Here is a 72,089-nt window from a genome sequence, read left to right on the forward strand (position 1 = left end):
CACTTGACCAAACCATCTCAAAACACCGATCCATTCTTTTATTTTAATTTTACAACTTCTCCATTCTTCTTATATATTGTATGCTACGCAAGGAGCTCACATTTGCACTCAGTTTCCACTCACCACTTCCCTAAAAGAGATCGGCTCAACAATCCCTCTATACGTTGCAGTCATTATTTGTGGAAAGCTTGTTACCTCTCTTACTTCACCTATCTGCTACTTTTACCACCAAGCACCGTTCTGATTCGACCATTTCTATTCTTCCACACCATCCATGTTAGCATTCTTATGGCATCTTGTTTTTAATTACTCAAAAGCTTTCTTTTCCTCAGTTTTACTTTCAAGGATCTCCATTTTCCTACAGTTTTAAACTCTTCCATTTCTTCTTGCTGTTTCTTTTCCCTCTCTGAAATTAGTACCATATCATCCTTAAGCGTCAACCAATCCACACTCCGTTCACGGCTCCCTTTCTTATCGCTCAGTTAGGCTCTTACATCAGTAATAATATATATACACATGTACGGATATGTATATATATATATGTATAATTATACATATATATGTATATATATATATATATTTGGTGGTTTGTGACCACCTGGTGATGGATCGCTTATCACCTATAAATTTCCCTTTGGATTTTATTCCGAGATAGAAGAAATTTGATTTTAAACGACACTTGTAGCTTAATGTTTGAGTGAGTACACACACATACACACACACACACACACACACATATATATATATATATATATATATATATATATATATATATATATATATATATATATAGATATATAAACAAATAATAAGTTACAAATGTCGTTTGATATCCAATTTACTCTACCTCGAGAATGAGACTGAAATGGAATTTTAAGTAATAAGTTAATTGTCACCGGGTATATTTGAACTCCTGACTGTTTGGGATCAAAGACTTTCAGGGACAATTTTTTACCACTAATAACTCAGTGGTAAAAATCGTCACTGTAAGTTGTCGGTTCCCAACCAGTCAGGAGTTCGAATCTCCCCGGTGACGATTCGCCTGTCACTTATAATTCCATTTCGGTCTCATTCTCGAGGTAGAGTGAATTGGATATTAAACGACAAACCTAACTTAATTTTTGTGAATATCAAGAACGCCATAGGGTATGTGACAAAAATTCATATATGCATATAAATTTACACATAAATATGTATAGATTCTTATGTATATATGTATCTACACACGTATATATATATATATAATACAAACACACACACACATACACACACACACACACACACACACACACACACACACATATATATATATATATATATATATATATATATATATATATATATATATATATATATAACTTCCTCTTAGTTTCCTTCTAGTTCTGTTCCGATGTCGTGCCAGACAAGACAAAAATCGTTAATATTTCCGACATAGTGTAGACTATGAATAAAAGTAAACGAGAGCAATCAGTAGAAAGTTCAACCTCTGTTAAACGGAACCAAAAACTCTCCTCAGATCTTGTATAAAACACACAATGCATATACCAATATGATATGGATAGATGACACTTCCCATCGAAATATTGCTACAAATATGAATCTTAAGGTAAAGAAATGAAAGTCTATCCATTCCCACAGGTCACTGACTTCCAATTATTTTTTCTGAAAGTATTCCGGCCACAACTGGACTTGGCGTTGACACAGAGCTTGAGTCTACATTTGGCGCAACAATAGGTAAAATTTGCTTAAGAATATTAGTTGTTGTTGATTCAGGTTGTGAAGGACTTTCTACATTAGTCTGATGTTACAGAAGTGATCTGATCGGCGGTTCTAACTGATCGACATGCTGTCCGGTCTCGTTTACATTTACAAGAACTTTTATGGTACTACAGATCACCAATTTCTCGGTGTATTATATATTCATAACAATACCTCAATGGAATGAGCAAAAGATTTCAAATTCCTTTATCCCTCAAGTGGATCCCAACTTTATTCTTTGGTAGGCTATTAAACTTCAATATAAAAAGGTGTGATTCATACCCATAGGACGCTGTCTGCTTACTCTGTACTCACAAATAATTATCTTAGGAAACTCTCTTTTTTTTCTGTGCACTTTCTTCTTCCTAGTTACATTTATTGGTATATCTTTTAGAATCTTGTATTTCTAATAATATCCACAAGACTCCTTCATTCTTATTTATTCCAGAAACTCTACCCATTCCATTCCAGGAAATCCCATCTGCTCAGCTAATTCCTTTACATTGATGTCGTTACAAAATCTCTCTCTCATATATATATATATATATATAATATATATAGATATTATATATATATATAATATTATATATATATATATAATTTATATGTGTGTGTGTGCGTGTGTGTGTTTTATATATATAATGTATGGATATTTAAGTTTATATATTGGTTCCCTCACATCTGTAAATTCATTATATGTGAATTTAATTATTCACAAATGGAAAAGTACTAAATATTATTTAATAAGCAAAATACAATGGTTCTCACCATTTGAGTTTAAATTCTGTTCAGCCACCTGCTATATGTTTGGTGACTCATGCTCCTTACATGTGGCCCTCTCCCCTACATGACTGCCCAATTTTCGAAAGAAAAATCCACTAGGTTCAGTCTCAGCCATCCCCGTTAATTGTATATTCTTGATTAGCTCATCTAACAGTCCCAAAGTTACATGCACAAGTAATTCTGTTAGAATGTACAAAAAGAACAAACCATTTATTAGACTGATAACTCGGAGAGAGAGAGAGAGAGAGAGAGAGAGAGAGAGAAATGTGTGCTTTCTTTACTTGTGACACTGCAGTATAAACAACCACTTAGACAACGGGTTCTTAACATGGGGTATCATGCCCTTTGGGGGTATGAGAACCACATGTTACGGGTTTGGGATTTGATCTCTGGGTATTTCTATATATTTGATTTTAAGGTGTCAATGTTTACATTTTGTAAATAAATAACTATATAAAACTATAAATGCTTTTGATTTTCTTGTATGCTCTATTCCTAGCTATCTATACCTAAAATGCGCATTACACTAAGTACATTAAGTTATATTGTCAACAAATAGGACTTAATTGGACTTAGGCAAAGGGGGTGTGGAACCATATTGGGCCATTCATTAGGGGTCTGAAGTCATCAAAAGGTTAAGAATCCCTGGCTTAGTCTGTACGATGACACATCACTCACAGCAAGTAAAGCACAACTGCAGAAATCCAGAATTCATTTAGGGCTGAAAAATACAAAAACAACAAGAGTCTGTGTCTGCCAGTCACGAAGCCACCGTCAGAATCCAATTGGAGATGAAGTAGGGCTGCCCCTGAAAATGCTAAGTTGGACTTACATTTACACAAAAGCAAGGAAGCTAAAGGTTTCAAAGCATTTATAGATAGACTAATGCAGGTAGGCTACTATGTAGCTACCAACGTCCTCCATCTATTGACAAAGCCAGGCTTCATGTACAACACAAACAACGCATTATGATTTCAGTAAAAAGATCTTCCCATCGCATAACAGGAAGGCAGTAGTTATAACTAGTTTCCCGTTTGACGAGTGGACTTCGCACTCGGCTACCAATCTGGCGGTCCGAGTTCGATTCTTGGCTCGACCAACGCGAAATCAGAGGAATTTATTTCTGGTGATAGAAATTCATTTCTCGATGTAATGTGGTTCGGATCCCACGATAAGCTGTAGGTCCCGTTGCTAGGTAACCAATTGGTTCCTAGCCACATAAAAAATATCTAATCCTTCGGGCCAGCCCTAGGAGAGCTGTTAATCAGCTCAGTGGTCTGGTAAAACTAAGATATACTTAATTTAATGGTTACTACTTTTTGCAGTCTTTGTTCCCTATTTGTACAGTTAACAAGTACGACGGTATATCTGTTTGTTGCTATGGGGATCATATTTGAGAGCATATAATTGGAAGGATAACATGACACAAACAGATTTCATCATAAGTTCATAATGAATAGATTAAGCAATGTCTGATAATGGCATTATTATGTAAATAATGCGCTCTTATTCCACTTCACGGCTTACTATGAAAATACAAGACATGATGGAGCGTTACCTATCGTAAAGAAACCTTAATTATTGTTTTAGTTTTACATATAGATAATTACTTTTTTTACCATTCATAAAACTTTGTCTATTTTGTACGTTGCTTAGAGATACAGAAGAAAATTAACGTTAAAAAAAACTACTATACGTGGTCTGAGAAACTTTATACATGTAACTACCTGGCATTGCAATATTCTGATAAAAGTGATTAAAGTACGCTCCCTCTCTCAGAAGTAAGATGACTAAAACTTTCTCTAAAAAGTCGGTTTTTTTCCCTTTTACTGGGTTGGCTCTCTCAGAAGTTGTTTATTCTCATCTTGGTCTTATCTGTCATTACTGATAACATTGTTGACATATTCGAGTTGCCTCTGGCCCGAATCTCATTTTACGACAAAAGAATTAGTAAAATTCAGGAAGTAAAGTACTGAATATGACACTATAACAGGCACAGTGCATATCGTTGTTGGAGGTCGCAGAAACATGCAACAAAATCAATGTAATACGTATTTGAGTTGCGAGTTATCAAGCACAACGTTGGGAGGACCCCACCTAACCCTCGTCACCGCTCAGCCACAAAGTTGCAGGCAAAGTAGTTACAGTGCCAGACGAAAGAAGTTTCAGTTTGCTAAGTCACATCAAATATAAATTAAGTTGAATTTCTCTCATTACATGTCTCTATATTGTTTTATCCAAGCGGAATTAATATTGAAAAGTTATTTGTGTGAACTGTGGAATGTTACACATACAACGAACGAACAAAGTCGCGAAGAACGAGCTCCCAGCAACAGTAAAGGGACTAGTTGACCCGTACTGTTGTGTACGTATGGTCTAAAGAAATACGTGGCACAAATTTCCGTTACACGCACCTGTATTAAACGTGTAGAACACATTCAGAGATGACTCATGTCATTGTATCTCACAAGTTATATAAAGGCACTGGGAGAAGACACTACTTTCATCGTAAGGAACCTAAGGAACGTGTCGTGATCATACTTTGAAGAGAGCTCGAAATGAACAACTCTGGATAGCCTCGACAGCGGATGGACGTGATGAAGTAGTTATTCCGATAGACGTAAGCTTACTCTTGTTATGCTTCTTTACTTAACAATTGTCTTGCAAGAATGCATTGAAATGCCAATATTACTATTTAGTTAGAAACGTGCCATTCAGAAATTGCTCCTGGTTGAAATAGTAACCATCCCAGTACGGGAAAGAGAAATTTTAGAACGGAATGTCATGAAACATCCCCCCCTTGGCCGCCACCGAATGTTTAATGGCATATACAAAGACGTAAATCCTGCTTAGAAATGCATATTAATCTTTATCTCATGTACTGTAGATCGGCTGCCTATATATGAATGTTCATTGTAGCCTATATGACAGTTTGATGCATGAAGGAAGCACGACGTAATATTATATTCATAATATCAGAGTTAAATGTTGAAGCGTGTTACACTAAAACATAATATAGTAAGTGGTACCTTTCTGTATTCTGGTAAGTGTATTATAGGTAATTATACTTACGGGTAAATGTTACTACGGGACTGATACAAGATTTGGCTGCTTGTGCGCAAACATTCAGAACCTTTCGAGGCTAATTGGTGTTCTTGTTCAAGGAAAATGGGCATGTACGTGAAGGTGCCAGACCTTTATATTGGTCTTGAGTGTTAGATTTAAAACTGTTGGCGTTTTATGTAGAAAAAGAATTGTGTACTATAGTGTCAGTTTTAAACCTGCAACATTTAATAAAGTTCAGAATATTGTTTTGTGGAAAATCTATTAAGAATTGTGCAATGAACACTATTTTAATGGGCATCGATTCCAGTAAATGTTATTTTATAAGGTTATTTCGAGTGTTTTACCAATTCAAGTGATATAATTTTAAGGGATGTCATTTTCTCTTTACCAGACTTTACAGTCAGGTTAATTTTTATCTTGCAAGTTTCCCGTTAAAAGAATATTCTGGACAAGGTGGGCCCCGCCCCGCTATGTAGGGGCATCAGAGGTGGGGTTTGTGTGTGTCATCCCACAGGAAGACAAATTGGCAAATTTGTAGATGATTCAGGATGAACAATCTATTCATGTCCATGGAAGTTTGTTAACGCTGGTGGTGATTACTTCATAGTTTACATCTGAGTATTGTTGGGTCTTTTAGTTGGCTGCCATTGTCATCGGGGAAAATTCCCCAGGAATGCAGATGTTGTGAAATACCAGATGTATGGGAGAATTGCTGGTTCCTTCATTGAGCTTCTAGTGAGGTCCTTCACAATTAAATAATCTTTGAGGGATTGTTGGGTCATTTCTCCCATGCCATTGGCTGCTAGGTTATAGCTGATGGTGTGCTCAGTTTTTGAACCCCATTAATTTGCCTTTGGAGGTCCATAGATCAAAGATGATTGCCTGTCCTCTAACAGATGTTATATTGTCAGGAATGCTGAAATGACTTAACACAACCATCGAGGAATGCCTTGGTGCAGGTGTACACTGTAGCTTCCAATAAAGGTATTGCTTGTGGCCATCTTGTAGATTGTTGAGTTGTTGTGAAGATTCTTGCATCTATTGGACATGGGTAAGGGTCTCACACCATTGACATATTGTCGTCTGTCTCAAGTTATTTTACTTTTTTGGCACTTAACCATTGTTTGGTCCATAATTGCATGTCTTTTTTGCTCTCTGTCAGAAGAATTTGTTTCACCAACTTGTCAGTGGTTCTTCTGGGGGGGTGGGAACACGGTGAATACATTACTCTGGAGGGCTTATCACACTAGATATTGCTTGAGGATGGCTGTTGAGGTTGATGTAGAGAAGGGTTTGTAGTATGCTAACAAATGGGAAGTTTCTCCTTAGTAGATTTGTGATGAACATGTGGTAGTAATTTGTTTCTGTGTATTTCAAGTAGTGCATCGGCGGCAATGTTGTGATTAATTCTTATTTTGGACTCCACTGATTTCATTGATGGATAGTGCATTTGCTGTTGGTGATTTCTTGCCTGGTATAGTGTATAGTACATGCAAATTTGGCAATTGCTGAAAGTCGGCTCTGACGATGTATCTAGACATGTGGTAATGTGTATGACTGGCTGATGACCTGTTTGGATGGTGAAAGGTGTACCTTTGTATAGGTGAAGTGTCTGGTATGCAGGTTCGAGAAGAGGTTCCTGCTGAAAGTGCATTTTTCTCTTTCCTTGGAGTTAGATTTTGCTGAGTTGTTTCATTGTTTGATTATTGAACTACAGCCCTTGTTGTTATGTTGACAGTGCCTGTTGTTAATGTAAGTCTGGCTTGGGATTTGGGGAGTGCCAGAGTAGTTGTGTTTGCCAAGTTGTCTTTGGTGGCTTTGAAGATGTTGAGTCCCCCATTGAGAGACTTGCTGTTCATGCTTAGAAGATATAAAGGGAGCTTGTTTCTGTCTGATTCCTGGGAGGAATTAGTGGTAATAGTTCTTTACCATTCCAATGAATCCCTTTGATGGTGGTTGGAGTTAGATACTTTCTATAATAATAATAATAATAATAATAATAATAATAATAATATGCTTTATTTCAGCTCGGGGCCATATACATTGAATATACAAGATACAGACTGTAACATACACAATCTAGATACATGAGGCATGATAAAATAGAAAAAGAAAATGAATAATCGGCACTTATCCACAAAATAGCTGAGGTAGCATAAGAGCTAGTAATCATCATACTGGTAATAACAGTAATAATATTGGTGAGAAAAAAAATATGCATTGAGAGTAATAACAGTTGGTGCACATATTATATAACTTAAATTTCAACTAGAGACCTTAGGTGGTTACAGTAGTCAGGTCCAGAGGGCTTAATACATAAATTAAATGTAAATAAAACTTTAACTTGATAGTAATCACAGTAATAATGAAAAATTCAAATATCAGCAATAAATGTAATAGTGACAAAAACTGCAGATGACATCTTGCCAATACAGAGATTAAGTCCTTTAGGGGACAAAGGCCTCCTTTACCCATCTTTCCCACAATTTAGATTTTCTTCTTGCTTCACTCCTTAGGATGCTTTGTATGAGCGAGTTGCTGCTGTTTCTCACTCGGGTTACCAGACTGGACATTGTCCGCCTAACAATGATTTTTAAATTGTCCAGGTGGTTTTTTCTCTATGACACATCTGCTGTGGCGGAGTTTGGTAGCGGGGAGTGTTTGGTGAGGCGTCTCAGAATGTCATTGTGGCACAAACAGTGATGCGTCTCATGTTCTCTCGGGTATAGTTCGTCCAGAGGGAACACTCATAGATACTGTAGCAGTACGAGCGGAATAGCAGCAGTTTCACGTCTCGGTAACAGAAGGCAAACCTCCTTGCAATCATGTTGCCAATTGCACATAGTTTACGACGCCTCTGTTCAATGTCTGCCGTATCTTTTGGGTTTTAGGGCGTCAGTGATAATTTGACACCAAATACGGAAATTCGTGCACCCAAATTCCAGCCGATGGTTTCCGAGGAAAATTTGAGGTTCTGCAATATGCTTAAACGATCTCGGGAGCAGCGACATGCACTGGGTCTTGGTTTCGTTGTAGATTATATCAAATTCCTCTGCATATTGGCCGGCAGGTGTCGACTGAGTCGTTGGAGACCTTGCACTGATGGGGAAATCAGAACCATATCGTCGGCGTAACAGAGGTTGTTTATAGTTGTTTCATTGACGGTGCATCCGATTGGGAGCGAGTTCAGTTTGACATTCAAGGCATCTGTGTACGTATTAAACAGGTATGGAGAGAGAATGCCCCCTTGCCGAAGCCCCATTTAGGGAGCCGAAGGTGTAAGATAATACGTTACCGCATTTGACACAGAATTGCTGTGTGGAGAACCAGCAGTGTAAAATGCCAATTAGGTACAGGTGTGTGCCCCTTATATGCAGCTTCAGGAAGAGCTTCAGGTAGTTTACTCTGTCAAATGCTTTTCTCACATCTACAAAACAAAGGAAAACAGGAGAGGCTGATGATAGGTAGTAGTTCAGCAATTCTTTCAGTATGTAGATGCAGGTGTCGGTTGAGTGGTTTGCTTTAAACCCGAACTGGTTGTCAGTGGTGTGTAGAAAGGGGAGAAGTCTCACTAGAAGAACAGACTCAAGTATCTTCGATGCGATCGTTGTGATTGCAATCGGCCGGTAGTTGCCAGGGTCAGCTACATCCTTTAGCTTGTTTTTGATTAATGGTATCAAGTGAACTAAGAGTAGGGAGTCTGGAAGAAACCGGTGAATTATGCACGCATTGAATAGGGCAGCTAGCAAAATGTAAATTATCGGATGGCAGAGTTTGAAGGCCTCTGCAGGAAGACCATCACAGCCGGGCGATTTATTATTAGGTAGGCTGTTTATGGCATTGCTGATGTTACCTGGCGTAATACGGTCTGCAAAATGAAATTGAATGTTGTCAGTAAGGAGGTTATCTACATCCCTCCAGGAATCTTGATCATTTATGCAATTCAGGATATTGTTGAAGTGATCGCCCCACATACTTGCAATAGCTTCGTCTCTGACTGCTTCCCCTACTCTCTGTGATAGCTTTTTAGTTTTGGGATTTAAAGACTGGATATCTTTCCAAAGACGAGGATAATCACCAGATTCTAAGTTTCTAGACATTGCATCGGCTCTTAGTTGTTTTTCATTTAACCTGCAGTGCTTAAGAGCAAGTTTGAACTGCGCTCTCGCCTGTCTCATTAGCAATGCAGTGTGCCCTTCCCTGTCTTACACTGTAGAATGTTGGAGCAGACTGCGTTTATTGATAATCCATGGATTTCATGGATGATTCCCCGGTGACACATTTGTTGGGCTGTACCACAAAGCCATTATTTTGGATTGGGGACAGTATTTTTCTGGTGTGGTTTTCCGAATTTTTGGAGATAAGGATGTCGTTCATAAAGAAGACTTAGGAGGGGTGAAATTTGAAGTTGAGGCAGTTGTTGATGGTAGCGCACAGGAAGGAAGGGTGAAATTTGAAGTTGAGGCAGTTGTTGATGTAGCGCATAGAAAGGTAGGTTACTGAGAATGTTGTTCATAAGTCATTGAGCATCACGCCAGAGTTTCAGTGGCCAAACATTGGGTTGTTGAATGTGTAGTGAACCATGTCTATGTGTGTTCTTGTGGTGTAAGTGAGACCAACAAGAAGCCCTTCGTGAAAGCAAACTTGGAGAAGATCCTTGTACTTTGTAGGTTGGTGATGCCAGCTGTGTTGGGAAGTGAGAAATTCACCTGACTCCATTTCTCGAATGAAGTGCTTCTACTATGTATTTCAGGAAGCTTAAGTCATTGTATTTTGCCAGTTTCTTTCAAACCAATCGATTGATTAGTGTGGTACAGAGTTTCTCATACCCTTCCCTACTAATTATTGATGAAGAATTTCATGTCCAACACAGATTTTAAAGGCACTTTACTCTTGAATTATAGGAAATAGCCAAACCTAGCCAGTCAAGATTTACGAATTCATTCTGATAAACACTCTTGGGGTACTTATCCTTCCTATCACCTACCCTTTTTCATTCTGTAAACCTCACTTCCCCATCTGTCGTTTCATTCATCCCCCCCCCCCCCCCACCCCCCCCCCCCCCCCCTCTCTCTCTCTCTCTCTCTCTCTCTCTCTCTCTCTCTCTCTCTCTCTCTCTCTCTCTCTCCGCAATATTTGTTATGTAATGGAATGTTTGCAGCCACATATTAGCAATGCAAGTTTTCAACTGAGCAATGTAGGATGAAATGAGCTAACGACCTACATGACTATTGTACAGAATGTAGGGGTTTCCGAGATCTTTGTAGTTAATGAATGAAATGTGAACTTTAACGACGAGGTTATCACTTACATATCCAGTAACTACAGAGAGGGTTTTCTGGTCACTGTTCAGAGTTATGGCTAACATTTTGAAATGTCCACGTGGATGCAGAAATGCATTTGCTATACGTCTTCTACAAAGATGGATATATATATATATATATATATATATATATATATATATATATATATATATATATATATATGTGTGTGTGTGTGTGTGTATATATATATATATATATATATATATATATATATATATATATATATATATATATATATATATAGAGCTTAGTGTAAGTAGTCAGGAGTCAATCTGTAGTAATAATCATCAATAAAAGGAAGAGGACACACACAGTTGCACAGGCTGTCTTTATTCCGACGTTTCGTAAGTATCCAATTAATTACATCATCAGGGCTGTTAAAATGAAAAATAAAATTCCTAGTAAAATTGTAAAAACAAAACTAAAAATTAAAAATTCAGAAATGTAAAAGCTAAAGATTATTCTTATAAAGTGTACGAAATATGCACATTAAAATGAAAGGAATTAAATTTTTAAAAGGACATACATTAAAATGAAAGATAAATGAACATATAGTAAAAAAAAATTTGAAAGCACCAGTGAACAGTTTCAGAACAAGAGGTTAAGGACCGACCTAGAGAAGTTAAACTAAACGTAAACATAAAATCATTTGTTTGTTTTGTTTGTATGGCGTTTTTACGTTGCATGGAACCAGTGGTTACTAAACAACGAGACCAACGGCTTTACGTGACTTCCGAACCACGTGGAGAGTGAACTTATATCACCAGAAATACACATCTCTAACACCTCAATGGAATGTCTAAGAATCGAACTCGCGGCCACCGGGGTGGCAGGTCAAGACCATACCGATCACGCCAATGAGGCAAACAAAAAGACAAACAAACAAAACATAAAATCATAAATAAACAACACAAGTCACGAGGGGAGGAGGACGTATGAGTGTTAACGATGGAATAGTTGTTTAATGAAAAGTGACTCCATAATAACAATTTCTTGAGGGTTGGTGGTATGGTCCAAATTGCAAAAGTCTTTATTATCGATATGTGTTTTACCGATTTTGTAGTGGTTTCTAATATTGGAGTCTTCTGGGTTTGCAATTCTGCTGTCAGTACGAAAGCTTACGCCACGATGAGAATCGATACGCACCTTGAGAAGTCTGCTGGTGGATCCCACGTAGGTCCCTGTTTGACATTCAGGGCAAGAATATTTATAAATAACACCAGAGGACATATAAGGCGATAATCGATCCTTTAAGGTAAAGAGGGAACCGATGGTGAAAGGGTTCTTAGGAATTAATTTAACGCCTATGGCATGAAGATGTTCCTGAATTATTTCTGTCAACTTTTTGTGAAATTTTAGGTCATGGGTAAATGGAAATCATACATAAAACTTCATTTTTGGGACAGTTTAAAACTTTTGGTTTAGCAATGAAATGTTTGTTTAGTAGTTGGTGTAATTTCCTACACATCAGCTTAGCAAGGAAACAGTTATTGTTAAAAAAGTAAAAAATGTTATTTCATTATGGAAAAGGACCCAGTTCGACCTATGGACAAGTGCTTGGTGGAAGAGGGTAGAAACGGAGTTGGGCTTAAAATTTATAAAACAGTTTTCTTCCTAAAAATCGTAGTATTTAAACATTCGTTTTGTCTGATAACTAAAACGTCCAGGAACATTTTCATGCCATAGACGTTAAATTAATTCCTAAGAACGCTTTCACCGTCGGTTCACTCTTTACCTCGAAGGAGCGATTATCGCCTTATATGTCCTCTGGTGTTATTTATAAATATTCTTGCCCTGAATGTCAAACAGGGACCTACGTGGGATCCACCAGCAGACTTCTTAAGGCGCCTATCGATCGTCATCGTGGCGTAAGCTTTCGTACTGACAACAGAATTGCAAACCCAGAACACTCCAATATTAGAAACCACTCCAAAATCGGTAAAACTGATATCGATAATAAAGACTTTTGCAATTTGGACCATACCACCAACCCTCAAGAAATTGTTATTATGGAGTCACTTTTCATTAAACAACTTGTTCCATCGTTAAAAACTCATACGTCCTCCCCCCTCTCTGTATTTGTCTTGACTTGTGTTGTTTATTTATGATTTCATTTTTACGTTTAGTTTAACGCTGTCTCTCCTCTAGGTCGGTCCTTATCCTGTTGTTCAGTAACTTTGTTCACTGCTGCTTTCAAATTTTTTTCTACTATATGTTCATTTCATTTTAATGGATGTCCTTTTTAAAAATTCAATTCCTATAATTTTAATGTGTATATTTCGTACACTTTGTAGGAATAATTTTAGCTTTTACGTTTCTGAATTTTTAATTTTTAGTTTTGTTTTTACAATTTTACTAGGAATTTTATTTTTCATTGTAACAGCCCTGATGATGTAATTAATTGGATAATTACGAAACGTCGGAATAAAGACAGCCTGTACATCTGTGTGTCTCCTCCTCCTTTTATTGATGATTATATATATATATAATAATATATATATATTATTATATTAATATATAATGTATGTATATATATATATATCTATATATATTATAATAATTTTATATATATATTTTTTTTTTATATATATAGTATATTTATGTAATTAATAATTAAATATAATAATTTTATTTTAGTATATATAATATATATAATTAATTATATTAAATATTATATATGAAAGAGAGAGAGAGAGAGAGAGAAATGTTGTGGCTGGGGGAATAAGGGAAAGCTAAAATTGATTTATTGACACATCTATGTTACCATGTACATTGTTTCAAATGGTTATAAACTGTTCTGTGATTTTAACCCATTATTTTTTATTATATGTATGGATCAGTGAATTTAGAATAAACATTAAATAACTATTCATCACAAAATTATGCAAACAAAATTAAAACATTCACATTCGTGAAGAAAGTAACATATACTACATGGTGTGATGACGTAATGGAAGAGTAGGAAGAAAACTGGTGGAGTTGAAGTGGAAAGTTGGGGATAGTGTGGAATTTACTGTAAGTAGCAAATACTCACGGCAAGTTCAGTAGTACCCAAGCTCGTATGACCGAGAGCGTTGATCAGTTAGCTGGTTACCCCATCAAATTCAAGAGTAAAGGTCTGAGAAAACTGAATTTGGAAATTGAATTTATTACCAAAATCATGGGAGGGTGGGAAACACACTGATGCATCAATTAATTTGAAAGATATTGGCAAAAAACCATGACTCAGACTTCCTGAAATACATTATATTCTCCACAGAAACACCAAGAGCCCTTGTTCCTCCCCCCCCCCCCCCCCTTTTTTTTTGCACCGTATAGATTGGGAAGGTTCATGGGCTGGAGCCCTTGTAGCAAAGGCTTATCTGATCCATTTCTCCGAAGACTGTTTATGAGGCAGACAGTTTACTTGGGGACAAGTGGCAAAGTTTAGGGTGAGCTGGGTGATCTTCCGCTTTGATGTAGTGTATGCTCTACCTTGTTGGTATCCCTGAAGTCTGTCTGAGCTTAGTTTTTAAGAAGTTGGGAAGTTCTTGTAGCTGAAAACATAGTTCTCAGGGTTTATCACACTGATGGTTGGCTGTTTGGGTCCAGTGGTGAGTGGTGCCAACTGGAAAGAGGCAAGGTTCAGAATTCACTAACAGGTGAAGTGTCTGAGAAAGGTGGCATTATGCATGCGCGTCAGGAACGATGCTGGCAAAGATGAACTCCCGCTGGTATCTTTTTCATATTTCGGTGGAGGGTGAGGGTGCTGTGGCTATGTGATGGGATAGGGCTGCCGTTGGTGACCACTAGTCATAAATTGTTGTTTGAAATCCCCTGTCAGTCTGCTGTTAATGCATGAAGAATGGATTTGAATGTGTCATGTCCAGAAAGATGTAGCGGGCATCTGTTGGAATAGTGATGGCCACCATTATTAATTGGGGTTGCTACTGATTATTTTTTTTCTCCAACTGCATCTGCCATACTTCATCAGTGCTTTATCAAACTTATGATGGTATATTCAGATAATAGATAAATGGGTGTTTTTGTTGCTGTTAAAAGGGCACTTCTGCATGTTGGTAACTTATGTCCATCTGCTGTTGTCCTGCTCCTGATCTTTTCTGACTTCACTGGTATTTTGGGGTGGCATATCATAAGACCTTAAAGACCTCTAGCAACTCTGCTGCTCTTTTCAGGAAGGCTACCATGAATGTTTCTTCAGCATTGGGAGGGCAGCCCAAATGTTGGTCAACAAATTTTGGTAGCGCCATATTTCCATTTTGGGTTTTCCATTAGCATAAAGGTCAGTCAGCATCACGAAGGACATGAGTTAATCCTAGAAATCTCTTGCTGTTGTGTCTTTCTAGGTAGACTGGAGTAATTGCAGGGCCGCTGCATTTTGTATATTAGTGACTTTTTATATCATTAGACATTGCCATAGTTAGTCCATGAATTGAGGGAAAGCAAAGCCAAAGCTGAGCCACCATATGTAGTCTGGTAGTGGCTTTTTGATTTGGTTGGCATGTCTGTGTTTAGTCTGTAAATTGCATGGTCCAACCTGAAAACATGTTATGTCCACTGATTTGGTGGAGAAAGTAATTGTGGTCTCTCTCTCTGGAGTGAAGCCAGAGCTGAAAAACTGTATTTAGTCCATTAGTGGCTTTTTTGTTGGTAGGGTTTTGCTGTGTTTAGTCTATTAGTTAACAGGGGTTAGGTGAGAGAACTGTGGTGGTTTGCCAGGTCATTCTAAGGTCATTAATATAATGGAAATTTACACAGGATGCTAAGAAACGACAACATTTAATAGGGGATTTGAGGGTTTGACCCATTTTAATATGACTTGCAGGTCACATAGTAATTACAGGTGGTTATTCCCCAGCACAAACATGACTGTGGTAGGTGACATAAGTAACATATGGGTGTGCGGTTTTGAGAGTGTGGTAGGTGACATAAGTGACATATAGGTGTGTGGCTTTGAGAGTGCTCTGTAAGAAGCTGCTGAAACTGGCAGCTAAACCTGTGTTACATACCAAACAGCTGAGTGAATAAAGATTGCAAAAGTTTAAGGGCCGTTACCATTCTTTCCTTGCTAACTAAGGTTATTAGAAGGTTGAGCATAGAACCATGTACTGTATAATATCTACCATAAACACCTGCCTCCTGACAGGATGCTCATAAGGACAGATAAGCAACTGGGATGCTTTATGAGATTTGGAATTTATTCAAAAGATGTCCTCGGCAGTGGTAGGGTAAGGTTTTCTTGAATGATTTTATAGCGGTCTATGATCTAGATAACTCCATTGCTTATACATATATAAACTTAGTAACTTTGAGCTGATTGGTTTGTATGCAAGTGGATATAGATCTATGACATCTTGTGAATCGTGAGAGACTTGGATCCATACACTGATAGTTATAGTTCGGTGGGCTTTCATTCTTTCGTTTTTTTTATTAGCCTCTTTTTCCTGTTGTAGTTCCCTGGTATGAACATTGTAATATTTTGAAATTATCAAAGCAGGTGGGGCTTGCTTCAAGACATGTTTACAATATAATAATAATAATAATAATAATAATAATAATAATAATAATAATAATAATAATAATAATAATAATAATAATAATAATAATAATAATAATAATAAATTTGGACATACACAAAACACATACATGTTTGACTCCTATCAACGCTTTGCATTCTGAGCATTCAGGAGGAGGGCCATCGCCATGTGCACTGTTCATTAAGTGTCCATGTGTCAAACTCCGTTTTCCAGCTCAGGATTTTGTTTCAATTTATTATTTATAATTTCTTTATATCATATATTTCGCCATTTATGTACAATGACGTTTTATATATCTTATATAGTCACTGATAGGACTGTTTACATTTTCTCTTGTCATGTGGTGTTCTTCTTTATCTGCTTTATCAGACTTCGTTTCCTTTAATCCCTACAGGGGCTGGGATTCAACATATTTCAATATTTCTTCCATTATTATACAACGTTATGTGTTATATGTTATACAATATTATTTTTTGGATTGTAACTTTGAATGGTTTCTAAAGCGCTTCTTGAGTCGCTATAAATCACAAAATTATTAAAGGAGGCATCTTCAGTTATCATCTGGCTCATTGTATTGCACAATAACTCAGCTGTAAATACAGAGCCATTATCAAGTAGAGAGAAATGATACGTGTTGCCTTGGAATACTACAGATTTAGATCCGTCTGTGTATGTTGCGTAATGTGGACCTTTTCGGTTTATATGCTCTATTGTATGTTGTCTATGGTGTTCTGGGGTATATGATGTACAAATCCTCATTCATTGTCAAAGGAGGGGGTAATTTAACTATTGAAGGTAACTGTATATATGTTTCAGCGACTCGAGCAATTTTCTAGCTCTAATTGAGAAAGGAGATGGATGATTGTTTATAAATACATCTCTTAATAAGTTTTTTCTTGGAGAATCACTTGTCTGAATTCTCAGAACTCTCTTCATTATTACTGACTCTCTATGGAGAGATAAAGGTAGTTCACTACATTCAACTGGTAAAGAGGACCTTGGTGATGATCTAAAGGTCCTCGTTATGACTGGGTCTAATGTTTTCAGCATTGTATTTAATCTTGAGCCATATATTTCGCATCCATAATCAATGATTGCTTTATACAGTACAGTAAGGGTATGTCTATTGGCTCCCCAAGTAGTGTTTAATAGTCTTTTAATTAGATTTAATTGTCTTTTACATTTTGATTTCATGTATGTTATGTGGGCATTCCAGTTCAGGTGAGTATCAAAAACTAATCCCAAAAATTTTGCAGTTTGACCAATTGGTATACTACAATTTCTGATTTGTAAATTTTTTCACATTTTTTCCACTTTATTTTCATGAAACGTTGATTGCTTGAGTTTTATCTATGGGAAATTTAAAGCCTAAGGATGAGGCCCGTTTATCTATTTTTGTTATGATTAGTTCTGTATGTCTTATTCGAGATGCTGCATAATATATGCCAAAATCATCCATATACAGGTTAGTATTAATTCCAATAGGCAGATTATTACTGATATAATTTATTGCTAAAGTAAACATTGTACCACTAGGATTCTTCCTTGTGGAACACCATTTTGATGGACAAAACATCATCAATTCTCACCTGAAAACTGTGGTCTATCAAAGTATTGTATAAACCTAGATAAATGTCCACGGATGCTGTTTTTATGTAATGTTTTTAATATTGCATATCTCTATGTAGTATCATAAGCCTTTTCAGTGTCAAAAAAGACTGCTATTGTAATTTGTTTTTGCTCAAATCCCCTACGTATGTGGTGTTCTAAGTTGGATAAGGAATCCAGTGTAGATCTGTTCCTTCCACTGTGACCCAAATTGAGTGGGTATCAGAATTTTCTCAAATGTGCCATGCTAGTCAAGCATTTACCATTTTCTCCAGTAATGTGCACAAGAAGCAACTTGTTGTAGAAATTGCTATGTAATTATTTACATTACTTGCTTCCTTTCCAGGTTTTGGGGGGTAAGAATAATTATGGCATTATGCCACCCATCAGGAAATAAATTCGAACCCATAAGTGATTATAAAACTATAAAGATATTACTTAAGTGGCAGATCATTTCAAAACAAATATTGTTATTAATTCTATATTCTTTTTCTTTGTCCGGAAGTGTTCATCTATGTTTTTGTTACTGCGTACATTTGCTAACTTTTCTTTTGGATCAAATATTTTTTGTCCATCTTTTAATATAGCATGTCTAGTAGGTGGTGTAATATGGGTACCATTTTCCCATATTTTTTTCTATGGGAGTATTATTAGAGAGATCTGATACATATTTCCTCCATGAAATGACTCTTCCTTGAATTACTTCTTCTTTGAAATTTGCAGATATTTTGTTGTACAGAGGTTTTAATGTATAAATTTCTAATAATGATATAGTCATTTTTTAAAATAAGTTCTTATAATATTGATAATGTTTTATTAATTTTGTTGAATTTTATATTTAAATTATTATTTAGTCACCTTCCTACCGGGAGTTTTATATTTATTAACTGTTGGCTTATCAGCCCAACATGGAGCTTTCTGTTTTGTTGTAAGGGGTTTTGGTTTTGATATTGGTTTATTAGCAGCAATTTTAATGAAATCAACAAGAGATTTATTAGTTTCATTATGGTCATTTAAATATTCAAATGTTGGGATATTCTTAGTGTGCATTTCATATCGCTCCCAATCTGTTTTATAAATGTTATAGGGAGGGATATGTTTTGCAGGATCATTTTGTAATAAGGAAATTAAAATTGGGAAATGATCACGGGTGTGCAAGGAATCGACTGTATTCCAATCTAATCTGTCTACTATACCTGAGGCACACAGAGTTCAGCACATGCCATTTGAATCCATAAATTCTTTTACTCTACTTCCTGCTCTATTTGAATTTGAACAATTGTAACCCCCATATTGGGTTGTGAGCATTAAAATCACCTACTATTAATGTAGGTTCTTTGGGATTGTTAAATAGTTCTTTAAATTTATCAGTGTCATAATTCTCCTAGGTGTAATCTGGTCTGTAGACCATTTACATTACATTGTATAATATAGCTATTGAATATGCTATATTTTAGTGGTTGAGTTTTGCTTTCTTTATTTTTATCAGTGGTTTTCTTTTTTCTATATTTCATAAGATTTCCTATAATTTTTGTTATGCCATCTTTTGTTATGTTTTTGTTATTGCACAGTTCAACGAAATAATAATTACATCCACATGTATTAGCATGCGTATTTCTTGTTTCATTTGTTCTTGTTGTATCAATTATTGGTGATGGAGCAATCTCTTCTCCCTTGACATAACCATTGTCATCTATTGTATGGTTCTCTTCCACTTCTTCGGTATTTTGGATATCTGCATCCATAGGTTTATTATTATTTTAGGAGATAAAGGTATATATTCTTAGCTTGTTTTTGGTCTTTCTTCATATCCTTTGTCTTTGGTTTAATAAAATTTCCCTAATAATAGTTAGTTTCTTCGTTTTGGGTGGTGTTCTTTGCATTAACCAAAATTTCCCTAGAAATAGTTAGTTTCTTCGTTTTGGGTGGTATTCTCTGCAAAGGTCTATTTTATCTTTAATTTCCAGTCCAACACGATTTTCTTCATTACTTCTGTAGTAGCATCTGTCTGTGCTACTATTTGCATTAATATTTCAAATGATTTTGATAAAATATTATCCATGTTATTAGTACCCTTTTCTTTATTCTGTACCATTGTATTTTTTTCCTAAAAGCATTAATTTCTTGAGATTTACTTTTCTGTGTTCCGTTACTTCTGTCTGTCTGCAATTTTTTTTTTGTGATTGGCTCTTATTACTGAAGAATATGTATGTTTCTTAAGGCAGATCCTGAATTCCTCTCACTTTCAATACTAATTTAGCTTCTTATATAGACCCCGATTCTTTCTTACAATATTTTAAACTGTGTATTGTATATATAGTACATACATTCTTTGGACCCTCATATGACGGTTTTGGCCACAGTTTATACATACACTTTGGTACACTCCGTGTTCATTGTGTGGCATGTTCTTCAGATCCACAATACGGTCGGACAGGATTATTTCGACAATATTTGCATGCCCATATGTACTACAATTTTGACATTGTAGTGGCTTTGGGACAAATGGTCTTATTTTTCTGGTTTGGCCTAATATTGTTATTTTTTTAGGTATATCTTGATCTTCAAATTTTATTTTTGCGATTTTTAACATTTGCTTATTTCTTTGTTAATTACTCGGTGTATTATATACTTCGCAATCTAGAACTCTGGGATATCTTTTTTTAAAGAGAGTGTTCGTTACTGTTCTCGGACAATAGCATCCTGGATGCTATTTATTATAGTGTCATGCTTTTTTAAATTTTTACGTTTACATTATCTGTTGTTATTATAGACATATAGTCCTCAGACTGACTCTTTGTTGTTGAATGTTTGATTAATAGGTAGTTTTCTAACTTCAGAGCTGAAATTTTATGTTCTTTTTCTAATGCTAAAATCTTTGACCAACTTTCACTTCCAAACAGGGAGTCGAAGTAAGTCAAGGTTGGGTCAACACGATATTTTTTGGGGGGTGGCTTATATGGTATTAAAATTTTAATACCACCTTGCTTTTGATTAACTGAGCTTTCTTTGGGATAGGCCATTTCCATGTGAGAGGTCGTAAGGAGGTTTGGTTGATTCACTATGTAAGAAAAAAAAATATATATATATAGAGGTCCAATGGGGGAGAAGCAACAATCGCCTGAATTGGTAATTGGCTTGGGATCCTCACCTGTATGTACACCATACCCACAGTGCCCTAAGGGTTGTCAGTCCGTCGAAATCGGACCCATCACTGAAGGCATGGCTTGACATTAAAATTTCCCCTCGCTTGACCACGTCGGATACTCTAGTTTTACAGGTGGAGTGGCATGCTGTCCAACTCCTCCCTCCATCAAGTTTAAAACAGCAGTGCATTTCGTAATCCGATACCATGCGAAGGTTGTCAACGAAAGAGGAATAGGGGAAGGGGAAAATTTATAGGAGGGGGAGGGGGAGAAGTGAAGGAGTTATAGATCCCAATGTTCAGTTGAATCTACAGCAAAGAAAGTAAGATAAAAAAGCGTACTCTCCTTGCAGTGGATCCCTAAGCCGCCACCCCTACCTTGTCAAGAGGTTGCGATCAAGGAGAATAATAGTTTAACTTTGGGCATGAACTCTTGTTTAGTCTTATCCAGACAGTATAAGCCATCCACCCTCTAACCCCATACAAGCATGCAGAATGAAGGTACTTTGGTCAAAGCTATCAATGTATTTAACATCCATAGCATGTGGACTTTTTGCCTTCATTATCTTGTAGTACGTATATTATCGTCCTTTTCAATAGAATAAGTTGAGATACTTAAGCATATTATTATCAAACGTAATCCTGGTGTTACCATTCATTATTACCCCCTGATTATACAAAACTAGATTTACAAGGACAGCCATGTTAAACACAGTTAATTTACAAAAACCCCAACAACCATCAATCAACAGTGACAGCAATGTAAAAAATGCAAACAATCGAAATCCATAAAAAAGGACTACTATTATCTGTGTTGAAAAACAAAAATCCATAAGAAACCCCCAAACAGACGAGGCAGCTATCTTAAAAATAATCCATGATAAAGCAGCTATGTTATAATCATAAATAATTCACAAGCAAACATTAGTAAAAGGCATGTTAAGAACACACAATCTTAAAGAAACCCATAAACAACACCAGTGTTTGAACTTTTAAACACACACAAGCTGTAAGAACCCACACTAACAATTAGTGTCCACCACATTGAAAACCCATTTAATCTATAAGAAACCCTAAAACAATTCTCCATTGACAAGTATATTAAAAACAAAAATAATTCACAAGGAACTCACAAACATAATACCAGTGGCAGCCTGGTTAAACACAGACAAACTACTGAAAACCCACAAAAACACAGTAAAAACACGAGACGTCCTGAAGAATCCCAGAAACAAACCACCAGTGACAGTGATGCTAAAAACAAAAAATCAGTTTCCTATAAACGCCCAGACATACCACTAGGGACAACCTTGTTAAAACACAGTTTGCAAAAATTCCACATGCAAACACATAGTTTGTTAAACACAACCACTCCAAAAGACTTCCACAAACAAAACCACCAACGAAAGTATCTTGAAATTTAAAAGTCACACCAGAAATACAAACAAATAACCAGTGACAACCATCTTAAAAACAATAATTCACAAAAAAAAAAAAAAAAAAAAAAGCAGGAGACAAGCATCAATTGTCAGCTATGCATAAAGCACCAACACTCCACATGAAACTTCCAGACCACCAGTGACAGGATGTTAAGAATATAAACATTCTGTAAGAAAACCTCTAAAACCAATCTCTGGCAGCCATTTCAAAAACAACCATTAAGTGCAAGTGACCCTTTATGGAGGCCTTGACATCGATCAGTAGCTAACCCTGAGGGGGTATGACAGCTCATTTATCCTCCAGAAACCAATCCCAAGGAGAAGCCATTAAAAGGTGGTTCATCTTCATTCGTTGTAGCAATACAAAGGGATAAAACTGCAAGTCAAAACACTATGAATGGATCCCTTATCTGATTCCAATGCAGAAGGGAAATTCTTAACTAGTTCAAAACAGGGAAATCGGTTACTCTACAACTCGCTTCCTTCTTGCATTTCGAATTTTACTTTACCGGTCCAAATCAATTCTATCAAAACTTACGTTTGGCTGAAGAAAAGAACAAAAGAAAGATCCAAAATGGATACTCATGAGCATGCCTTTGGCCAAAATATACCCCTCTCATACCTCATCGGTCTTGGAATGGATTATATTTAGCTCTGCTCGCCAGTCGCAGCCGCTCACCTGGCCCACATTCATATAACTGGTACTCCTGTCTTTATATATAGTAATTATTTCTTCAACATATTTCACAGTATTTGGAAGTGCTTCCAACACTTCTATAGGTAATCGTGAGAATATTACTATATGCCAGTCTTGACATCCTTGGCCAAATGGACCATCAAATGTCCATTTCCCAGTTCTATCCATATTTAGTTTCTACCAGACAAGTTCAAATGGAGGTCGTCTAGGCACTATCCTGGCTGGTTGGAGCACTTCAGTGACTTCACTGCTTCTGTTGTGCACCTGGCACAAGCAGAACTTGAATCTGTAGCAGCTTTTGGGTCTCAGTGAACATCTAACAGCTCCTAGCAGCGCACACAGTGCATATTAGCATGACTCAAGACTTGTTTTTGCTTTGATGCTTTATCTCTGTCCTGTCTTGCAGCTTACCTGTAATTAGTCACCGACTCACATTTTTACCTAACCATATTGTGACTGAGGTGCACATCTGCCCGGAAGCAGACTCGCAGCAACTCTGCAATTTAATAACCATGGTGTATGGCGTGTTTCTTGGACATTCCACTCCCACCTCACCTACTTTGAGCTGAAGTACATTCCACTCCTCTCTCTCCGCTCATTGGTGCTAGCATGTCATCTGGTTCTACATCCGTACAGCAGCTACTCGAATGTGCACTGACATTAGTTTCCATGGTACTAATGCTATTTGTGTCAAGAACATCTTGGGTGTGCATTGACACCTGTAATTCATTTGGAAAGGGACTTTTCTTCTTATGCCAGATATAGTGGCTTTTCAATTCCTACCCCTCTCATAACATCAATCTGCTGCAATGTTACTAGATAAACATCTTTAGTTAGCTGTGTTTCTCTAGCCATTCTTGAGTCTCAGTAAAGAGCTGGTCCTCTTCTTCAAAACATCCACAGTATTAGATAGTTTCTAGAAGAGGTCATTGCTTCTCATGATAGCCTATGGTACCATGATTTGAGCCTTGCCTCTAGGCGTTAGCCTCCCCTCAGCAATGCTGTACATGTCTCTGCCTGGTTTCATGGCTAACCTGTACTTAAGTAAAATAGCAGCTTTCCACCGTCACTCACCCTACCATGTCAATACCACATAACCAGAGATACTAAAATGCTTATAGATAATAACCATCACATGTAAAATTGAATACAGAAGGCAATTTAGTTAGCTTATTTTCCCACATTTAAAACAAAATATACAGTAAAAATGAGCTTTGCTAAAAAGAAATAAAAACTAAAACGAGCAAATACTGAGATGGCTTTTGTCTGTCCGTCCGCACTTTTTCTGTCTGTCCTTAGATCTTAAAAAACTACTGAAGAGAGTTGCAAATTGATATGTTGATCCTCCACCCTCCAATCATCATAAACATACTAAATTGAAGCTTCTAGCCTGAGTAGTTTTTTTTTAAATTTTTTATTTATATTAAAGTTGGCAATAATTGTGCTTCTGGTCGGGTTAAAGTTTATATATATATATATATATATATATATATATATATATATATATATATATATATATCAATAGAGGGATCCACAGTAATATCCTTGTTTATCTAGATATAATATGTTTATACAAAGCTTAAAGCTTTCGTCCATCCTCCTGTGGACTTGATCACTAAGCAAATGACATCCTAGATTACATGTCTCATTTGCTTAGTGATCAAGTCCACAGGAGGATGGACGAAAGCTTTAAGCTTTGTATAAACATATTATATCTAGATAAACAAGGATATTACTGTGGATCCCTCTATTGATTTCTTAGAAGCACGATACAGTGTTTTTATATTGCAATATATACATATATATATATATATATATATATATATATAATATATATATATATATATATATATATATATATATATATATATATATATATATATATATATATATATATTATATATATATAATATATATATATATAGACAGCAGCTTCCCCAAATAACAAAACTGAAAAATTAAGTAATATTTTGAGACATACCTAAATTTGCATGCAATATGGTGATATTTCCCACATGGTCAACCCCTCATGCCCTCTGTCCGGTCTACTCCTCCGAGATTTTTCATTGCTAGACAACACTTGCACCAGTTGGCTCTGCCCTTACCTGGCACGCAAGCTCCGCCCACCTAATAGCCGGGCAACTAGAGACTTGTGACACAAGGTGAGTTCTGCTTCTCACACTGACCTTTGTAGAGGGCATACATACCTTGCTCCTGCTTCCTCTTTTTCTCATGTTAACCCCCTGAAAGAACAGACGGTGTTGGTCCTCTTCCAGCTATGCTTTTCCCGACGACCAACTCATGATCAGCCTGGTAGAGGCCTTATTAAAATCTCACGTGGTGTCCAGTTTGATGCCCAACCCAGCTGGCCCCTTCCTATCAATGTGTCCGACCAACTATCATTCCAGCAAAGCAAATGTTCTTCAACTACTCCCTGTGCACTTGGAGTAAAAACCAGGTGGGTGTCTGTTTGATAGATACTCGATTTACACAACATCACCAAATCCTAAAATCATCTTTCTCTCAATTGCCTTGCCAAATCCTCATTCCAAATTCCAATCCTCAATTCCTTTATAATTGGTAGACAAAAAGGGAAAGCCATTTCCTCTCTTAAACCCTTCATGTTTTATACTATTTCATTAAATTTAGTAACCTGACTGCAGTGGTGCCATCTTGTGTAAAACGTGGCTCAATGAAGAAGCCACCTCATCCCATAGTATCTCTTGCCTCCTTAACAGAGATGCTAGAATATAATCCTACATTTGTGAAAGGGGGTGTTGCATGTTAGGTGCATTATTAATTCAAGCATTGTGCTGGATTCCACTGCATCCCACCAAGCTCCAGTTATTTTCTTAAGCCTTCCATTAATCAAGCTAGTAAATCCCACTGTACAAAGTGATCCAGATTTATAATCCCATCTGTCTACAGCAACCTTATGTAAAATTTGCAAAACTTAAAACCCTCATTTACTCTTTCTCAATTAGTTTTTTAAATGTTGAATTATGTTAATTATAGTAATTGCAAATTTTTCTCATTTAGTTTTTTAGTGTTGAATTATGTCAATTATAGTAATTGCAAATTTTGGTGACTTTGACCCTTTCCGTTTTCTTTTTTTAAATAAATTACGCTCCCCCAATACCTCCCCCAATACCTCGAATGTAAGAGTGACGACCTTAAGCCAGGATTTTTCCTTCATTAGCCAAAGTGTCCTGCATCTTCCAGTTTTGGAAAACGACCTTTTTAAATAATCTTCTCACATCAGAACTTGGACAGTGGAAATAATCAGTAGGTATAAAACTTTTAATACTTTCATTAGTGCACCTCACATAAATTTTCATAGGGAAACTGCATGCAACTATAACAGGCAGAATTTACATTTCCCGTTAGTCTCATACTTGTAAAGAAAAACTGCTATTTTACATTTTTTGTTCATATCTTATGTGGTAAAGAAAGTGTTAAATTTATGAATTGAACACTTTACAAAGAATCATAACCACGTTGTCGACAAACCCATATGTTCACCAAGCTTTGTTTACCAACCACTCAACCATGTATGTGACCAGCTTCAAATGCTGTTTACCTAGAAGCCTCATGGTAAGCATGTGGGGTTTTATTTGGACTGGAGAAGTTGCCATGTGCTTTTGTTATGACGATATTACTGACTCCCCATTCTCTATAACATTTGGTAAGGTGAGAATTTAGATATTTTCACTGATTGCTGTTTGAATTGTTGCATAATGTTATTGTTTCCATTGTAGTAGACGTGTATGCTAGTGTTTGTGAAGGAATTAATTCTAATAATTCATGTTAATTAGAGTTATCCCTACATGAGAAATAAATTTTTAGAACATATATTTTGTTACTTTTCTCTTAACTTGTGGCAGGTGGATTTTCCTGATGAAGCCATTCTGGACAACTTTACATCCTTGATCCTGCCTAATAATTAGTTATTAAATTTAAACACTCGAGGGAGAAAAATGTTAGAACTTTCATCCTATTTTATTTTTCAATTCATCTCTGCAGACTTTTATTTTTCCTGCTACAATCATTCTCTATGTAAAATATAATGTCTTCAAACCTTGTATTGAGAAGCATTATTCATCCTTTTTATTCCTCTCTTGTTTGGTAAGTGTTAGCGACGTCCATCCATTAGCCCACTGGCAAAATAACATTATCATTCCTATTATTGCATGCTTAATCTAACCTGTTCCTACACGAGTACAAGATACTCCTACTAATTAGCATTTCGCCAAGATAGGCATGCTCACACAGCTACCTTATGAGATTGACTTATATTCCCCATGACAGGCTAGCACCCATTGCAGACCTTATGGGATATCAGCTTTCCCAACGATATGCGCACTCACATAGCTACCTTACAGTATCTCAGCTTTTCCTATGATAGATAAGCTCACATAGCTATCTTACATGACTGTTTTTGTCATTGCAAACCCATTAATCATCTTGTTCTCATGAACAACCAGCACAATACGTGCATGCAATTCACTCACCCACAACAGTGTAAAGGTGAATTCTTTACAGTGTAACCTTCCATGTGAGCACGCACTCCACCACCATGTAGTTCATCACAGCTGCGCCCCACCAGTATAGCCTCTACCAGTTGGACTTCCACTCATCGGGTAGCCTTCACACAGGTAACCCCCTAGTAAAACAGTGTAACCCTTCCTGTAGAGGCACTTTCCGTGTAGCCTCCAGGTGCACTTCTTGACCACTGTGTAATTCTGCACAGTCCTATCCTGGGCAGATTTCTGCACTGGCTCAAGTATCCTTTCCTTTCCATGCAACTGCTCACATGGCCACCACGCACTTACAAGTCTGAGTGCAGCTCAGCACTGCTCAGACCCCTCTAATCCTCCTCAGTCCCAAAGGAGTAGTTGAGTTAACTTTTGGTAAGTCCAGTATCTATCTTTTGAGGACAATCAACAATGGAATGCCACTGAGACAGCTGCTATTTTGGAGAATGGATGGTTACCAGGCTGTGGTGGCAAAAGGTTAGAGGCATATCAAGCTGAGGAGATCGCTGGCTAGTTAAGGAATGGACAGATGCTAAGTTATGCCAGAGATGCCTCATGAGCATATATAGCAAGGAGAGATAGCCTACACAGAGGAAGAATAGAAGACGACAACCTGGAAAGAGAAAAAGAGAGCCTGAGCAGAAGAACAAGAAGAGCATCAATTGCAGATGGTTTTGCTTTGAACAGCTGCACCCCCAAACCCTGTTTCTCCAGCCAAGCAAGTACTTGAAGATCCAGTAATCCTGACAGAAACAAACATTCCCACTCCTCTGAAGAAAGTAACTTACTTCAGGAGAAACAGAGAGCATGGTGTCTCTTCCACAGTCAGAGCCTAGGTCTACCTCTCAACTAGATTTCACTATAGCACCTGGTCTCCATTCCAGTGCAAGTTTTGAATGAAGAGGGACCTGTTCCTCTCACAGAGCACCAACTTTAGATTCAGTTCTGACTGGCTTTGATGCATTAGTCACAGAACATCTCTCTGAAGCAGATGACCCTCCTCCAGTAACAGAACTCGGCCCTTTTCCAAGTGAAGGGGCACCTCTCCTTCAAGAGTCGGCGCTACCAGTTTTACCCATACCCTCAGAAGCCATGGTACCTTTATCAAGAGACCCTGTGCCTTTTGCACTGTGACATGATAGTGCCAATTAGTGCCAAACTGTCCCTGACTAATTTTCCTTGCTAATTTCCAACCAGTTTCTGATCAAGCCTTGGAACATATGCAGCTCATAGCACCGTTAAACACAAGTGTGACCTTAACTAGTGTTGGTGTACTGCCAAGCATTCATCTCGATGTCAATCCTCAATTTCCCCAGGATGCCATCAATTTTGTGGCATATTATATTGGAAGATCTTGCTATGGCTTCTGTTGAACTTATGACAGAGCTTGGGCACACAGCCCCTCTGAGTAGTCATCATCGTCACTCAGTAATGACGATTTCAGTGCCTTCCACATGAAGTAACTGGAAGGCTAACTATATCAAGGACCTAGACCTCCAGGGATACTACTGGAAGGTCGACCACATCAAGCCCCTACAGAACTACAGCTGGAAGGTCACATGCCACAAGCTCCTACAATAAGAACAGGTGTGTTCCCCCAGCACCAGTTCTCTAATAGCACAGTACCTTGTATATACAACCCGTAGACATAGTAAGTTAGTCTAGGTGTATGGTAAGATTAAAATAATCCATGACAGTTCCCAGATTTGCAACATGAGGATCAGTCTTGGCCCCCTTTTTATTTGGTCTTTTATCAAATTCTGATTTTATCTGTGAGTTCATGCATGTATTTTCTTTGTTGTGTTATTTGTATGTTACTTTACCTAATGATCTTACCAATTATATTAATGTAATTATACTCATTTTAGAATGGCTGTCACCAGTGGTTTTTGCCTCTTGTTCATTCTTTGCATTTTTAATATGGCTGCCACTATCAGTTTGGTTGGTTGTTTCTTAAGGGACTTGCATACAATTTGCTAATGTAATATGTTCCCAGTTTCATTGGCAAACAACCATTAAAGTGGGAATTTCCTGCCAATTCTAAAATTCACACGTCTCATGGGAGGGGGTTTCTGGCTTATCGCTAACTTTCTACCTGACCTCGTCCCCTTTGTATCTGACCTGGTCCTTAGCATTGTTGTCGGACCCTCGAGTCCCTGACTCTGTTCCCTTCTACCTGCATATCCAATCAACTTCTCTTGAACCACCCGCACTTGTATTGTTCTCTCTGTTTCACACTTCAAATGTCTCTCAAACTTAGGTTTTGAGAACAACAATATCCAGTTTGGACAGGATGCCACCGTTTGAGATATTTGGGTATAAATATGACCTGGTTTGGCCCATCAAATAACATTTACTCGTTACTGGTAAGCCATGACACACTGCCCTAGCCTGGAGAGAGCACTCTGATAGTGATACTCACTGGTCTCATAGGGCAGTTTGTTCTGCTCTTCACCTCCAGCTCTGTTGCAGTACATTATACCTGGAAGCAGTATTGCGCCTGACAACTCTGCCTGCCGAAGCTGGAGTGGATAGTAAAATGCCCTGTCCCTTGGCCGACAACCTCGTAAGGACTACATCCATCATTCTACCATCTAAGGTAACTGAAATTGAACATTTGTTCTGTCAGCTCTTCATCCCTGTTCGTACCACTCACTCTTTTTTTCAGTTGTGCTTTCTCCTTTCATTCCCATTCCTAGATTCCCGTCTCCCTATGAGACCAGTGAGTATTTTGTTTAATATAACTATAACGTTGATCGAACTGTGCTACTCCAAATAATGTTTAAGCTTAAAGCAGTTTCATGTAATATGGAGGAATTAATCTTCCTGAGAAGTCTTACGTTTTACTGTGGAAGTTTTGCTTGTACAGTTACCAGTATTTCATGCAGGAATACTTTGCAGATTCCTGTAGACTGCCGCATTGTGTACCTGCCCCTGTAGATCAACAGTGCCATTCACTCAACACTACCAGCCAATACTGGATAATCATATTTCTGAGTCCAAGCGACTCTCAAGATAACTTACAGTGCTCCACTGCGTAGTGTTATTGTGCTTTGCTAATTTTAGTTCGTAATCCTTATTCGTATGTCCATATTTGACATTGTAGGACAAGTGATGCCTTTCATTGTTGTGGCACTTTGCCTTGCTATTGTGAGTAACGTCGTCAGTAAATGTATACCTGATTTCCCTTTTAGAAATTATCGTATTTTATGAACAGAGTACGTGTTGTATTCAGTCTTACCTAGATTAATGATTTTTGGTTATTCTAAAGTGTCTTCTGTTCACAGTCTGCATGCCATTTGTCAGCAATTGCGTAGATTGCGCACAAGGAAATAAGTTTGAAACTTCCAAAATTTTGGATTTTGTAAATATGCATTACCCTGCCATTGCATCTATGACAGCATGTTAAACTTAGTCAGAATATACTTCAGCAAGGAACATGAGGTTATTAGGGGAATATACTCAGCAGAGCCTAGATGAGGCAAAAGTAGTGTTTACTTCGGCACAAGAAAAGGACGGTCAGTTGATCTGGAGAATAAGTAGGGCTTGGCTCTTTTTAGGAAAAACAGTGAATATCATTTTAAATAAGTTGCCACAAATTTTTTGCAAAATCTGGTTTAGTTTATATTGTGGCAAATATTATTTGTTAGTTTCGGAGAACAACTTTGCACTAATAATATATACTTGAAAAGCTGTCACCTAGTAGGGATGCCAGAACTTGCTACCATGTTTTTACAAATTAACTATAGCAATATAATAATAATAAAAGCTTTAGGGGTTTCATTATCATGTCTGGTATATAGATAAAAAAGGTTTTGTTAATCCTCAATACTAAGAAAGTAATGTTATGCTTGTTTTGGACAGTAACAGCCTCGAACAATACAATACTATTATGATGGTTACTGAAAGACATATTTGTGCATGGACACAGTGTTCATTTAATACTATAAAAATATTATTATGTATGTATGTATATTGAAATATCATCATGCTGGGTTCCATACTATATAGCAAAATTTTACATTGAGAGCACTTGTATATGTAAACTTTTACAATAATGATGTAAATACTAAAGCAAGAAAGTATTCAGAAATAAAGCAAGTAGAACGAAACAATGCGGGTATTGCTTGGCATTCAGACTTTCCTGTTTATGCTCAAAGAAGTCATTAACGTTAACTTTAAGTGCAATATATAATCTTACAAACATAACTGAGCAGTTGACAATAGCAGAAACTTCAATTAAATAAACGAGAATTATGATTGTAAAATTATTTAAGATATGTTATGGGGGTCAAAAGACCTCGTTTAATTAAAAGAAGAGAGCTCCTACCTGATAGCGTGAGTTACCTTTGTTTGTTCCCATCGCCTGCCATCCCTGTAGCTATAGCTGAAAGTCAATAATTAAATCTTAGGCGAATTCAAACTCTTGCCATACAAAAATAGTCTTTATTTCCCAACAATAGCTAACATGAAAATGAAATAAAATAAATAAAAGAAATTCCCAAAAATCATTAAAACACCATTATTTTTCTATGTAATCATATTGGATAGAACTATCCCCACTTATCCTAAATGTCAAATAACTCCAAGAGTCTTTATCAAATAAACGTCAGATGAAAGTCTAGAGAATTCATTTTTAGGTAGCGACAACCGAATCCATTCTGAAAAAGAAATCACAATTATTGAAATTGGTACATATTAAAGTTCGTCAATCATGTTAAGTGTCACACAGCACTGTTCAAAGTTTTCAAAGTCTTTCTTTCACTTCTACTCTACCATATCTGCATGGATCTCCAAGTACCTCCTATGGTCTGGTTTCACAATCAACGTCTGTCATAAAATCCCCTCCATTAATTACCATAAGAGATTTTATTCCATTCACTTGCTCTAACAGACGTATGAATGCACGTATGCTAATAGATGTTCGAATGTATACACGCTAGTGTCTAGTCTGTTCCCGTGTACTTGCATTTCCCATTGTACTATGTGAACTCGCTTGACTTCTGACGTCACAGTCACCTGATCTATCGCTATTCAGGTCATTTATGCGGCCACGGTCTCCCTCCCTGGTCTTCTACTTCTTCTTCTTCTTCTTCTTCTTCTGTGGAATGTGCGTAAGTTTGTATGGATGGACACCTTGACCACCATGAAAAAATGGGTTTGTGGAATAACAATTTGTATTACGCTTAATTATATCAAACCTCTGGCAGTTATTGAAAATAGAGAATAATGGCTAAAGCAGGAGGGCTTTACTCTTATGAAGAATAAATGTGGTCTACCGTTACACATGCCCCGTCCGAGGATGCCTCGGCAAATACGTCGGTATGACCTCCATACGTTTCTCCAAGCGAATCTCCTGCCACGCTTAAGGAGCCATCTTCAACCACGCCAGGACTGCTCATAACAAACGGATAAAGAGAAATTATAATATTCCTAATATCGAAATAATAGACCAGACAACGGATCCCCGACGTTTGCGCCTCCTAGAAGCCCTCCATATAGGCAGGGAGAAACCAATTCTTAACATCACCCAAGAAACTTTTCTCCTTCCCACCGCCGCCCGGAGAGCAGCGAACGACCCCCAGATAATCAGGAGCCCCCACGGGATGATAGGATTCCTGCTACGGACGGAATTCCTGTCGTTCATCCCCAGGCACACTACTGTGGCGCTCGCACGAGAGAATCCCCGAGACCTTCGACCAAACGGGCTGCTCTACGAGCAAGAGCCCGTGCTGGTACAAGGCCAGCTTAATCTCAAACAACAACAACAACCTTCGAGGCGAGATCCACGACTTCGTCCAAGACCGGTCCGACCAATGGGAATGCAACTCTAGTAGGTCCGTGCCGCTATAAATACCGCCCCACAGACTTTCTTATACCTTCCTTTAGCATTCTATTATCCCTTCCAAACCTATGCCTTCTTTCCTGGGAACCTCTACGGAGGCCCCATCCTAACCTATACCCCGATTCCTGATTCCTGATTCCTGATTCTTGCTACAGTCTCTTCAAACGACTCGTACAAAGATGACCTACGAGGAGGTCGAAACGTCATGTGATACCAGCTATACCAGCACCAATACCAGCCCTTAAACCGAAGACGAACCCGGCCCCGAACTTAACTACGTCTACGGAATAATATCGGCACTGACGACGACCCCTGCTTGACCTGGACCTGATATCCTGTTCTAATAAAAGATTACCTTCAGCATTTATAATTTTTTTTTTAAATACCCAATATGAATATTGCTCTGTTACTCAGAAACATCGCTGATCCTGAGAAGCGAATTGTAAAAAAATAGAAAAAACAACATATAAAATCAACTCTCTTAATTCTGCCATTCTTTTTAACAGTATTTGCCTAAAAGAGGGTCTTCTACCAAAATACATATTATTATTATTATTAAACAAAGACTGACACAATTGGCAATTTAATTTCGTACGCACATTATTATTATTATTATTATTATTATTATTATTATTATTATTATTATTATTATTATTATTATTATATAATACAGACTGTCATTATTGGCAGTTTGATTTCTTAATCAAATTATTGTTATTAATATTGTTATTATTAAACAAAGACTGAAACAAATGACATTTAATTTCGTAATCAAAAGCTTGTCATAAAAGCAGATGGGATGACAAGCGAGTGAGAATTGTTCCTAAATTCTTAAAAGTTAAGGGTATAAGACTCGAAGAAAATCGTAGTGTGGAAAGAATGCCGCAGGCTGGTAACCCAGAATAATATTTTTGTCACCACAGCAGCACGGGGTAACTTTATTATTCTTGACAAAATAAGGCTATGGTGGCCATGTACGTTTTACATGTATCTTCAATAAAAAAAAATTAATCAACAGACTTGTAGCCAAAATTACAACAATGTGGACCTTTGTTATAGATAAGGATGAGCCAGAGAAAGTAAGGCAGGAGCAATGACGGATGAGCTGTAATTTTCCTTCCTGTCCAGAAGGGAAGCCAACCGTTCACTCCAACCCCCACCCCCTCAATATTAGAATAATATTTCAAACAGTAAGGAAAACCACGTAACTGGAGTGAAGTTGAAGAGAGTAAATGAACTTACTTTTAAATGCCAATGTTAACTTTTAGTTAAGTGATAACACAACTTTGGCCAACTTGTTGATAAAAGAAAGAGGCTAGGTTTCATTGTCACAAGTCGAATAGATTAACTAGAGTGAGAGGGAGAAAGACCCGGGTGTAAAAGGTGTTTTAGTGTTACGTGAAATTGCTTCATTGTGAACTTACCATCCAGTTATTGCTGGTTGCACTAATAAGAGTATGTGGTGGCGTAAGACCAGGTAAATGAGAACATCAACCCCCTTCCAGACATCCCAACTGAATCAAAGTTAAAACAGAGAGAAAACAACTGTAGACTGAACACAGAGCGGAGGGCAGTTTTGAGGTACCCTTCAAGCCTAAGGCAAGACGAGGTACACAGACAAAAGAGAAATCAAGAGGTTAGATGTCATGCTTGCAGTGCTTAAAGAATAATCATTTCGCAAAGAACACACAGAAACCTTTCAAGATTAAAATGTAGATGATACAATATGCTGTAAGCAAAGATATGGAGCAATGGGATCTTTGCGAGAGAAAGTGTCAAGTCAGTGGGTAACCAGGAAACATTAAAATTTACGAGTAAAATGTAGCATTCTATATCAGTTTTTGTTATAATATTGAAATAAGATATAAAATGCAAGGGGGTTGTAAGATATAAAATGCAAGGGGGTTGCCTTTTGTTACAGAACATGGATTTTCTTTAAATACAGAAAGTGTTGAACTTTTTAATTTTTCAAATGCAACAATATGTATTTTTTCTCTTTTCAGGTAACATTACCTGCACTCATACTACCTGTTACCCGTGACCTTATCAACGAAAAACATGGCTAGTGGATTTTCAGAGGATGACTTCGTGTATTCCAAATATTTAAAGTGTGTGTTAGTTTTTGGGTGTCAAGTAGTGCAAGATGTAGTTCGTGGAATATATTCCAGAAGGAGCATGAGAACGAGAAATGGAACGATGCCTGTAAGGCATTTCAATATGCGTGCTAATGTTGATCCTTATTTTGCGGACATGTCTCACTTCTTAGATAGTAACTTAATGGAGGAAAGTTTCGATATTAGCTTTGGCTATAAACTTTTGACTGAAAAAAGTATCTGTGGTGAAATGTTTCTAACATTCAGCGAAGAGAGCCAAAAACAAATGAATTACATCGTTGGCCAGAGGAACAAAATATGCCATACGTATGGTGAAATTTCTGATTTTGAGGTTAAGGTAACGAAACTGAAAACCTACATAACAGATATTTACAAAGAGGCTAATCAAAAGTTAAGTATCGATTTTGATAGTAATTGTAAAGATTTAGTAGAAAAAATAGATGAGACAGTGAAAGCCAAAAAAACAGACCCTTTAGGGATAAATTGCTTAGATTGTTTAGAAAAGTTTATGGATAGTTTGAGGTTCAAAATGCTGAACAGGGGCAAAGTTGAGCTTTTTGAGTATTATGAGACACTCAAAATTCTGAGCCCATGCACATGGATTGATGATGAAGATGATCGTGCAAAGAGATTTGATATAGAGAAAATATTCACCCCTCCAAAAATATGGCAGCACAGGACCAAGATAAACATTGGTATAAAAGACCTGCTGACATTCAAGAAAGCAGTCCCCAAAATCCTGTTGATCAAAGGGTTAGCAGGTTCTGGCAAAACTTCCTTGTGTCGTTATTTGGTTCATTGCTGGTATAAGAAAATAGGAGCCATCGATTTACTGAAGGATTTTGACTTGGTGATTTTAATAGAAATCAGACGATCCAGTTCGGTGACCCTGTTAGAATACCTATGTGAAGAACTATTGAGTGACACTTGCTTTGAATTTCAACCCAAAGATGTCATACCTTTAATGCAAGAAATGGATCTTTTGTTTATCATTGATGGCTATGACGAAGATTCAACCAAAGCAGGAGCCTTGCTGGAAGACATCCTCAATCATTTCCACGATAAACGCATATTGGTGACATCAAGGTTAAGTTATGAAAATGAAATTAGAGCCATTTCAGAGGAATTTCTGCAACCGCCACTTATATTAACACTGGAAGGGTTTGAGGAGTCTGAGCAGAAGGCCTTCGCTGAGAAGGTTTTCAAGGCAGATGACTCAAATGGTGACGGATTTCTGATGTATCTCAATGGCCGAGGAAGAGTTCTGAATAAACATTTAAAGCTTCCCTTGACAATATCCCTTCTTATTGTTCTCTGGATAGAAAAGCCGGAAGTTGTTAATAAAGTAACAACAGCAACAAATTTATATCATGAAATATTTACCCTTTATCAGGAAAAGCTGACAGAACGCCTGATTACAAATCTTAAAGGCCGACGGGGGGAAGAACTGAAAAGGAAAATCCCAAGTCTGCTCTTAATGTTGGGTGATCAGGCCTGGTTTCTCCTGACACAGGGAAATGGCTGCTGCGACCTTAGCAGTGTTTTGAGAGAGAAATTGGAAGGAAAGTGCAATGAAAAAGGAATTGATCCTACAGAATTTTTATCAGCTTTTCTCATGTGTGAAATTCATGATTCAAACCCTAAAAAGAATAATTCTGCGAAACTGGGCGGCAAGTACTGTTATTCCTTTATACACAGAACCCAAATGGAGTATCTCGCAGCAGACTTCTTGGCTGAGTCATGTAAAAAGGATTCTTCAACATTGCTCAGATTGAATCAAGAAGTGTCCGACTGGAGAAAACACAGTGAAGTATTGGTATATCTTATTGGGAACTTGGCCAAGAAAAATATCTTGAAAGGCAAAGAGTCAGAATTCCTGAAATTAACTGAACAAACGGAGAATGGATCCACAGATTTTTGCTACTGGTGGAAAATAATCTCTGAAAGTCGTATAATAGCAGATATTCCTGATTCTCCAGGTAAACCTATACTCTACAGGAAAATTGAACATCCATATGTCGCACAAACAATATATGACAGACATCTCTCAAACAATAGTGAATGGCATCTAAATAATGAAGACGTGGCAGCTGGGTTAAGATTAATGAGCCTTGTTAACCCTTATTGCCTATCAGCTACTGCCTTAGTCATTGATATACCACATGGCATTGACCCTGTGAATATTCCAGACTTTTATGATGCTTTAAGTGCAGTAGAATTTCACTGGCGACAAAAGAAACAGAAGAAGAAAGTCAAAGTTGCATTACATTTCCATGACCATGACAATTCAAGCAACACTGAGAGCACATCTGACCGATATTTGTTATTACTGAACAACTGGGCTGAATTACAGAATTTCAGTGGAAGCCTAAAAGAAGCCACATCCTTTTTCAGCGAAGGTTACATGAAGACCTTGCGATGTTTGGTTACAACACCTGATGTCCTGCGATCTTTTGAAAATCTTCCAAACTCTGTTAGGAATTTGCGGCTAACTCTTGGATTTCCTCCAGACTCGTGTACTCCTGAAGATCTGAAGGAAATAGACTTCCGTGGAGAACTGGAACTATTTATACCTTACATGCATGATGAATACTTGAACTGGTTAATAAAAGTTGTCCGGAAACTTTCAAAGTAAGTATAAAAGTGAGTTGAGTTGTTTGAAGTTAAATTTTTGAATGTTTCATTTCATCCTGTTGTATACACCTCTCCTCATGATACAATTATCTATATTCAAAGTATTTTTCAAAAATAATAGTATAACTAATGCTGAAAACAGACAAGGGAATATAAATTGATATAATACTAAATTAATGTAACTTCATCTGTTTTCAAGTCTAGAAAAAAACTTCCCTCTTATTTAAAACCTTTTGCCTCGTTTAGCCCTGGAATTATATGTTGCTAGGTGACACGTAATCCCATGTTAATTATAACTTTACTTTTAATACTACACATTTATATTGATTTCCATAATTTTATACATGATTTATTGATTTTTGCAAATATAATAGTTGAAGCTAATTCAACAGCGACAGGCAATTTGGTTGTTCTGCAGATGTTGGTTCTAAAAATCATCAAGGTTGATAGTGGATACATAGTTGAACTCTGCTTCTGCTTCAATGTAATCGAGTTTCTGTATTCGTAATATTGGGTAGGTTACAGCAGGCAGGTATTCCACTGAAACTTTTCCAGCAGATGTCACCGCATGACATTCAGCAAGCTCCATGAGCTGTGCCACTGTCAGTAAAAATATCGTTACTAGAATTCTGGCTTCACCACATTCCTAATCTCAAAAGAAAGTTAGGAGAGTGTGTTGCTTTAATGGAGACAGAGCTTTCTTACAGCTTGTGTTGGACTGCCTCTGAATGAGCTCACTTTAGTAATTCTTCATGCTAGTCGCTGATTTACTGTGGGGGTTACTCAGCAGGTACCCAGCTCCTTTCGGACAGAAAAGCATCTTGGCTAAGGCACTCGTAGCCTTAGAACGTAACCCTGGGGTTGATGGTACTACACTACCTGGAGTGTTCTCCAGTCTTCGTTTTTCCTCCCCCCTTCTCTGGGGCAGCATCTTGGACTGAATATGTGCTGGACCATGTGCAGATGTAGGAGGCTATTCAGTTGAGCAACCAGTCTTAACTTTGCTGAATAAAATGTAACTCTCTCTTCTCTTCCTTTTAAGGTAGTTGGGAGGGGGAGGGGAGACCTGTTGTCGGTGTCGGTAGAGCTACATTCTCCATCCATTAATCCTCTTACCTAATTTTAGATGTTTCATACTTTTACATCCCTTATTGGGTAGCACATGGTCCTCCGACCATTTCCTTATTTGAGCAAGGCTGTAGCTACCCTCACTCAGGCTCAGGAGCTACTGCTCTGTCTGGCTTCGGAGTACAGTTGGTGGTTACAGCAGTTATCAGTCTCCTTTGCTCACTTTCGTGACTCGGATTTCGACTTCAAGTCAGTTGACTGAGACGACCTCCCACCAAAAGAACGAGTCTCTGCACATAAGGTGATGGTTGTATTTCTTCAGGAACGAATGGAAAATTTTTTTGAGTAACTAGTATTGTTCCTAGGCCTACAGCCAGGTCCTTTTATCATGTTAACCACCTCAGTTACCCCACTTTGCCCCTGATGCCGAAGGACAAGTGCTCGGTGACTTGAGTTGAGTTGACAATAGAATTCAGACCAAAGGCCAAGCACTGGGACCTATGAGGTCATTCAACGCTGAAATGTAAATTGACAGTAAAAGTTTTGAAAGGTGTAATAGGAGGAAAACATCGCAGTTGCACTATGAATCAAGTGTTAGGAGAGGGTGGAAAGTAAGAATATGTTAATGACTGAATGAACATTCCTTCCTGATCAACTCATGTTCAGCTGAGTACGATGTGCGCCTTCGCTAATCGAAGAATATTTTACTTGAACTTTACAACGTTCTCCAAATTGTAAAGTTGTTGTCGATGAGATATTTCTCATTAAAACCACATCTAAACATGGTTTAAGTTAGCTTATTAATTAGATCCAGTTGCCATAATTGACTACATTAAAACTTATTATATTTTTACCTTTTATATTCTTCGTCACGAAACCTATATTTTGAAATTTTGCCGATTTGTGTATTGCCTTGGACCACTGCATATGGTTAGGTTCACAAAAGTGGTAATTAATTTCGCGAATGCGGGTAGCTAGAGCTAGCTCAAGCTAGAATTAAATTTTTTGTAGGACCATTCACACTGATATCTGGAAGAGCTGGCAGGCTGGAGCTTACATCAAGAATTATCGCAACAAACTAGGATTGTCATATCGTTTGTTAGTTAATGATATATTAAGATGGCTCATTATCCTCCCTTTCCCGATTTCTGAGAGATACCGATGAGACATTTCTTTGATGATTCTATCACACGGACAATTGTTCTGGGGTCCTTTTATGCCAGCAATTGCATCAGTTATATAGCTACTTTTTGCCAAATAATGATGGACAACAACAACAACAACACACGGGACAACGTGTTACTATATATTAAATATATATTATATATATATATATATAGATATCTATATATATTATATATATATAATAATATATATCTAATTATATATGATTATTGTGCTTTTTTCAGCTGTTTTAAATATGCAATACATATATATATGTATGTATACAGATATATATATATAGACATAATATATATATATGTATATATATATATATTACGTATAATAATTATATATACATATATATATGATTGCATATTTAAAACAGCTAGAAAAAGCACAATAATCAGTCCCCTTGCGAAATTGAGACTTTTAATTGTAAACAAAGTTGATGCATTCATAGGTTGCACAACTGGTACAAATCTAAAAAAACGCAATAAAGGATCAATGTTATCATCAAACTAAAGAAATATACGGAACAGAATAATGACAAGTTTAAATGCTCAGAAACTTGTTTTAATTAAAGATACAGGTCATTGTCATAAATCATGCATTTATTTCTATTTCAACTCAGGTGGGCGAGGTAACAAGATATTATCATTAAATAGCTTTCATGCGGGTCTCGAATTCTGTGAATTGACTTCAATAGGATAAATTCATTCATAGACAGTATAACTGGCAATTGAAATGCGAGGGTTTTGTTGCCTCCTCCGTCCACCATGAGTCGCCACTGCCCATGATTCAAAAGGGTGTCCTATACGTTTACGATGGAAACATCACGAAGTGCAGAGTCTCTTAAGCATAATAATAATAATAATAATAATAATAATAATAATAATAAATACTTTATTTCAGTCTCCAAAGCATATAATAATAATAATAATAAAATAATAATAATATACTTTATTTCAGCTCAGGGCCATATACATGGAATATACAAAATACAGACAGTAACATACACAATCTAGATACATGAGACATGATAAAAAAAAAAAAAAATTAATAATCGGCACTTATCCACAAAATAGCTGAGGTAGCATAAAATCTAGTAATTATAATACTGCAATAACAGTAATAATATTGGTGAGAAAAAAAATATTAATTGAGAGTAATAACAGATTAGTGCACATATTATATAACTTAAATTTCAACTAGAGACTTTAGGTGGTTGCAGTAGTCAGGTCCAGAGGGCCAAATACAAAAATTGAATGTAAGAAAAACTTTAACTTGATAGTAATCACAGTAATAATGAAAACTTAAAATGTCAGCAATAAATGTAATAATGACAAAATCTGCACATGACATCTTGCCAATACAGAGATTAGGTCCTTTAGGGGACAAAGGCCTCATTTCCCATCTTTCCCACAATTTAGATCTTCTTCTTGCTTTACTCCTTAGGATGCTTTGTATCAGCGAGTTGCTGCTGTTTCTCACTCGGGTTACCAGACTGGACATTGTGATTATGATCCCTGTTGGTATTCTGCGAGTTATGAGAAGGCAGTAAGAGTAATAAGGATTTTCCCTGAAACGACTCGATCTCCTCCTCTTTCTGTTTTACCTTTGGTTGTGCTTGTTTCATATGTTTTTCCTTTAGTGCCTTTTTTAGAATAAAAATTTTCTTCATTTCAGTTTCCGTTTTATGAACAGGAAGATGTTTGCTATTAGATCTTCTTGATCTTTGTTCCCCTTACTGTTGTAGGTGGGTAGTAATAGAAAAAATGATCCAAGTTTTCGACTACTTCATCACATATAAACCTGTCTTTCCTCCTTTCAGCTTTTGCTGTCATTTAGTTCTACATATTGTGTTCAGTCCAGCTCTCATTATCAGCAGTTTTCTCGGAGATCCTCAAGATTCCCACAGATTCTCAGTTGTGACCTCATTTATTTATTTATCCTATGATTTGTTTTCCCCAGTCATTTATCAATTCTTTTAACCACTTTTTAAAATCCATTCCATTTTGCTGAAATTCAATTTTAACTACTTCGAACACTGTTTTACAAAATGGAACGGATTCAAAAAAGCGTTTAAAGAATTGATAAATGTACTTAATGTTGTCCTTGATTCTATCCAAATACACAGGTAGAATAACAGTGACTTCACCTTTCGTCAGTCTCTCTCGGCTTCTTTGCGCAGTTCACTAAAGGAAGATGCTCAAAGATGCCAGAAATTATGCCTTGAATATCCTCTCTGGGAAGACAGCATGCATAGCTGTCGGAAAATTCATCAGTCTCATATATACAAAAGAGGAAAAAACTATACATGGAATCTAACTTTCTACTTACCAAATAACGTTGCAGTTGTCGAGACATGGCTGTTCGTTTTACCTCTTAATGAAATGTCACATGCTGTCTGTCATTTATATAAATTCAAGAGCTCCTCAGCGGTGTGGTTGGTATGGTATTAGCGTTCCACCCCGGTGGTCGCGGGTTCGATTCTCGGCCATTCCATTGAGGAGAGAGATGTGTATTTCTGGTGATAGAAGTTCACTCTTGACGTGGTTCGGAAGTCACGTAAAGCCGTTGGTCCCGTTGCTGAATAACCACTGGTTCCATGCAACGTAAAAGCACCATACAAACAAACAAACAATATATAAATTCAAAGTTTTAAATAGAGTCCGATCTAGGAATTGTTGATTATTACGAGTTCTAATATTGAGTGTGAATTGGACCAATTTGTGTACAAGGTTTTGGAAATGAAAAACCTTCTGCAAGCAATCATTTGTATGTGAAATCTATTTCAAGTTGACTTAGGCGGCATCTATTTGCTTTTGGTTTTACGAACCTATTTGTTCGTAGTTACAGTAGTAATTTTCAGAGAGAAATTTGGGCTGTAAATTAATTTTCATTCGGATCACCAAGTAATTATACGAAACATATCGATATTATTCGGATATGTTGCATTCACCAGTCTCCATCATCACCACATTAACGAGAGAGAGAGAGAGAGAGAGAGAGAGAGAGAGAGAGAGAGAGAGAGGGGCTTTAAACCCTGAAAAGAATTGTAACAGCAGGAACCACTCTTCACTAATAAATGATTTCCAATTCTTATGCAGGTTTGAAATATTTTGTTTAACATTAAAATACAGCTAGTTCTCTTTTTTTTCAGTGGTGATTTAAAAAAACTGCACTTGGAGCATAGCAGCCTGACTCACAAAGCCTCATGCATCTAGTGAAAAGTATGAATGGGATTTTGAAAACCACCCTGTATGTCACTGAGCCGAATTTCGACAATGAAAAACAGAGAGCAAAGATAGAGGAGAAGGCACGCTTTTTAATAGACTGGAAGGAATAATAGTAATTTTGCTTGTATTTATCAGTATTTCAGTGAATTTCAATTATGCATACGTCCATAAAACATATTAAATTGAAAAGTGAGCGTCCTGAAACATTGGAAAATTAGATGCGAACAAGACTTGAATGGAGAAAAGGTGACATCTGTCAGTAAAGGAAAGAGCGCAGAGTTCAACCCTTTTGTATTGGTCTGTGATATTATGTCTTAGTCCTTCAACAAATTCTTTTCAATGTCCAGTTTTATGTGAACTGAACAATTTACTGGGCAGTCAACTTTGTGAACTTATTCCACTATTTTTACTTAACTGGGAAACTGTCAACTGACTGTACCTACATTTATGTGAACTCTGGCGAGAAACGTTTTTCAACCACCAGGATTATCACAAGTCAAGGAAGAAAAGTGATAATGATGATTTTGATTGTACTCATGTTTTCTTCAAGATTTTGAAATATATTTACTTTATTTATATATATGAACTATCAGCCTTTGTAAACGTTAAGCTAATTGTGTGGCGTATTTTAAGGAGCAATCAAATCTAATGGGATTTTTTTCCATCAGATCAATTTAATCAAATTAAACTTCAGGGTATACGATGAATTGTGCACCTTTTATGGAAATGATCTCCATTTTATAATTGCATCACATGGAAGCACAGAAAAATTTAAATTCGGGTAAATGGCTCAGTCACATTGCCAAATACCCAGCCAAAAGAGAGAGGCGTACCATTTAAATGTGGTGAACCTAGTTCACCTCAGGAATGAACATCTGTTTCTTTATCTGGTTCTTCATTGGCAAAATTTTGCCCCAAAAAGGTGTTGTGTTGCTGTGCTTAACCATTTTCATATTCCGCCAATTTACATAAATATTTGAGTGTCATCTTTGGTTTGAAGGTATTTTAAATTTCAGAATTTATTTTAGTTCTGTATTTCATACACATTATGTACACACTTGTATATCATATCAAAATGCTTTTCTGAAAACTAGACATGACTTATTTAGGTTAATAATTATACTCTACTTTTTTTTAATGCATATTTCTGTGAAATAGTTTCGTTTTAATGTGATGAATTGACACTCCTTTGGTAATAATGTCGGTCTGCAGTCTTGCTTAGTCCATGAACAAGATGGGGGTGGTGCAGATGCTGAATGAGACTAGGATTGTGCAGAAAATCGGCAGAGCGCACTTCTCTGATCTTCAATAGCAATCTACCATTATTCTTTCAACATTTTTATTTTCAGGTTCACACTAACGGTCCCAGAGTATAATTGATCTTCATACTATATTATTATTATTACACAGCTCTTTCGCATGTACCACTGATGCATTTAGTGTAGTGAAAATTTAGCATTTTAGTAGTCAGCTTGATATGAAACTTGGGGCTTTTATCATCAATATTATTGTTGTTTCTTTATAAACATTTGGGAGCTCTGTTGTCATTGCGTACAATAATGTATTTGTAATATTCATCTGTGAACTCTAACCTTGTTTGACTTTGAAAACATCAAATAAAGAGTAGAGAAGTTTTGAAACTAAAACCATGCCGCTGTTTCGGTTTCTTTATGGTCATATCCTCAGCTGTATGTTTATGAATGTGTGTGTATTTTTGGGTTTATATTATTATTTAAAAATTTTCTGCTCAACTTTAAAACTAAGAAATGATCTCAAGTAAATAACTTGGAAACTTTTAATACTGTATACGCCTTGCTAATGTTAGAAATTTGGTCAATAAAAGAATACCGATAGAATTTATTGATATTTATATTATAAATCCTTACGGTCCTGGTAGCTTTACGCACGCTACCTTTAATTTTAGTACTCTTCAGGCATTTTAATTTAGGTTTGGAAACACACTAGAAGCCTAACAAAGTAACTGTTAGTTTGGGCATGTGAAGTTTTACATTAGGCATAACACTGAAATCAGTAATTAGATGTATGTAACGTTATGGGTAGTAACTACAACCATTTTATAGCTAATTTATATTTACATTTTTACAAATAATAAATTTTCAATAACTACCCATATGGAGGAGAGATTAATATAGAACTGTACCTTCCGATTTATTGATGATCTATTATCTTTCAGCATTTATGCTACTCTCTAAAGTAATCTTCTCTTTAAAGGGAACCCAAGTCCTTTTTTTCATAGAGTGAGGTAACAAGATACTACACTATTGCAAAGTCACATGCTAGGACAGGCAGGAGGTTACAGGAGTCTTCCTCCTGCTCAGCAGAGGATCAACACCAGCCTTGATCTTCAGACAAATACTTGTGCCTAAGGAGTAGGGCTCCATAAAATAAGATGAGGTCTTCTATCCTTGTAGGAACGAATGAAAATTTTTTAATTTGCATCTTCCTATATGCAGAAACCCAAAGTCTTTCATTATAATTTCACCTCTAATAACCACCCAACCCCCATTGTTCACCTTCTGAAGGAAAACTGAAGCTGTTTAGTTAAAATACAGTCTACCAAAGAATAAACAGCAGTGCATAGGTTTACATCACAAAAAAACATGGTTCTTTCTGCTATATGTGAATGAAATAATTCTCTCTTACATAGTCATTATTTGGTATTTAAATTGTCAAACTTTCTCTTTAGCTACAATAGTTATTTTCTTGAACAACAATTACTCAATAAAACGTTAGTAGAAACCCATATTGTTAATTTCTCTGTTTTTCTGTACAATAACCTTCATTACTTATTGGGCAGCTTATCTATTATTTACCTTTTGACATTTAAACGTTTAAATTCATGATTGTAGGCCAAATGTAAAATTTTGACATTTGCATCCTGAATAAAAAGGGAGTGATTTTTTCCAATAGTTAGTGAAACTTGAACGATATATTCATTGGATATTTGTAAAACTAAATTAACATTTTGTTTCTCAAAGGTAGGGAGATAATGCTTTTAATGATTGTTTATATGAATGTTCAATGAGTAAAAATATATCATGAAGTTTTTCAAAGGGCTGAATGGTGCATAATGAATTTCGTTTTCCAAATTATTGACATCAAACTGAGGTAACTTCATGGTTTTATTTATAACTTTCTGGCCAAGTCAATTATTCCTGAAATATTTTAACAACTTTACTGAAACACACGAAAAAGGGCATTTGTTACTCTGAAATGGGTGAAGATACACTTTAGACAGCTGTGGCATGCTGGGAAAATAGGACATTGCTTTCCCAATGATAGCATTATGATTTTACAATGCAAAACTCTGTAAAAATGATTTTTTCTAAGCCTATAATTACCTTCTTCAGTGTGCAGTGCAGAACATCAGCTTTTATGCTTTAATTGGGAATTTGTGCAACTTAACTTTACCTGTTGAACATAAAATAAAATGCAACTGTTGCAGCTTCACTATAGCCAAAGGCTGAACCAACAATATTTTTGCCTTTATAATGAAAATTTGGTATTAAGTACGTGAGTTTCATCCACCATCAGTATCACTATTTTGTCATTGGGTAGTAATGATTTATATTTACTCTTAATGTACATAAGAAAATTTGAGTCCTTTTGTTATGATGCTGGGCAGATCTGTTTGAAAAAACACTCTCCTGATGGTAGCTACAGTAACTTTGAGGGGAACAACTATAGGTATAACCAAAACACAATATTACCAGCTCTGATGAATAATCAAATTTATTATGTCATTAACTAGAGCTAAAATTATTGCCAAAAATGAAATAACTAGTTTTATAACAGCAATGCAATATATATCGCAGTGTTAGAAATACATTCAGCAGTATCAGCTCTCTGGAGTTATTGAATATCTGCTTTATGATATTTATATCATGAACCTCTGTAGGAATCTTGAGATCTCCTAAGTGACGTACTTCAGTGACATGAAAAATGCATGTGCTGTAGTTAGGCTTAACTGTAGGTAGGGCATTGTGGCATAAGTATGTTATTTCATTAATCTGTACTGAAGTTTTACCTGTGGAAAAAGAAAGATGTTTTTTTAATATTTTTACGTGTATATATGAGCACTGATACCTAGTAATGTAATGAGCTTAGGTTATTTGAAATTTCTAATGTAGGCTCCTGTTTTAAACCTGTAACCCTTAGAATACTATGCCAGTCTACTTTTTTCACCCTAACCCATCTAGGCCCAAAAGGTTTTTGACTACTGTCAATGGAAACTTGCCTATTTCCCCACCACTAGCTAGGCTACACTGGGAGTTCTTTAACTTAGGCTAGCCCATACCTATTCGACTCTGTTAAGCATTGGTTGACATGAATTCCTACTAAAATTCAATGTAGGCTAAACCAGCCTTTCTTTACCTGACCTTGTTGCTCACAACTACCTAAAATGCAGACTGTATTTATATTGCAGTCGAAAGTCATCCAGAGAGAAAAGTCAAATAGGTAATACCTGTTGCAGTGAACTTATTGCCGAGTTTATCTGCTTACCACAGTAAGTTAGTCCAAAATAGGACACTAGATGTACCCATGGCTTGCTACCTCATGATGCCATATAAGTTTTATGTTCCAGTTCATAAATAAAACAATGGAACCACGAAAACACCTCTTATCCAAGTGATGTAAGGGAAGGAAGATCGATAGTCGGAAGTGAGTCGCCAGTCACTCGCGTTGCAGTCGGACCACCAGGGTCAACGTCATCATGTCATGACGTCACATCGAACAGGCCTTCTATCTCGGTGGTCTTGGTATAATGGACTCAAAGACAAGAAAGCATTTTCTCTTGTCTTCAGCGAAGCTGTACCCAGTTTCCTACGTCAAAACTACAGAAGTGACCATAGCGCATGCGCATCGGTCATCTTGTTTTGACAGGGCTGGTTAAAAGACCAAGAACCACTACCCTGTTGGTCAACGCAGGATGAGCCTTTACACATGGCATTTTGTCAGGTAAATGGGAGGATTTTGAGGACTCAACAGCGACTACCAGAAATAGGTTTTTCCTACGTCAAAACCTGTTTTTTGATAGCGTAGTCGCTGTTTCGATCTCAAAGGAGCATTACAAAGAAATTGACAGGTGATGAAAAACATAAGCTCCCAAGTAACTCAAAATTAAATCTATATCATCCCTGGTCCGAGGTCAAGCCACTAGTTTCAGTAAAAAGGAGAGAATAGACTAAACGATTAGATACTCTTTTAGTGTAAGGTTCTATGGTGACTTACCTAAGGATATTGGGTATGGTTGCGATCTTGACACACCCTCCCCGCAATAGTCAACATACCCATCCATTGGGGAAATCCCTGGTTTTCCGCTGTATTGTCTATGGAGTCAGGACTAACCATACCACCTACTGATACACAGTGCAGTCGAATTGCTCCATAGGAGTAGTGTTTTAAGAATACTGCTTCTGATGATCACCCAGTGCATTCAGAGACCTCTTCGAATGATACATTTCTGAGGAAGGCCAATGATGTAGTACTTACTTTCCCAATATCATGTGATCTAGGAAAGGAATGTGGGTTAGCCTTTTTAATGAGGGACACTAAAATGATTCTTAGCCCTTGTAGAGAGGGTGGTTTGTTTGTGCTAGGATGTAGAAAAATTGGACCTTCTGAGATGTTTGCCATGACCTCTAGGTCTAGGCAGACCTTTAGTGCTTGGACTGGGCATAATGTTCTGTCTGCTAAATTGAGTTTTCTTATAAGAATTGGAGATTTCCTCTTTAAAGGGCTCTCACTCTTGGCCAGGAATGATGGACCAGGGGACAACATATAACGTCCCCGTTTAAGAGAGCCCAATTTACTATTACGGGCTCCTGATGCTAATTGATGCTACCAGGAAGATCGCTTTTTGAAGCATGGCAGTTGTGGTCATGTTAGCTCCATTGAATTGAGGAGTACATAAAAGTTTAAGTACCTTATTCAGGGACCAAATAATTGGAAGTATTTTGGGAGCGGGTCTTTGTAGAGAAAAGGACTGAAGAAGGGAAGTGACAACTTCTATGCTGGAATCAATACCGTATCCGTTAATAAAGCCTCGTATGCTATAACTGTTGTAACTGCAAGATGCTTGCCTTCAAAGAGGTATAAAATAAAATTCAGAAGCGTTTCTATAGAAACCTCAATTGGGCTCTCAGTATGGATATATTCTAACCATATTGCCAGATAGATGATGTCCGCAGTTTTTGCACTAGGTACAGTCGGCCACACATATAAGTAAACACATTTCAGCCACAAAGGCTGGATGTGATCTGGTAATACTGGAACTGTGCCTCCAGACGCACGATGAAACCCGCCCCTCCACCGTGGCCACCGCCCTCCACAAGTCTTCCCCAAACATTTTTCCCTCCAACCTTCACTCCCACCCTTTCAAGCACACGTTTATAACTTCTGCTCCCTCTCTCTAATTTCTCCTTTAAGGAAAATAATATAACTGAATCTATTCTGTAGGTTTATTTTCTCATCATGTGGAGGCGAGAAAACCCGTCTCTTCAATTTTTGTCGTAATAATATTATTACTTGCTGTTACCGACAGAAGAATCAACTCGGTTTCGTGGCGCTCTTTTGTAATAATGGGATTTAGCTATCTACCAATAAAACCCTTGTCTATCAAATAACAGCATACCTACTACTCTTTAATTATAATTGTAATATCAACAGCCGCATTCCAAATTCTTATATTACAAAGACAACTAGCATCAGATCGTGTAGGACCTTACGTAACTCAAATTAAGCATGGAGAAATAAAGAAGGCATATGTTGAGGAGAGAAAGACCTCCATAGGCCTAGAAGACACTGAAGGAGGAGAAACAAAGAGACAGTTATAAGAGAGAGGACAACAGCAAGAAGGAGGCAGACGGAAAGGAGACACAGTGTAATAGAGCTGAGAGTGTGGCTGGTGTCACAAGGGGCACCATTACCCTCTTAAGTATAGAGGGGGCATAGGTCTTGACTTGTCATAGGGGCTATTATGGGAGTCGATTCTTCCTTATGGTTGGACGTTTGTTTGGTCACAACCGACCATCATTGGATCACATCCGACATTGGGTCAAATTCTTGTATTTTTGTGCATGATTTTAACTGCTCGGCATACGTCTACATTTATCGATGGCAAGCATGTGCGTTTTTGTTTGTTTGTGTTCGTCCTGCAGGTGGTGAATTCCCACGTTAAGAATAACCAAGGTATCAAGGATATAAAAATCCGATTATATATATATATATATATATATATATATATATATATATATATATATATATATATATATTATATATATATATATAATCATTTGACGTCCAAACCTGATATTAGTAACATTTTAACGTATACGTAATTAAGGAACAAATATTACAGCACCCTATAATTACGGATACACAATAGATTGAAAAATAACGATTTAATATGAAATATGTTATATAATAAGATACGACCAAAAAAACTATTGCTTAGTCTCAATGAAGGCACATTACACTTCAAACAACAACAATATCTTAGTTTTATTAAGACTTTCTGAATAAATTCATCCCGCTACCAAAAAATGTTTCCTCCCTTCTGTTACAGTATCAGTATTTAGTCCATCCACCATCGCTGGCGCCTTCATTTTGCCCGGCAGTATGTCAACGAAGACTTAGGTTTCTGGGCAAGAGTTTTTTTTTTTTCTGATGAGAAAACATTTGCGTCGACCTCGCACGGACAGTTGCACTGTTGGCGATGCAATAATACAGGATACTCCAGTGAGCACATCTACGATCAAGCCAGAAGCGGCAACGTTACCTGTAACGTGTGGGGTTAACTTATACACCCTGGGTGAGCTGGCAGAAATACAGGGAAGATTCAACGCCGACCAATACCTTGAAATACTGGAAGACGTGATGGTCCCAACTGTTCGAGCCATGGCATTTCCCTACCCAGAGCGCATTCTGTTCATGCAAGTGTGTAGTTTCATCTCGCAAATTGCAGTAATAGGGAAAACTCTGTTGTAGTGCTGGTTTCATTAACTTGTATTATTAACTTCTTCTATTTATACAGAACTTGTTACAAAATGTAAAAATATATGAGTTGTTGCAAGTCAGAAGAGAACATTTGAGCTCCGTGAGAACGAATCAGTTGTATGGTTGTTGGTTCTTGAGGTATTCGCCATCTTCTGGCATCAAAGTTCAAGGGTGATTTTTCCTTGTTTTAAGAAACTACTCACGGCGTTTGTTTCCTTTTTGACTTGCAACGACTCAGCACTGAGTGTTGTAACTACAGAATATCTGACTTTCATTTGGTATTAATTTAGTAGGCAATGGTAATGCTGCTATTATTATTATTATTATATTATTATTATTATTATTATTATTATTATTATTATTATTATTATTATTATAATATATGAAGTAATAAAAGTCAACACTATATAAAATGTGTATTAAAAATACATTAAAGACGGGAGCTTTCGTCTACTTGATCAGTAGATCTCATCAGCCGTACTGATTTTTCCTTTTCAAAAAATATACAAAAAAAGTTACGAAGTACAGGCAGGACTCTGGAACCGTCTCCAAGGGAAATAACAACCAAAACAAACTATCTCAATCATGTTATTCCCTCGTTCAAATGTCTGGCCAAAAGACGAGCCGATCGTCGTGGTTGAACTACCTCTTCTGGAGACGGTTCCAGAGTCCTACCTGTCCTTGGTAACTTCTTTGTATATTTTTTGAAAAGGAAATATCAGTACGGCTGATGAGGTCTACTAATCAAGTAGACGAAAGCTCCAGTCTTTTATGTATTTTTGATACACATTTCTCATAAGTGTGGACTTTTATTACTTCAAGATATTCCAGTCATGTTATGGAATTTAATATATATATATATTATATAGTATATATATATATATATATATATAATATATATATATAATATATATATATATATATATATATATATATATATATATATATATATATATATGATATGCAAGTATCATATGAGGTGTCATTTGTCGGAAGGGGGAGCTGGCCATAATCTTTAACGTAAGGTTCCGTCTCCCAGTTCAAATCTCTCCTTCCTCCTGGTTTGAAAAGCAAAGCGAAATTCCACCTTCTTCCTCTCCACGATAGACATTCAACTTCACGTGGCTTATGGCTTCGAGCTCTTTGGGAGGGGTCGAAGGTGGAATATCTCTCAGCTTTTCAGACCAGGAGAAAGGAGAGATCTAAACAGGGAGAAACAGGCAGAACCTTAAATTAAAGATTATGTCCTGCTCACCCTTCACAATTTGACGCCTCTTGTAAAAAATAATTAATATATACTATATATGTGACGTTTGTTTTGCAGGACAACTGTCCCATTCACACAGCCAGGATAGTTAAGCGATGGTTTGAGGAACAACGAGACATTGACCTGCTGGACTGGCCAAGTAAGGGGTGTGATATGAATCCCTTGGAAAATTGCTGGGGGACCATCGTCAACTCCTGGATCCCAGACCAAGAGCGATAATCAAGGCAGCTCCTCCAACACACCATGTCCGAATGGGAGATATTCAGAAAAAATCAACACATCGTCTACAATCATGTAGCCTCCGTCCCCAGTAGACTACAAGATGTCATCGCCAACGATGGTGGATGGACTAAATACTGATACATATTTTATAATAAATGGTTATTTTTCAATCTATTGTGTATCCGTAATTATAGGGTACTGTAATATTTGTCCCTTAATTACATATACGTTAAAATGTTACTAATATCCAGGTTTGGACGTCATATATATATATATATATATATATATATATATATATATATATATATAAGGATATAATCTCATTATTACTTGATACATTCTTTACGTGGGAATTCTCACCTGCAGGACGAACACAAACAAACAAAAACGCACATGCTTGCCATCGATAAATGTAGACGTATGCCGAGCAGTTAAAATCATGCACAAAAATGCGAGAATTTGACCCAATGTCGGATGTGATCCAATGATGGTCGGTTGTGACCAAACAAACGTCCAACCATAAGGAAGAATCGACTCTCATAATAACCCCTATGACAAGTCAAGACCTATGCCCCCATTATACTTAAGAGGGTAATGGTGCTCCTTGTGACACCAGCCACGTTCTCAGCTCTATTACACTGTGTCTCCTTTCCGTCTGCCTCCTTCTTGCTGTTGTCCTCTCTCTTATAACTGTCTCTTCCTCTCTCTTATAACTGTCTCTTTGTTTCTCCTCCTTCAGTATCTTCTAGGCCTATGGAGGTCTTTCTCTCCTCAACTTATACCTTCTTTATTTCTTCATGCTTAATTTGAGTTACGTAAGGTCCTACACGATCTGATGCTAGTTGTCTTTGTAATAATAAGAATTTGGAATGCGGCTGTTGATATTACAATTATAATTAAAGAGTAGTAGGTATGCTGTTATTTGATAGACAAGGGTTTTATTGGTAGATAGCTAAATCCCATTATTACAAAAGAGCGCCACGAAACCGAGTTGATTCTTCTGTCGGTAACAGCAAGTAATAATATTATTACGACAAAAGTTGAACAGACGGGTTTTCTCGCCTCCACATGATGAGAAAATAAACCTACAGAATAGATTCAGTTATATTATTTTCCTTAAAGGAGAAATTAGAGAGATGGAGCAGAAGTTATAAACGTGTGCTTGAAAGGGTGGGAGTGAAGGTTGGAGGGAAAAATGTTTGGGGAAGACGTGTGGAGGGCAGTGGCCACGGTGGAGGGGCGGGTTTCATCGTGCGTCTGGAGGCACAGTTCCAGTGTTACCAGATCACATCCAGCCCTTGTGGCTGAAATGTGTTTACTTATATGTGTGGCCGACTGTACCTAGCAGGGTTGGAGTAATTGTAATTTAATATTAATGTAATTAATTACAGAATTTCGTGTAATTGTAATTGAAAATGAAATTATAGTAAGTAATTGTAATTTAATTAATTACAGACGGATACAATTTTTAATTTAATTGTAATTATAAAACTCAAGTGGTAAGGATCAGGCTCCAATACATAGGAGTGATGGGTTGCTTTCTCCATCCTATAGTAAGGTAACCAGAACTCAAGGTCATAGTCCAAGTGTTTCCTAACTAGTGCTAATAAATACTCTTTTAATATGATCTCTGCTCTTCTATCACTTACACTTCTAGAAATAAAGTACGTAATCCTATTAGCTTGATTTGCTCGCCTCAGTACAATGTTTCCTGTGGCAAAGATTAGCATTTACTCTCACACCAAAATCAGTTGTTAGTGTAACTGTAGATGAATTTGTTGTTAATAATTGTAATGTAATTGCTATTTCCAAATGTAATTGTAATTTAAATTTTCTTAAAGTAACAGTAATTGTAATTCATTTCTTCAAATGTAATTACTCCAACCCTGGTACCTAGCAATATTGGGTGAGTAGTTTTCATGGTAGATTATATTTTAAAAATCCCCACGTGAAGGTATTGGCTTAGAAAGAAGGATGCATAAACAACTTTCCCTCCTACTTTCTGGGATAGTACAGCGGATGGTAGTGGAATTGACTGCTTTGTCTATTGTTAAAGTAATAGGAACCAATGCCTGTTTGGCCAATTTGGGGCTTTTAGGTAAGCTGTTCCTTAGAAGGTTAGGAGTTTATTCAAAACCTTCGAAATCTGGGACAATGGAGGAAAAAGATATATCGTCTCCCATTTGTTCCAGTCTTGTAGAAAGGCATCTCTTGCTGTTGCTTGACTGTCCAAATTAGGGGACACATACTGGGAGTTTGTGATTCTCGTATGCGGCAAACAGGTTGTGGAAGTAGGTTGTTTATTGTTTGAAAAGAGTGGTTGTCCAATGTACCCTCTGTTGAGGCTGTCTTCTTCCTTGACAAAGAGTCTGCTATTACATTGAGACACCCTGTAAGGTGAATTGCAGACAAGTGCCACTTCTTTGTCTGTGCCATTCCAACGATGGCTAACATCAGCATGTTGAGAGGAAGTGAGCATAATCCCAATTTCTTGATGCATGACTTTACAGTCGTGTTGTCTAGGACCAACAGAATGTCTCTCTCTTCTGGAGGTTTGAGTTTCTTGAGAGACAAAAAGACAGCCATCAGCTCTAGGAAACTGATATGACAATTCTTTAGGGTAGCTGACCACCTCCTCGCCACCTGACGATCCTCCCAATTGCGTCACCAACCTGTCAACGAGGCATCTGTGTGTATTGTCACTTTTACAGATGGAGGAGTTTTGCCAGAGATTCCTTCCGGATCCATGGCCAAAGTATCTCCCCAACTTTCTGATGCATTTTGTGAGATCTGTCTTGCATCGTGTTCCTTGCATGTGACAGCCGAAATTTGTTCACGTTTTTCAGTTGCAATCTGAGTCTCGGATCTGTTACCGATGCAAACTACAGCAGACCCATCATACATTCTAACTGCCGCCTGGAAACAGTGGGCTGTGCCAGGAACCTTTTGGGGTTTTTCCTTATTCTGTTCTGCGTTTTGAGGGGAAGATACATAAGGCAGTGAATAGTATCCCAACACATTCCCAGCCAATGAAACTGTCTGCTGGGTGTAATACAAGATTTTTTCCAATTTATTATAAAGCCTTTTGACTGTTGTCTGTTGACTACTGTTCTTAGGTTTTCCATGCACTTTTTTCCTGTAGCCCACCAGACTAACCAGTCATCTAAATAAGCTATTAGATGTATTCCTTCTTTCCTGAGTTCTCTCTGACATCTACCGTCACTAATTTTGTAAAGATTCTTGGGGCAATGTTTAGCCCAAAAGGCATGACCTTGAATCTATAAATACTTTTTCCTATCCGGAACCCTAGGAAGGGGTGGAAGGGAATGGCAGTAGGGATGTGCCAATATGCATCTTTCAGATCTATAGAAACAGTCCAGGTCCCTTTTGGAATGACAGAATGTTACTTGGGCAATGATGGTCATTAGAAACTTTTGGCAATCAATGCGTTTATTCAATGTTGATAGGTCGAGGATCACTCTTTGTTTTGAAGAATCCTTTTTGAAAACACTTTAAAGACATGCTTGGTGACGAATGCAAGAATGTTTCTCTATGGCTCTTTTAAAAGAGCCTTCTGCATGTAATCTTCCAGCAAGGGGTCTGGTTTTTTAAAGAACCCTTCCAAGGGGGCGGGGGGAGGAGGATGAGGCCATTTCCACCCCAGCCCACTGAGAATAATGCTGTGTTCCCAAGGAGAAGACTTCCATTCCTTGTGATATCTCTGAAGCAGACCCCCGACCAAAGAATTCCTACTGGTATCCCCCTCTTCCTCTACCTTTGCCTTTGGTGGGCATTCCAGGTGTTGCTTTTCCTTTACAAGACGGTTTTTGGACCTTGTAAAATGGATGCACATTCTGCTGAGTAGGTTGTTGTCTCTCTTGAGGAAGTTGTCCCTTCTGACCACCTACCTGCTGATGAAGAGAGCTATTGGAAGTGACTGAAGGCCTTTATGATTTTTTTTTATCAAAGAGAGCCTTTTTTGGATTGGGTACGGGGAAATTTCTGGTTTTTTGTTTCCTGAAATCTTTTCCCAGTAGAGCACAGTACAATTTTGTTGACGTGCTTGCTCTTTCATTTGAGTCACTATAGACTCCTCAAAAAGATCCCGACAGAAGGCATTAGACTGTAATAAGGTACTCACATTGGGAAGAGACTTATTGGAGGTTTCCAGTACCTCCATTCGCGCTTTTATGTGCCAGTCTAAAAAGTCATAGAGTGCTTCCCATAATGTTCTCAAGGCTATTAGCCACCGCAGCAAAAATTGTCCTCGACTCTTCTGGAAGCCTTTTTGTGGCGACTTCTAATGAGGAAGAGGTTAAGACACTAAGGAGGTGGGTCCTAGCACGAAACTCTGATGCTGATATCTTTCTCATTGGGGTACCAAATTGCTGAGTTGCAATATCTAGGGGAGAGTTTTTTGCTACCATAAGGAAGTTGAAACGTTGCCCATTGTTTGGTGGAGTTTTTTGAAACTGGGATAACCAAAACAAATGATATTAGTTCCTCCAATGGTTCATGCTTTCTGATTACATAATTTTGAAAATGTGCCTTCTCATGGTTTATTATTTTAAAAGTGAGGGGGCAGACAGCTGGTGGTAAATGATGAGCAACCTGAGTTTTGTTCATAATGTAAGTATAGACCCATTTTCCATTTACCTAGTAAAGTGTGTCGTCTACTTTTAATGCTATATTCCCAGGTAAGAGAATAGTTTCCTTTTGAGGTTTCTCCATGTCTGGTACAGGTGGTTTCAGGTGCCATCCTGTAATAGGAAATGCTACCCTGTCTCTAAACTCAACATGTACTACTTCAATCATGGTCTTTCTCTCATTAATAAGACACTTACCATCTGGGGATCTCGCCAAGGATTATCAGCATCATAGTGGAATTTTTGAGTTTGTTACATTTTGGTCACGAGACTCATAACCCGAACTGGCCATTTTGTTGGTTCCAGTTGGGTATGTACTCTTGTTTGTGCAGATTTGGTTCTAACTCTCCCTATTCTGTTACAAGATGCAAGACGTTTACATTTTGGTGTACTCATTACTGACTTGATTTCTTTAATTTCTTGTTCAGAATCATGCAGTATGTCCATTATCTGCTGCCGTTCAATGGTAAAGGCATCTTTGATGTTACTCACTATTTCCTTATGGAACTGATCAAATACTGCAAACTGTGGAGTCTGTGTAACCTGACTGAGTATCTACAGCGGAGCTGTAGCTGCCTGTTCCCAAGGGGGTAGAAGTCCTGGGTGAATTGCTATAACCCTCTGTAATTGTTGCCATTTCCATTGGGTTCAGTTGGATCCTTATATCCCTTTTGGGGAAGGATCCTGATCAGTTTCTGAAAGCTGCATGGGGGATTGATTTACTTCCATAATGTTTCCACCATGGCTAGTTGAAATTTGTGTCACTGATCCTTCTGGATTCAGCAAGGATCTTTTGGTATCAATATCTAGCTCAAAATCCTTATTCAATTCCCCTTCATTAGAGGATTCCTCTATTTCCTCCTCAGGATACACCTGGGGAGTAGAGGACCTACAGAGAAGGGTTGAAGGGCAGCAAGAGTCTTTAGAGAGGGGTGGCTTAAAGGTGAATGTGGATAAAACAGATGTTTTGCTGCGGCATAGGCAAGATAGAGACAGAATAGTAATACGAGAAAGAAGAGGCTCGGTTATAAAACAGGCAGAAAAGAAAATACTAAGGATCTACTTTAAGCCAAGAGGGAGGATGTGAGGCTGAAGTTGACAGTAGGATAAAAGCTGCATTGGGGAAGTGGAGAGAGGTAGCTGGAGTGGTATGCGATAAGAAAATGCCAATCAAGCTAAAAGTCAAGATATAACACAGTGATAAGACCAGTGTTAATGTATGGAGCAGAAACATGGGCTCTAAGAAGAAAAGAGGAAGTAAAGCTTGAGAGAACTGAGATGAGAATGCTGAGGTGGATTATGGGAATATCACTGCTTGAGAGATTGGAAAAACCGGCAGAAAAGATTAAATACTTAGGATCTACTTTTAGCCAAGAGGGAGGATGTGAGGCTTAAGTTGACAGTAGGATAAAAGCTGCATTGGGGAAGTGGAGAGAGGTAGCTGGAGTGGTATGCAATAAGAAAATGCCAATCAAGCTAAAAGTTAAGATATATAACAAAGTGATAAGACCAGTGTTAATGGAGGAGCAGAAACGTGGGCTATAAGAAGAAAAGAAAAAGTAAAGCTTGAGAGAACTGGGATGAGAATGCTGAGGTGGATTATGGGAATATCAGTGCTTGACAGATTGGAAAATGATGAAATAAGAAGGGCAGGCTCAGTAAAGATTACAGAGGTGATAAGAGAGCCACGATTGAGATGGTACGGGCATGTGTTAAGGATGGATGACGAGGAGAGAGTGAAGAGGGCTTGGGAGGAACCTGTTAGAGGAAGAAGATCGAGAGGTAGACAGAGAATTAGATGGTGAGATAAAGTGAAGGAAGTTATGGAGAGAAGAGGTTTGGTGGAGGATGATGCCTTTGATAGAAGGCAATGGAGAAGGCGCAACAGGCGTAGGGATAATGGTGGGAAAGAAGAAGATACACCCGGGGAGCAGTGGGGATCGATATTACTTGGTTTTGGTCCGAGTATGGTTCTTCAGCGAAGGGGTTAAGTATATGTTGCCGGAGTTCTGCTGGATAGGTATACTGTGCCCCCTCCTCACCTTTGCTAAACCCTATGACCCATCGGGCAGTTTCATCCTTAAAGCTTGCTGCCAAAAGCATGCTACAAATTTCACACATATCAGGCGACCAGAGAAATTTATCCTGATCATTATAAGGACTATGTCTATGGCAGGTGGTATTGGCCGTGCCCACTGGCAAAAACTATATTGAGCAATCTGCTATGGAACACTTTAATTGAGGTTCATGCCTCAAAATAGTCCTGTAGTGAAAAAACCAAGTTGTTATTAGAAATGAATTCGTATAAATTATTTTTAAATAATGGACACCTGTAAATATTTACTAATAGTAGACATAATTTTAGAGGTTAAATTGACTACAACATTTTTAGTACATCCTATTAAATATCTAGGCGATTCTACACAATAGCTCCGCACCAACAGCAAGGGAAGGTCCCGTGAATACAGAAGCTACTAGGGATTGGGGCATCAAATGTATTTTGCTGTGTTTGTTACTAGCCCCTAGGGGTTACAGTTAACACGCCCCCCCCCCCCACCCCACATATACGGGTGAATTCTTGATAAGCAACTCAAATACTACAGAAAAACTGTAATTTCTAAATAAATACATGAGGCAGAGTAATTACGTAGAACTACCAATATCTATGTTAACTCAAACCTTTTGTTTAAATTAATTTTTAAGACTTGTTTCTGTCTGTATCACTTAAACTTAGCCCTTTTGTATTGACTATATTAAGTTTTTAATTATAATAACAACCAATACCACTCAAGTTAGTTTATGACTGACCTGTTTCACTAACTCAAGCCACTCTTCTATATGGTTTAGGTTAGTATCTCTGGTATAATCTATATTAAGCTAATCATAATATGTAGATATTTTTAAGGGTTCTCAGTTAATGTAAGATACCACTTACATTAAGGATAAACCAAACCTATTACATATACAATATCTCATTGTTTTAATATATATCCCAGTGTAATGGGAAAAAGATTCCTTTAATTATTAGTGATTTATTTAGGAATTGATTCATCATCCTCCTCTAATATCTTTATGCTACTATTGTAAGAGTGATTGGAACTGTAAAATGTTTTAATTTTTGTTGTGAACGTCGAGTGTGTGGCAGTGTAGCCAGTCCCTTGTTTTGTTTTTCTCTCACTCTGAGTATCATAGCGCTGCCCTGAATCTTTCGTCTGCATTTTGGTAACACTAGCAACACATGTAAGAATCACAAATGCTCTCTAGTGTGAGGACGTCAATCAGTCCACCTCTCATTCTGGCTATTTTACCAAGTTATTAGTACAAATGACGATCTAGTCCAGGAATCTAATCCCGGAATCTAGTCAAGGGATCTAATCCAGGAAACTAGTCCAGGGATCTAGTCCAGGAGTTCTGAAGACTAGGTAAATTAACCAAGTCCAGGAGACTAGGCCTGGGAGAAATTTGGCATGATGTACTGAGTAATAAAGAAACAAGCCGAGTACCAAGAATTTTTTTCAATACCCCTAAAATTGAAATCAGCACTTCAATTGCCCCCCGGTGGGAAGACATCACCTGGCCTCATCAGTAGTAAGACCCATGCACACAAGGAATATCATGTAATAGCAGGTAGGACAGGCCTACCCTAATTCCCAGGCAGCGTAAAGGTCATCAGTCTTCATACCCACCGTGTCAACTATGACACAGTACCATTCTCCGACCCCTGTCTCCAGGCAAGAAGACTGACAACAGTGCATATGTACAATAGTATTATTATCTTTGCATATGTAAACTAGTAGTCTTATGATTTCTCGTATCTTAATGTCATGGTGAGGGAAAAATCCTCCCGCGACATTTGTTGGCAGCGGTGGGATGAAGACTAATGACCTTTACGCTGCCTGGGAATTAGGGTAGGCCTGTCCTACCCGCTATTACATGATATTCCTTGTGTGTATGGGTCTTACTACTGATGAGGCTAGGTGATGTCTTCCCACCGGGAGGCAATTGAAGTGCTGATTTCCATTTTAGGGTTATTGGAAAAATTCTTGGTACTCGGCTTGTTTCTTTATTACTCGGTACATCATGCCAAATTTCTCCCAGGCCTAGTCTCCTGGACTTGGTTAATTTACCTAGTCTTCAGAACTCCTGGACTAGATTCCAGGATTAGATCCCTTGACTAGATTCCTGGATTAGATCCCTGAATTAGATCATCATTTGTACTAATAACTTGGTAAAATCGCCAGAATGAGAGGTGGACTGATTGACGTCCTCACACTAGAGAGCATTCGTGATTCTTACATGTGTTGCTAGTGTTACCAAAATGCAGACGAAAGATTCAGGGCAGCGCTACGATACTCAGAGTGAGAGAAAAACAAAACAAGGGACTGGCTACACTGCCACACACTCGACGTTCACAACAAAAATTAAAACATTTTACAGTTCCAATCACTCTTACAATAGTAGCATAAAGATATTAGAGGAGGATGATGAATCAATTCCTAAATAAATCGCTAATAATTAAAGGAATATTTTTCCCATTACAAAGCTTTTCCCTCGGGGAAGAATTGATTCATGTCCACTCTAATATCAAGGACAACTGTTCCTAACAGAACCAAACAGCTCCTTAGATGGGTCTGCGACTGCGGAAAAACAGGTCTTGTACAGTAGAAACAAGCAACGATCTCAACTAAAGACTAAAGGGGCTCTTGCAACAACATAAAACAAGGATATACTTGAGTACTAAATGGGGACACTACCCTATAGGTGTGCGTTCAATACAGCTTTCCTAATAGCTTTGTCTAGCCTAATACTGGGGTTGGATTGACTCCACTTACACAGGATGTCACATCACTCTGCAACAAAAGAGTTCTCCACATGTGAAGACAGAATTTACTCCTTTTGAGGCATCCTAATGATTATCAAACTCACCAGAGCTTTCGGCTAGAAACGACTCTAAACTTGAATCTCAAAGGGGTTTGGAAAGTGGTGTACTCTATCCTCTAAGATGTACCAAACCAGTACTACAAGAGCTAAACTCTGACAATTTCCTATAAGACAAGACCCACTAGCAACACATGTAAGAATCACGAATGCTCTCTAGTGTGAGGACGTCAATCAGTCCACCTCTCATTCTGGCGATTTTACCAAGTTATTAGTACAAATGATGATCTAATTCAGGGATCTAATCCAGGAATCTAGTCAAGGGATCTAATCCAGGAATCTAGTCCAGGGATCTAGTCCAGGAGTTCTGAAGACAAAGTAAATTAACCAAGTCCAGGAGACCAGGCCTGGGAGAAATTTGGCATGACGCACTGAGTAATAAAGAAACAAGCCGAGTACCAAGAATTTTTTCAATACCCCTAAAATGGAAATCAGCACTTTAATTGCCTCCCGGTGGGAAGACATCACCTGGCCTCATCCGTAGTAAGACCCATGCACACAAGGAATATCATGTAATAGCAGGTAGGACAGGCCTACCCTAATTCCCAGGCAGCGTAAAGGTCATTAGTCTTCATACCCACCGTGTCAACTATGACACAGTACCATTCTCCGACCCCTGTCTCCAGGCAAGAAGACTGACAACAGTGCATATGTACAATAGTATTATTATCTTTGCATATGTAAACTAGTAGTCTTATGATTTCTCGTATCTTAATGTCATGGTGAGGGAAAAATCCTCCCGCGACACCAGTCTACCCTCTAGTGTGATACTCTTGTCATATTATTTCTAGGTTAATTGAAGGATATTCACTTTCAAGAGTACAGTAGTTCCTATTTAATCTAGTTCAGCTACTACTTATTACAGACAAGACTTTAATATGTAGCCTTATCGTTTAGGTTAGGCTACACAACCATAAACCGAGTTACTTTTTACTGAGCCCAGTAATTTTTTAAACTTTTAATATACTGATTTGTAAACTTACATACAGGCTAGGATAACAAGTTATAGCCACCAAATATTTTGCTAAGCTTAGAATACTTTTAGTATGTTGCATTACAGATAACTTATACTACATAAAAACTATCCCATTAATACTAACCTTTATGTTAGGTTATTTGATCTTATAAATAAATTAACACTTACTCTAGACTTAATTGAGAGTATCTGTTACCCATCCCTGTTACCTATTACCAGCGAAGGGTATTTAATAGTTGGTATGCGTTTAACCCGAGCGTCAAGGCAAACTAGTCACACACTCAATCTCTCTCTCTCTCTCTCTCTCTCTAGGTGATCACTGGCGTAGCCTCTCTCTCTCTCTCTCTCTCTCTCTCTCTCTCTCTCTCTCTCTCTCTCTCTCTCGACTCGCAACCTCTCTCTCTCCATTCTAACAGGTCATCAAATCAGTCAGTTATAAAAAATACAATATTTATTTAACAATGGAAAGATAATAATCCACATCTCACAGACAGACCACTTAGATAAACCCCAGTATTAAAATGTCTTAATCAGTAATTAGTCCCACCAATCTCTTCTCCAAAATATAATAGTTCCCTCCATTTGGGACTCTCTGTCCCCCTCACTAGAAACGCCTGTTACAAAGACACGAGAACATACTCGTAAGCACACACAATTGTAAAGACAAAGTCAAAAGACTAAATGAAATATGACATCTTTACAAGATATTAAACAAGCCATCCCTTTGGCTAAAGCAAGTCAACAATTACCCATTACAGCCTGGAGAACCACACACAAACAATTTAAAACTTTCGCAGAGCTATCCCAGCATTCTGCCTTTCTCCCACGTACCTCTCTGTAAGTCTCCCCATAGATTTGGCTAAGCCAAGTCATTATGAATAGACATAGTTAGTACACGTACATATGAACTCACACTTCGTCCACGCCCCATGTAACTGGTTGCAGCCAGTTTCCAAAGGCACTTAAACAAGACCCCATGAACTCTCGAACATTGACCCGCTTAACTATGCATCTTCGTATCACTCCATCCCAGAAATGATTTATCAGCTTTCTCAACGCTTCTTACTGTCTCTATGGGTAGTCTGCGCATTCCAAAAAAGTCACAGCACATCACATTGGCATATTAAACATATTATTACTTATAGCCCCTTCATCTGACATATTTAATTAGAATTATAACTTCAATACTCAGATTTGTGTCATTCACCACGTTCTGACTAGTCTTAGGTTACGTAGTCTAGACTAACAATTTAGTTTGATAGGGTGTTAATAAAGGTTTACCACTTAACATTAAAAATTAAATAGATTGAGTTATTACAGTCATGCTAAGTATGTATACTGATATAGAATGAAATTAGTTTAGCCTGTTTATTTACTTTTAGGCACATATCACCGAAATATTAGGTAACTACCTAATCAGGGATATTTAAATCAAAGATATACATTCTTAGTTTACAGGCTACAAACAATGGCTACTATAGTCTAAAATTATTTTCCTGAATTGACTAGGCTAATAGTTCATGCAGGCTAATGCCTAGGAAATTGTAGACATTGTTATATGAAAAGAATAACTAAATTAATAATAGGTATTTAGTAAAAACTTCAAAAAAGAATGACAAATATTTTTAATATTTCTCTCTTTCATTAGCTCTCTAGCAAGGATCGTGTAATACACCGACCATGTGCTCAGCAAACAAATTTGGCCAAACAAAAGCTAATTTCTTTATTCAAAACAAACGTTTGTTCTACAATCTAAAACCTAAATTTTTTTCACTAACCCTTGAAATTAAGCACTTAACTTTCAAATTTTGGAGATTCCATGATTCCTGGAGGAAAAATAAGATCTCGGTGTTTCAATATGCGGAGCAGTGGCTTTGAACACGTAATTGTGCATTGACCAGAGGAGTAATGGTTCTTGGTCTTTTATCTGGCGCAATCATGAAACAAGATGGCCGATGCGCATGCGCAATAGTCACTTTGCAGTTCTGATGTAGGAAAACTGGGTATAGCTTTGTTGAAGACAAGACAAAATGCCTTCTTGTCCTTGAGTCCATTATACTATATCACATGTCATAGTGTTTATCATTATGACACAAAACCCAGCTAAGAAGACCAGGCTAATAGTTATTTCTTCGATATTAGTTAAGTCACCATGGGGCACTGGCTCACACCATGGAAGGTAAATCCTTTGAGGACGAAACAGTGACTAGCTATCAAAATGCAATCATTTGGCTGCTGTTGGAAAGATGTGGGGTGCCCCTGTACTGTGTACCAAATGTAACAGATTTCATAAGAGATGGACAAGATTTAAAAATGCATGAAGTAAGGTGTTTTTGATACCCAAAATATATTATATGATCAAATGGATAAAAGAGGAAAATGGAGAACCATATTGTGGTAGATGGGAAGGTCTTAAAATTATAATGAAAAAAATTTCTGTTGCCTTGGCATCAAACAAGGAATGTCAGATTAGTATGAGTAGCTGTGGCCTGAAATAAAAGGAAAGAAACAGCAAAGGCCTAATACGCACAGCAGAAACATGGACAATAATAAAGAAAATGGAGGTTTCGAAAAGGAGTAACTGTAAGGTGCTAAGATTCATGGCCCCGGTGCAATATGAAAGTTACACTATGGATAAGGAAGTGGCAGTGAGATGTGGTGTCAAGCAGCTGGAGAATATACTAAGATCTTAAAGACTGAGATGGTCTGGACATGTGATGATACGGAAATACTGTAGCAGGAAGAAGCCTGTATGAAGGCCTAGGAAATCATGGAAAAATGGCATAAACGATGAAGCCCTACACATGATGGGAGGTTCACTCCAGACTTGTAAGTTTTGGTAGCATTGAAACAAAAAATATTATACTGCCAGCAGTATAATAATTAAATTAAAAGTAATAAGCATTTGGTACTTCCCTTTTGTAGGAACAGTAATTGTACATGGAAAAATGTTAAAGGGTAAATAAAGAATGTAACTGCTGGTGAAAAATGTCTGATCATTTGCTTTATGTAAAATAAAATAAATAATTACATTATAATTAAAATTACGTTACAAAGAGGGTTTGATGGAATTCTAACAATTTAAAGAAATACATTTTTAATTCATTTGTCTTCACATGATACAAAATCTACATATATTTGTCTGAATCTCTAAACTTCAATGGATAAAATAAATAAATAATTCTGAGGATATGTACTGTATTCAGTTTTGTATATTATGATATTACTAAAAAATACAATATAAATACTTTATTCAATTATTACATCACATATTTAATGACTAGCATGTTGTGCACAGGTCATATAAAATTATAATTACAAAATAACATTAATATAATGAAGCTCAGCAGTGAATACTAACACCAAAATCTTGTTCAGGAATACCAACTTACTCTATTATCAAAGTTGGAGTAATTAGATAATTCAGTGAAAATAATTATATAGCTATATACATACATACATACACCACACATATATATTATATATATATAATATATATATATATATATATATATATATAATATATATATGCACACTATGTAATATATACTATTTTTAATTCCTACAGGGCCTGGCTCATAGCAAGTAGTTATGAGCCATCTCCACAAGCGAAAAGCAGCCTGAGTAATTCATTGCTGTGCAGGGCGATCTGTGGGCCCAGTGTAATAGCACCTCAGTAGTGATAAAAGGAACAAGTGTGTATTAAAAATAACCTAGTGTTAGCTATATCACTGTATAGGCAGCAAAGACTTCAAATTCAAACAGGCTGACATGGCCACAAGTATGGGTCAATAGTATGGACACATCCGTACCATAGGTCATCTTTCATAAAATAGCAGTATTGTAATAAAAATATTAATTCACAATTACTACAATAACATCGCCTTAAAGATTTATTCACGAATTCTTTCAAATTGAAATAAGACAAAATTAAATGGATACCCATATACTCTACGTCTATACAATTTATAACTTTGTTTACCTGGTCTATTCCCAAGCACAAGGTAAAGGTAATAGGCTACCTTAGTAAGTGCACAATGAAAATCATTAATTATTGGAATTATCGTACCAAATTTATATAAAATCAGTTTCTCTAAGATCTGAATTTGTTTTACAGCTCACCATTAAAAAGAGGTACTTTCTTTTTTCCCTTAGGAAAAGACAAGCATCAACAAAAATTTTTTCAACACCTGTGATGTCACTTCAATGGAGTAATGCCCATGGGAAGTAGATCCACATGAAGTATTTCCTTTAACACTTGAAAAGACCCTCGATAATGAGGATAACGGGAACTTTCTACATCACAAAATACATCAAGTTTGATTATAAAATACTACAAAGGAAATACTGGCCTTTAGTAAACACCAAGGCTCGTTAGTTAAACATGATTGGTAACTATGTACTACTATCATGGCTATATTTCGTAAACATGAAATTAGACTGGGCTGATTTACCTTTCAGTAACCTCAAATTCAGTGTTAAAAAAATTCACAGAATAACAAATTTCAATAACAGAATTGTCTTAATATTATGGCATTAATGCTAATTACCAGTAGGGTGCCGTAGAGGCAATAACTCGTGCAGCTTCAAGTTAAACCATCAAAGGGTTAACTAATATTCTAGAAAACTATCAAATTTGGTACTGAAATCATAAATTTTGAGAAAATCATGATGCGATAATTAAAACATCATTTAAATGTGAATCTATGATATTTTAAAAATAAATCTTACATGGGATGAAATTTGTAGACCTAAGGTTTTATCTGCCAAAAGAATTTTTCTTTTATCTTCAATACTTTTGGAGATATAATAGCATTTGAATAATGTTAAGGCCGGGCCGGGCCATCAGAAATGAGCATGCTTCCGGTAATGACTTCGCTTCGCTCGTTATCACTTCGTTAGATGAGAAAATCGGCACAGCAACTACAGTATAGCCTAGCAATCCAATACTAACTTCTTACCTTGCAGGAGACTTACTGGCTCCCAATTTTGATAAATATCAACCTGCCCATTAAAATTTTAAGGCACTAAAACTTTTCATGGGTTCTTAAATCTACCGTAGTATGTACATTACTTGCAAGTCTTCATGTCGACATATTATTCTAGACCTACTAGATATCATGGGGTGTAGAGGAATGACTAGTAATTCTAGGTCCAACCATAAAATTTAAAACAGAATGGGAAAAGGATGTAAAATTGCTGTTCCTAAATGTACTAATCATAAGAACAGAACAGATATGCAGTATACAAGAAACCCACTTTTGCTGTTTCTTATATTAATTTCTTAAGCTACCACAATGTCTCCAAAAAGATCATGGTTGGGTGCAACCTTTTCCTCCGGGTGCTTAGAATATGTTCAAATTGGTATTTAGATAAAGAATTCAACATGATCTGCCAACATCTAATGCAACTGCTCTACCCATGATACATTATTGAGAAGGCTATTAATAAAGGGCATAGAACATATTACAGAGGTCCAACTCACAACAGACAAATAGATTTTAACAACAAAATAAAGCTTCCAAAAAGCTAGAGAACAAGAACACCTCAGGTTTGATATTCCTTTTATCTTCCATCATCCAAAATCCATCTGGAGCTTGCTCATTAACATATATTACTTACTTAAATAAGAGAGGGGAAGAAGCCGGAGTTTACAAGATGTGCAGCATTTTGTGGGGGATACAGGTAAAGCTATCTCGCAAAGATTAACAGAGCACAAAAAATCAATGCGGTATGCTTCAGTGAGATCAGGGATTTTCCTACATATTAGAGATACAGGCCATACCATAAACTGGAATGCAGCAGAGCTGGTTTTCGAAAGTAGCTGTCCATACAAAAGATGTTGGAATCTGCTATCATCAATCAAACCAACAATATAAACCTGTCAGGAGGACATTGGAAATTGGATGACATTGAGTTAATCCTCCGGCCTCTTCTCAAGCAGGTGTTCCAAAAAATACAACCACTGGACACATTACTAGACAGGAGTTGATGAGGCTAAAAACACCAGAGTATTGCTTAATTTCCATCCTTCCTGGGTCAGTGGTCACCTGCATACCAAAAGAGATTTACTGCTAAACTTACATATGCTTTGTATATCTATTCTTGTAACACATCATCTGTCTATATTTTACCAGTGAGCAGGGGTACAGAACGAAGTGCTCGAAATATAGGGTTGCAACGTTCAAATAGTGTTTTATGAGCTGTGATTCATATAGCATATGCTTTAAGCTACAAATGTCCTTTAATATCTAATTTGCTCTACTTTGTCATAGCTGTGTGGTTAAAGACGCTTCACAGTATGTCCTGATTTCTTATTTCCTAGGGTTGCACCCGGGAGCTGATGAAATTATTATCAACTAAAAAATTCCCCTTTGGTTAACATATATGAAATATTAATTCCGAGGTAGAGTGAATTAGATATTAAAGGTCATTTGTAGCTTAATGCATGTATAAATAAAAACATATATATATGTATATATTCTATACATACATATATGTATGTATATATATACAGGCATTCCCCAATTTTCAGCGACTTGGGTGATCTGGTTTTATGACACTTGTCTAGCACCGAAAATCAGTGATTTTTGGCGCCGAAATACGCTAATTTCTGGTCACTAGCACCGATAATAGAGTACTGGTGATAATACACACCTAACAGAGGTGTCATTAATCAGTTATTGGCACCAAAATCTAGTTATTGGCATCGATAAGCTCCGAAAACCTACGATCTTCGGTTATGCTTATCATCAAGCCATCGGAATGGAAACTCCTATGGTAACCGAGGACTATGATGGAACCAGATTTTTTATGAATATTTCTGAATAGCATCATTAGATCAGAATGGCTTAGGTCGAGACTGTCATAACCTGGCGACTCCCTGTGTGTGTGTGTTTGTGTGTGTGTGTGTGTGTATATAATATATATAGTAGTATATATATATATATATTATATATATATATATATATATATATATATATATATATATATATATATATATATATATATATATATCTATATATATAGATAATATATATATATATATATATATATATATATAGAGAGAGAGAGAGAGAGAGAGAGAGAGACGAGAGAGAGAGAGATAGAAGAGAGAGAGAGAGAGAGACATGATGGAAGGAGTATCAGGTAGGCTTTGCTAGCTGATATTCATATCTAAATCCATATAATATACAGTGCACTGTATATGATGATAAATGCCTGATTTCAAACTCAGGTTCTTTCATCATCCTTACTGGTGCTTCTTATACAAGTACTACAAAATATTAGCAGTTTGTATTCTGTGTAGACATTAACTAATGACAGATAATGTGATAAAAATACATCATTTTACATGACTCTGACACACCAGAGAGGACACTTGTGATAAAGGATAGCATTCAGTCCTGTCAAAAAATGAGCATGATATTTGTTTTTGAAGTGGTTGTATTGGTCTCGCAGAAGGTGAACAAATTTAACATATGACTGACAAAAGCATCTTTGACTAATCAGTTAGTTGCTGTTGGATGAATGTTCAGAAGCATGTTTTAACATTAAAAAGACTTAAAATTTTATTTCTTACCAAAAGATAAATATTTAAAACAAAACAAACCTTGCATTGAAATGGTACTTTATCAAAACACCTGAAAATTATGCTCCAGTAAAAGAAATAGCTCATATAAATCCTGTCTGCAAAAAAAAAAGGTTTATTTCCTACTTTAACAGTTAATATGAAAAATAACAGGTCAATCATGTCAGCAACATTGAAGCTATTAAAAAGATTTTCATGGAAATCAAAAGTGACTACATAGTAAAGTATGCAGAACATATTTTCATTTCAGAACCTTTAATTGCTATATACACTTTATAATACATACATTTATAGTGTGTGGAAGTGCATTTCCAAAGTTTTAAGAAGCTCCTTTGAATCTACATGTGCTGGAAAGACAGCTAGAGCTTTCTGCACTATGATGTAACTAGACTGTAGGTCTCCAGTCTGAAAATAAATATCATACTATTATTAGTAAATAAAAAGTTTTCTGTCATTAGCAATAAAAAATAATTG

General features: G+C 37.0%; 2 protein-coding genes across 2 annotated transcripts in view; one reads left to right on the plus strand and one right to left on the minus strand.

The window, feature by feature from the left end:
- Positions 1-4,880: 4,880 nt before the first annotated feature.
- Positions 4,881-45,812, plus strand: LOC135225772 (uncharacterized). The gene is made up of 3 exons (XM_064265238.1): positions 4,881-5,161; positions 35,741-38,482; positions 43,881-45,812. Exons 2-3 carry the CDS (start codon positions 35,796-35,798, stop codon positions 43,942-43,944), a joined length of 2,751 nt encoding a protein of 916 aa, XP_064121308.1. The 5' UTR covers positions 4,881-5,161; positions 35,741-35,795; the 3' UTR covers positions 43,945-45,812.
- A 25,329-nt stretch (positions 45,813-71,141) lies between these two features.
- LOC135225305 (tetratricopeptide repeat protein 8-like) overlaps positions 71,142-72,089 on the minus strand; it is a 147,500-nt gene continuing 146,552 nt past the window's right edge. The window contains exon 6 of the mRNA XM_064264635.1: positions 71,142-72,020. Within this exon, the coding sequence (XP_064120705.1) occupies positions 71,904-72,020 (117 nt within the window). The 3' untranslated portion in view covers positions 71,142-71,903. The remainder of the gene's footprint in view (positions 72,021-72,089) is intronic.

The sequence above is a fragment of the Macrobrachium nipponense genome, chromosome 13, assembly GCF_015104395.2.
Source record: "Macrobrachium nipponense isolate FS-2020 chromosome 13, ASM1510439v2, whole genome shotgun sequence".
In the NCBI taxonomy this organism is placed as follows: Eukaryota; Metazoa; Arthropoda; class Malacostraca; order Decapoda; family Palaemonidae; genus Macrobrachium; species Macrobrachium nipponense.

Excerpts from the sequence above, each read along its gene's own strand:
- LOC135225772 (XM_064265238.1), top strand. The coding sequence starts at position 35,796 with ATGGCTAGTGGATTTTCAGAGGATGACTTCGTGTATTCCAAATATTTA. Across the intron at positions 38,483-43,880 it reads GTTGTCCGGAAACTTTCAAA|TGGTGATTTAAAAAAACTGC; the intron begins GTAAGTATAAAA and ends CTTTTTTTTCAG.